General features: G+C 45.9%; 1 protein-coding gene across 4 annotated transcripts; it reads left to right on the top strand.

The window, feature by feature from the left end:
- The first annotated feature begins 43,944 nt into the window (after window positions 1-43,944).
- Window positions 43,945-53,331, top strand: PPP1R3B (protein phosphatase 1 regulatory subunit 3B). 4 transcript variants are annotated; one of them, XM_084877057.1, is made up of 3 exons: window positions 44,074-44,208; window positions 46,469-46,629; window positions 48,687-53,331. In XM_084877057.1, the coding sequence occupies exon 3, from the start codon at window positions 48,712-48,714 to the stop codon at window positions 49,567-49,569; it is 858 nt and encodes a 285-aa protein (XP_084733183.1). In that variant the 5' UTR covers window positions 44,074-44,208; window positions 46,469-46,629; window positions 48,687-48,711; the 3' UTR covers window positions 49,570-53,331. The 4 variants fall into 4 exon arrangements, with proteins under 4 accessions (XP_084733182.1, XP_084733183.1, XP_084733184.1 ...); XM_084877056.1 differs by lacking the exon at window positions 46,469-46,629 and having other exon boundaries at window positions 43,945-44,208; XM_084877058.1 differs by lacking the exons at window positions 44,074-44,208; window positions 46,469-46,629 and adding an exon at window positions 44,595-44,880.
- Window positions 53,332-71,865: the final 18,534 nt, after the last annotated feature.

Here is a 71,865-nt window from a genome sequence, read left to right as displayed (position 1 = left end):
GGAGGAGAGAGCAGGAGGTTGGCAGATGTCATGGATGAACCCTATGGACTCAGGATGGAGAAGGAAGCTGGTCATATTGATTTAGAATTCTAAAAGATTAGGAATGGAGATAAGATACCATGTGGCTCAACCAGTTAACCTTACATGTAATAAAACTGAGTACCAGAGAAGGAAAGTAACCTTTCCAATGTGGAAGGATAATTATTTGGATATGTAGCTAGTAAAATTCTGCTAAATTATACTATGATTACAGACAACCTTAGCCCACAAATGTCAGTGGTTTACAAAAACAAAGATCTATTTCTTGCTCATGTTACACACCAGCTGTGGGTTGGCTCCAGACTACCAAGCTGCAAGCTGGCTATGGGTTTGTTCCACATGAATCAAGGCTGAAGGAGCAGGATCTATTTGGAACATACTAATGTCATGGCAGAGGCAAAAAAAAAAAAAGTAAGGAGAGCTAATGGAAACATTGTGCTCATAATGGGTTATCATGTCATGTCTGCTCAGATTCCATTGGCCAAAGCAGGTCTTGGGCCAAGTCTGACATCAGTGAAGCAGGGAATATACATTTTTCACAAGGAGTTTTGGCAAGTACATAGCAATGGGTGGGTGTCTAACTCTCTTGTAAAGAGAGGAAGTGAATAATCGGGAACAACAACACTATCTCCCACATATATTAATTTGTATTTCATTCATACTGAATTCTGCCATTCCCAATGAAGATGGTAGCCCAACCATTGTATTCCCTTGTCCCAGAAGATTTTGAGAAGATAAAGCATAAGCTTACTGATTTTTATTTTGGAAAATCTAAGCTAATTGAGATGTCTCTAGAGGTGGAAGGGGTGAGTAAAGAGGTAAGAGCCTTGGAGAAAGGAGAAGAGAAGAAGCTATAAGAGCAAAGGAGGGAGATTTTACTCATCAAGCTTAAAAAAATAAAAAGAATGAAAGGAAGACAATAAATTAACAAGATTTAAGCAAATGTGAACACGAAAACCTTGAAACAGTTTATCTTAGTTCAATAGTTTGCTGGGCTTTGTTTCTGTTGGTGCTGCTACCTGCTGACATATGTGTTTATGATTTTATGTTACCAAGATAATATGGCCATACATTCTACTGTTAATTTTTCTTACTTCGTACGATGCTATTAAACATAGTATTTTATGCTATTCCACAGGGAATGCATGATCTCCCCATGTCTCTTCACTTCAGCCACTCAACTTATTCTTCAAATAGGTATTTATTTAGTGTTCCCTACACACTAAGCACTGTTCTGGGAGCAGGAGATATAATCATGAGCAAAACAATGTCCTTACTCATATGGAGCTGACAGTCCTGTGGGAGAAAACAGACCATAAACTATAAAAGATAAATATCTAACATGACAGATAGTGGTAAATAAAATAGAAGAAAAATTCAGCAGGATGTGGGGGATAAGGAGCACATGAGGTAGGGAATGGAAATGGAATTGCTGTAATTTACAGAACGGTCAAGGAGGGTCTCCCTAATGTGGGGAACTTTGAGCAGAGTCCAACAGAGAGAAAAGGATGAGACCTGCATTTGTCTGGGGAAGAACATTCTAATGCAAGAAAAGAGCAAGTGCCAAAGTCTTACTCAGCATGTTCAAAGAACAACAAGGGGGCCTGTTTGGGCAGAGCAGAGAGTAAGGGTGATCCTGGTGGGTGACGAAGGCTGATAGGTATCCGGGGGGGCATAGAGCATGTAAGGCTTTCTAGGTAGGGTGACCATACCTTTCCTATGTCTGAGATAACCCTGTTTATGCCTATTATACTTGCATAATTTGCAATAACTCTTCCTTTGACTCTCAAACTGTCTCTGTTTGTACAATAAATGGTATGCTCACTCCACTGATGGGGCCATTGTATGGGTGTTGCCTTTTGCTCTGAGCAAAGGGACAGGCCATTGGAGGATTGAGAGCAAAGAAGCACTATGCTGGGACTTTTATTTAAAAGGGAAGAGGCATTGGTGAAAGCAGGGAGATCGGTTTCAGGTCCCTGCAATAATCCAGGCATGAAACACCAGTGCTTGGGCTGGAACAAAAGTAATGAAGAAGCAGTGGAACTCTGACTTAAATTTTGAAGGTGGACTCTACAGGATGTAATTACTGATGGCACTGGAGAGTGAGAGAAGGAGCAGAGTCATAAGGACTCTAAAGGAATGTGTTTGAAACCCCTGATTCATTATGTCTGGTTTTCATAAAACCTTCCACAGGATGGACCCTCCTTGCTCAAAGTCTAGGTATTGGCACATTCCCTGTTGATGTGAACATAACATTCATCACCAAAAATAGACAATCTAGAAAATAGAGAACGTGGTCTTGGAGCCCAAAGACCCACTGAATGAAGAATAATACATTATTGGCTTCTTTCTGGCCAATAACAGACACTGGCTCTGTAGATCAGTTCAGAGCTGTTACCGATTCACACAGGGGAAGTGGCTCAAAGGACAGGTGCTTCATCAGCTCTCTGACTACATAAAGAAACACTTGTAAGCTTTGGGAGAAAATGTTGTTGCTGAACTTGGTCAACCCCCTTTTTGCTGCACATGTAATTCTACACAGTCAATTTCCAGCAAAAGGAGATGATTTCTGCTTTGTTCCAGGGTCTCAGTGCCATTTAGGTTGAGGAAGGATCATCAAAGGCTGATCATATTGTCAATCGGCTAGGTGTAACAATAGTCCAGGCAGTTAACAACGCTTGGTTACCCCCAAGAAATTCACCTAAGCTCTACATTTATATATATATATAAATACAATGGAAGGGCAAGATTATCACACAAAGTAAAATTAAGAACAAAAATACCTAAATGGGACAAGGTAGTATTAAAAATAACAAAAGATAAAAATCACACAAAATCTCTAATAGCCATAACACTTCATGCACTAGCATAGCAAAAATGTATGTAAGACAACAAAACTATTAGAAAGCTTATGAGAATTTAATAGATCCCAATAGAGATTTTAATATTACTCTTTAAGTATTAAACAGATCAAGTCGTTTTAAAATAAGACTATAAATGCTTTGAACATATAAAAAACATAGTGGTCTTGCCTAAATCCCAAAACTATAAAGTTGCTGAATATTCATTATTGAATAATTCAGAAGCTCATTTAATATGGACCTTTGATGCCATGCTCTGAACTATTATTGGCATCCTATCTTTAAATGAAGTAGAGGCATGGAGTGCAGATACTATGCTAACAATATTTCAGGGTGTCCCAGCCCCTCCGCAGTGATGACAGATGTGGCAGCAAGGTTGCTCTAAATCCTGTCTTAAAGGGCCCAGACCCAAAACTATGTAAGATGCTAAATTTGGTGAGTCGGGTATATTTTGTATTTTTTCAAACATTACAATTATCTCAAAATGAAAGTCTAGAAAGAAAAAATTTCCCCATACTTTTCTGTGCGTAGACAGCATGCTCTTGCACTCTGGCCCTGGTCATGCAGTTTCTGAGTGTGGGAATTCACTGGGCTGGGATATCCCTACACCTTACAGCATGTGTAAGCATGTGTTTGGGCTCCCGGAGGCTGAGAGTCCAGACAAGGCAACTAATGCCACAATACACAACACAGTCACAGTCATGATGGTGGGGCAGTGACATGAACAAGGAGGTCTAGGTATTGGTGAAACCATGCAGAGGAAGTTGGGAGTCAATGCAAAGACATAAGCAAACTTCTCTTTGTGCTTCACTGTGTTTTCTTCTTGTTTTCTGGCCACATTCAACTGTGAGCTGCAACTGAACCTAAATAAGGTCCAATCTCTTCACAAAGCATGATAGTGGAACTAGATTCGGGCCACTGGTCCAGACTTCTGAGAATGGTGCAGGGTGGGGGAGGAGACAGGATATGGCTCCCAGCCTTGCATCCCCCTCTTAGAAAAAAATTCGCTGGCCTAAAGTCTGTGGTCGGACAGGCAAACCTGTTCTCTGAGAGGTGACCAAGAATCCAGCCTTCACACCGGGCTGGTGTGGCTCAGTGGTTGAGCATCAACCATGAATCAAGAGGTCACTGGTTAGATATCTGGTCGGAGCACATGCCTGGGTTGCAGGCTCCATCCCCAGGAGGGGACATGCAGGAGGCAGCTGGTCAATGATGTTTCTCTCTCATAGATGTTTCTGTCCCTCTATCCCTCCCCCTTCCTCTCTCTCTCTCTCTCAAATAAATCAATCAAAACTTATTAAAGAAAAATCATAAAATAATTAGAGAATAAAACAGACTCTGGTTCCTGGGCAAGTCCTCCCCTCTTGGAGGAGAGGCTCTGAGAGAAGGCACCCAGGAGCCAAGGGCAGACCTTCTTCTTCCCAGATGCCCTTGCTACCCTGTCCTCCTTGTCCTGCTTGACTGCAGGTCTGCTTGGATATTGAGGTTTCAGACGTTTATTCTTTATATTCTCACTAGAAGCCCTGTGCATGAAAATCCATGCACTAGAGGGGGTCCCTCAACCCACCTACCCCCTCTCACAGTCTGGGAGCCCTCAGGAGATGTCCCATGGGGAGCAGGCCTAAGCCACAGTCAGGCCTCCCTCTGTGGGAAGCGAAGGAGCCCATCAGGAGAAGGTGCTGCCCCCATCACCCTGCTGCTGCTGCCTCTGGCCTCCCTTTGCAGGAGGTGACCCCGTCAATCAGAGGAAGGCACCAGTCCCATCACCCACTACTGCTGCCTCCACCAGACAAGTGGCTGCAGGCCCTCCTCGGCCCTCGCAGCAGCCACTGTAGCTTTGTCCAGAAGGATGTCCGGAAGGATGTCTGGAAGGACATCCAGAAGACGCATATTACCCTTTTATTGGTATAGATTCCCTGGAGACGGAAGGCCTGGTAAAATTCCATCCAAATGAAAATAGCTTTGATTTAGACCCGCTGTTTGCTCTTTTCTTTATATGGGTTGTTTGGGGCTCCATGTGTACTAAAGCTGATGGATTTTTCTAGTATCCTTGCCTACCTGGACAAATGTACAGGGTACACTAATTCCTCTCTGACTCAGTGAGTATGATAACATATGGGAGTTGTTCCACAGGTCACATTGGAAATATTCCCGTTTTTATAAATGTGCAATGAGCAGCACTGGCTCACAGAGCACATTTCTTGCATTTTTAATACACGCCAGAGCAGCAACGTGGGGCTGGTGGGGGCAATCCCTGCTGTGTTCGTCTTCTGCTGCCCACAGGGAAAGCACTCGGTTGCTGCTGGGGCAGGACACCCTGTCTTTCTGTTTAGACCTTCAGACACTGCGCATGTGCCTGGCCTCCCAAGTAGGCCAGGCGCTGAGACGCTGCCCTCACTGAGCAGGCACTCCATCCGGGTCTCCTCGGCGGTGCTAATGGCATGCTATGTGCACCCACTTCTAAATTTTCCTGTGAGTGAGAAATCAAGATGGAAATTGGTGAGTTGAAATTGAAATTTTGAACCCCTCGCCTAGCAATACTGCAGCTTGGTCATCTGCATGGATGGCAAGTCCCCACCCCTCGCCGCCAGCTGCTGCTGCTGCTGCTGGGTGAAAAATGTGTTTAAAATTAAACCTTTTTTTTTTTTTTTTAAAGGAAAAAAAAATATCTAAGACTCCAAGATAGGGCACTTTTTCCCAGAAGGACTTGCACAAATGGAAAGTTTTTAATGCATACTGATAAGTCTGAATATGAAATGAAAGATTAACAGCTCTGTGAGCCGGTGACAGATGTTGCAACCCCATATACCAGCCTCCTCTGCCATCATCGTCCCTCCCCACGGAATTAAAGGAGAGCCGCTCATTAATAAAGAAAACCTCTCCTGCCTCTCTCCCACTTGAGCAGAGCCCCCTCGGTTTCCTCCTCACCAGAATGGCTGCTTTAAACCTTAGTTATAATTTATGGTCTTGGCACGGGCTTTTGTGAGGAGCCTTATTGTTGAAACTCATTCACACAGATCTCATTATTTTTAATTGTTTTTGCAGCAACAACAAAAATTGAAGATAACCTAAAATGCACAAGCAATTCTAACTCATATTCCACGACAGAGGAAAAATAGCAGGGCCCATAGAAATAGCATTTTCTAAGTTCTGACGCATCCAAACAACTCAGCACTCATACAAATGAGACAAACGAGAGATAAGAAGGCACAGAAGGTAAATGCTTTGCATGGTGTCCACCAATCAGTAAGAAAGCCTGGATCATGGGAACTCTGGAAGACAAGGCCAGAAGGAAGCGCAGCAGGGTGGGGGGCAGTTGAACACGATACTCTTTGCCATGGTGATGTCACTAAGTTCCCTTAGAGTCCGTAGTTTAGATGGTGGTTGATTTTATTTTTCATCTCTCCTGTTATGTTAGAGAATTAACATCATAAATTTGAATGAAACTATGTCAAATGTTAACACCCTTTTTAATTGTCTTGTACTGTAATTTGAACATATTTCAAAAATATAAAGGAAAAGACCCTGTGATTTTTTCAGAAAATAAATTATGACCTACTTGGAAGAATCCCAAAATGCAAGGAAGATACTAACTTGGATAAGTGAGTGAGGAGGCTTGTTTATCTACAATCGCAAAAGCAGCTCTTTTACACATTTACTGGGCTGTTTTCTCATAATTAGCTACTGGGACTTGAGTTAGGGAACTATTGGTCTTGGGGAGGGTACAATGGGAAGCAAAGGAGAGCATCAGAAAACCAAAGGGGGCAGTAAATTATTATTTCAGGGGTTCCTAGCTTGAATATTAATGTTGCAGCATGTTATTCGCTTGCTTCCTGGCATTTATCCAAATCTGTAATTATCCACTGCATTTATAAGTCAGTTTATTGTCCCCCTCTCAAATGTGAGCTGTGTGAGGTCAGAGGGCTGGCCCGCCCCGCACAGTGCTCTAGCGCCGAGCTTCGCCCCAGCCTGACACATGACAGAGAGGCCCTCAGAGATGAGTTTTTTGTTTTGTTTTTTGGTTGTTGTTTGTAAATCCTCACCCAAGGATATATTTTCCATTGAAATTTTTGGAGAGAGTGGAAGGGAGGGAGGGAAGGAGAAAAAGAGAAAGAGAGAGAGAAACATTAATGTGAGATAGAGATCATTTTATATACCTTTTTATACTTAACTAGAGACCCTGTGCATGAAAATTCATGCACTGGATGAGGCGGGGGGGAGGGGGGTGGGGGTGGGGGGGAATCCCTCAGCCCAGCCTGCCCCCTCTCGCAGTCTGGGAACCCTCAGGGGCGGATGATGACCTGGTGATGAGGGGAAGATGACACCCTCATCACACTGTGCTGATGCCACTACTGGGAGTGCAAACTTTGGCCAGCCCTGGTTACCTGAACCTTGGGCGGCCCTGAGCAGCTAGCTGGGCAGCTGTCATCTGAGGCTTGTCTGCACCTTGGACCAGCCTTGGGTGGCTGTGGGGCTGAGGGCAGGTCTGGCTGCACTGTATGCCTCCCACCCCTTCACCCTCCCGCCCCACCCCATCTACTCCCTGCCAGCACTGCTGAAAGGACTGGGGAACTCCATCAGGGCTGAGAGGTCTGGGCGCTGCCATCTTGTGGCTATGGGTGCTGCTATCTTTGTGATGGCGTGATGGTCAATTTGTATATTCCCTCTTTATTAGATAGAATTTGCTGACAAAGCATTTCTTAACACTGTGTATTGGGGGTTGGGGGGGGGGGGGGCGAGGAGATTACTCCTCAAAAGCCAACTGGAACTGAAGAAAATGTTGTCTAAGAAAAGTGCTGTTTGTCAGCAGAGAGAAATTATACACAGGCAAGTCTAGGTTTTTGTGGTGTTATTAGACCCTCATTTTACAAGTAGGGACTTGATAAAGAACTTGAATAAGGATATTGGAGCAGCTTGAATGGTTGGCACCCCTATGATATCAGTCACTCTGAGGTGCATCCGGCGACCCTGAGCTCTGATTTGGTCACTGAGCCAATTCTTAAAACAAGGCTCCCGCCCCCACTTCCCTCCAGAAGGCTCAGCCATCGTGGCCCCAAGAAGGCAGAGTACTCAGGGCCCCGGTGGAAGAGGCCAGGGGAGGGTCTGTGTCCATGCTGCCCAGAGCTCTGAAGTAAGGACAGGCGCTCCCAGGGCTGATGACTTTGGGACTAGGGAGGGAAATCAGTGCAAACCTGGGATGCTCAGGCTAGAAGGCACCTTCGTTTAATGAAGAATAAGCAGGACTCAGAGAGACAAAGTGATTTATACACAATGAAATCACAGAAGAAAACTAGTTGGCGGGTAGACTATCGTTCCCCAATGAATAGAAACAGGAAGTCATGTCTGATGGTGAGACACACACTTGTCAAATCTTCTGTGCAGTGGAACACTCTCCAGGAAGCCCTGAGCCTAAAAGTTGTTCTCTTTGTTTGGAAGGGGGTGGGGTCAGGTTACAGACTCCCTTTTTACCCGGGGAAGCACAAAGAGAAAGGAGGCAAAGAGAGACTCACGTTACAGCAAACACATAAGAGCAGCTCTAGTGGTCGCACAGAGCTGAGTAGAAGTGAATCAGGGAAAGCAGTCCCGAGGGTAACTGCAACAGAGTCCATGAAACCAGGACATTAAATTCTACACGGAATGCCACTGCGCTCAGATGCAGAGAAGCTCTTGCGAAGAGTAGATCAACTCGGGGCTGTGCGTGAGAGCACTCCCGCTCCAGCCAGCAGGGACCCGGGAGGAGGTGTAGCAGTCACAGAGCCATGGCAGCTGAGAGGACATCCTGATGTGACAGAAGGAGACATTGCCTTCAGCCACTGCAGGCTCAGGGTTCACCAGGGGTGGCCAGCGCCTGGAGCTGCCACCTGCACCACAGCGGATCCCAGCGTACTTGGGTAGCCATGGGTTACACACAGCATCGGCTAAGAGGATTGGTAAACTGCATACACATCATTCCAGAGCAGGGCTTCTGTCATTCTCAGTGAATCCTCTCGAGTCTCATACCTGAAGAATTGTTCAAGGTAAGCATTACAGTTTTCCAAACTTGCCCACATTAAATCTTACCAGTTCCCAAGCCTGGGGGACCCGGAGCGGGCATGTCGGTGGAGAAGCACATGACGTGGGTGTGCTGTGTGTGACGCCTGCTTCTCCGAGGCTCTAGAGTCAGGAAGCCTGGCAGGGCACAAGTTTACATCCCTGGGCTCTCCTACTTAGTGACCCTGGCATTTGAGGTCAATGACCTTCTATTTCCTTATCTGCGTATTGCGGACAGGTGTTTAAAGATTAAATAACCTAATTAACTGAAAGAGTGAAAAAACACGGGTCACACAGGAGATACACATATTCATTTTTTGTCCTCTATTGGACAATAAACCTGTGTACACTCTCCCAAAACTCTTTTTACCTGTGACAAAAGACACATAACAAAATTGACCATCTTCGCTATTTGTGAGTGTAAGGTTCAGTGGTGTTAAGCATACTCACACTGTGCAGACAATCTCCACAGTCCCTCTCATCTTTCAGAGCTGACCCTCTATACCCGTGAACAGCTCTCCATTACCACCTTTCCCCAAATACTTTTATTGAAAAGAATAACTCAAAACCTCAAAACTTCAAACACATTTGGAATAGCTAAGAGTCAGGGTTTTTAATTGAACTAAATTCTAGATTTAAAAAATAAAAACACACAGAACTCATAGTTTTTAACAATTAGAAGTTTTTAAAGGAAAACTGATAAATAAAAATTGTCACTAGCCCCATCCGTGTGGCTCAGTGGTTTGGCATCGACCTATGAACCAAGAGTCATGGTTTGATTCCCAGTCGGGGCACGTGCCCAGGTTGCAGACTCAACCCTCAGTGTGGGGCGTGCAGGCAGCCAATCGACGATTCTCTCTCATCATTGATGTTCCCTCTCCCTTCCTCCCTTCCTCTCTAAAATCAATAAAAATATATTTACAAAAAAAGTTGTTACTAGCCGAAACCGGTTTGGCTCAGTGGATAGAGCCTCGGCCTGTGAACTGAAGGGTCCCGGGTTCAATTCATGTACCTTGGTTGTGGGCACATCCCCAGTAGGGGGTGTGCAAGAGGCATCTGATAGATGATTCTCTCTCATCGATGTTTCTAACTTTCTATCCCTCTCTCTCTTCCCCTCTGTAAAAAATCAATAAAATATATATATATTTTTTAAGTTGTTACTAAAGGAATATTGATCTGATAAAACTCCATTTAAAAAAAAAAAGTTACATGGGCTCAAAATCGCTGTATTATATTGAAACTGCTGAATGGGAGCCCACGGCCTCATTACAAAGACAGCATGCGTGTGCAGCAGCTGTTCAGCATGTCAGTGTGATTGGGGCAGGAGAGAGAACAGGAAAGTCGAGGATACAATAAAGCTGTGTTTTCCGGGCTCCTCTGATGATAAGCATCACCCGAGATACTTGTTAAAAGTACAAATTCCTGGGCTCCATCCCAGACCCACTGTATCAGAAAGTCCAAGTTGGATTCCAGATAAAAAGTTTTAAAACAACAGTCTTCTGGAGGGCACGAGATCTGTGTCCAAGTACATGTCCATCTTTCAGAGACGCTGCCCGGGGCTTCTGATGACAATATAACACGGTCATTGATTACGCCGGCTCTGGTCTGTCAGACCTGAGAGGTAATTTCAATGCTTATCCCAAGCACTGAGGCAGGCACACAATGAGGCTAATGGTTAGGGGATGCTGTTAGGGGCTGCCACACACGCGTGCTGTCTTTGTAATGAAGCTGTGGGCTCCCATTCAGCAGTTTGAATACAATACAGCGATTTTGAGCCCATGTAACTCTTTTTAAATGGAGTTTTATCAGATCAATATTCCTATAGTAACAACTCTTTTTTTGTAAATATATTTTTATTGATTTTGGAGAGGAAGGGAGAGGGAACGTCAATGATGAGAGAGAATCATTGATTGGTTGCCTCCTGCACACCCCACACTGGGGGGTTGAGTCTGCAACCTGGGCATGTGCCCTGACTGGGAATCGAACCATGACCTTTTGGTTCATAGGTCCATGCCAAACCACTGAGCCACACTAATGGGACTAGAACAGAATCAGACACAAAGTGTCTTGGGATTTGAATATAACACAGGGGAAGGAGGAGGGGGAAGAGGAGGGAGTTGGGGGAGAGGAGATGCACATCCATGTCAGAGTGACCCTTCCAACATCTAAAAGACATGCTAGAATGTGGAACCAGCTCATAACACACAGATCTATTTGCTCTTGGACAGTGAAAGCATTGCAAATTTTTCATCAAGATGGAGAGTGAAAACAAAGACTAGCTAAGCACCACCTCCTAGAGCAGTGGTTCTCAACCTTCCCAATGCCGCGACCTTTTAATACAGTTCCTCGTGTTGTGGTGACCCGCAACCATAACAATATTTTCATTGCTACTTCATAACTGTAACTTTGCTACTGTTAATGAATCGTAATGTAAATATCCGTGTTTTCTGGTGGTCTTAGGTGACCCTGCTAGCAGTTCTCAACCTGTGGGTCACGATCCACAGGTTGAGAACTGCTGCTGTAGAGCCAGACAGCAAGGGAAAGCCAGACAGAAAGGGGGCGTGGACTCCAGTTCTGAGCTGGGGTACCCGGTTGTTTCAGGCCAGATGAAGCCCCCAGCCCTGTTCCCCCTGACCAGCTTCCACTAGGATGGGTTCCCAATGAACAACCTCGCATTAGCTTCTAAATTGATTTTTTTAAATTACTTTATTGATTAAGGTATCACATATTTGTCCTCATTCCCCCCCATTCCCATTTCAAACCCCTCCCCACGCATACTCTCACCCCCCTGTTGTCCGTGACCACTGGTTAGGCCTATATGCATGCACACAAGTCCTTTGATTGATCTCTCCCCTTTACCCCCAACCTTCCCTACTTCCCTCTGAGGTCTGACAGTCCTAAATTGATTCTTCCATGCACAGTTACAAGAGCTTTAATGCCACCATCGGTGGTGATGATTCCTTGCTCAATATTATTTACTTATTTCAATAACTCTGACATCCATCAGAAAAGGAAAATACAGACGAAAGACTTCCTTGCAAAGCTCAATCAATGATCTCCATTGTTGAAAGTGTGTGTGTGTGTGTGTGTGTGTGTGTGTGTGTGTGTCTGCATATCTTTCCCTTGCAATGGTCCAAGCACTGACTCATACACAATTCATTTTGCCAGGTTTTCCATTGCTTTCTTTTCTCATTGCTGAAGGATTCATAGATTTGTCTTCACCAAAGTCATTCAGAAGGCAGTGGCGTGGGTGGGAGAGAAAGTGGGGACTGTATGAAAACCATGCACTCCGTATTTAAAGAAATCCCACTTCTAAATTCTAAATTCTCGGCTGAAGCACATGGCCTCAGGTAAATCAGCCTGTTGCAATTCCCGCTTCCTTCAGATCTGCATTTATGAAGCACAGAGCACCATTCTGCACAAATGTGCTTCAAGTCGCTGATGAAAAGCACGAACAATTGGAAATCCCTTTGGCTCTTGCAGCATTCCATAGAGCTGCGGCTGCTGAATCATGGCTTGGCAGTAGGCAGTAAAGTGAGAACTATTCAAGGTCAGAGCCTGGTGGGTATGGCAGGAAGGGAGGGCTGGGAAATATGAAACGAGTTGAATATGTCTTCGAGGGTCCTTAGGTTTTGAATATGATTAGATTCTCAAATCTGTCCAAGCTTACAGCAGGTTTGCAATTCCTTCAAATAAACATACTCAGTGAAAAACTGTGTCAAATTTTCAGCAAATGTATAGGAAGTGGTCTCTATAGAATAGAGTAGATGTTTAGAGTGCTGCATTTGTCTGATAGGAGGACCTTAGAGGTTACTTCTGCTATAACCGAAGAAGTAGAGAGACACATTTAAATCTAGATTAAGCTTTCAAACCTCCTAGGAGGAAGATGCGTACTGGGGGAAGGGATGGGGGATGGGAGCAGAGCTCTGTCCTTAGTGCCAGGAAGAAATGTAATTTTATTACCAAAGTAATTTTAAACAGCAGCAAGTACATTATTTCCCCAAGGCTTTCCACTCCTCCCATTATCCATTGCCAAAAAAATAAGAGAGATAGAGAGGCATATATTCATAGGGTCAGAGCTACATCTACCAATATTTTGTCTGGATTCCACACAGGAAATGCCTAGGTGCAGTAATAGGAGAGAAAGGATTGGGGGGGGGGGGGTGAACCTAAAGCAGTAACCCTCAGAAAAAGGGGGAGAAAGCTAAGGCAGGTCTCTCTAGGACGTGGTGCTTAGCTAGTCTTTGTTTTCACTCTCCATCTTGATGGAAAATTGGCAATGCTTTTACTGTTCAACAACAAATAGATCTGTGTGTTATGAGCTGGTTCCACATTCTAGCATGTTGTGCAAAGTTATGCTTTTCTCTTTGGGATGTTGGAAGGGTCCCTCTGACATGGATCTGCATTCCCCTCCCCCCTCCCTTGTGTTATATTCAAATCCCAAGGCACTTCCTTAGAAATTTGGCATGATGGGGACCTTCAGCTCCCTAGAGAAGGCCATGATGATTGGGGAGGGTGTGCCCTGGTCCGTGGTGTCAAAGTCTGATGACTCACAGGGTCCCCGGGGCTCAGAAAACAAATTGATAGTGATAATTGAGCAATTAATATTTATCAAGCCCTTACTACTTTCCAGGCACGATGCTAAGGGCTTGATATACATCATCTCATTTAATCTACACACGATCCCAATGAGGTACCTGCCATCATTGTCCCATTTACAGATTTAAAAAACTAGGTTTTGTGTGGCAAAGAAAGCTGTCCAAGGTTACCCAGGCAGTGAATAGAACTTCTGTTCTGGTAGAACGCGCTGGGTCTGAGCTCTGTAATTCTACCACTTTGAACTGTGTCCCAGTCAAACAGGGCTGCCCCCTGTTCCGAAGAGCCTTCTCCCACCTGCCCTGCACTAGCCAACCTCCACTGTGCTTCTGATCTCCGCTCCAACGCCCCCTCCTCTGGGAAGCTTCTGCTCCTTGGTGTTCCCATGTCCTGACATTTCCCTGTCATGGAACTTAACTCCCAATATTGTGAATGCTTGTTGACTGGTTTTTTTCTGATTTCCTCCCTGAAGATGATCCTCTTCCTGCTGCTCACAGTTATACACAGAGTGCTTACACTGTGTCTGGTACACAGCAGGTGCTCAAAGGGTATTTCTTGAATCAATGAGTCCTCAAACTGCTCCCCTTCCTGTTAAGGAAAGGAAATTCACAATGGTGTGGAGTTGCCCCGTTCCCCCAAGGACGCTGGAGAGCAGGCAGGAAGTGGAGACAAAACACCAGGTCTCCTCACTCCTGGCTGGGACCCCTTCTACTTTGCTGCTGCCACCCTCTTCCCTAGAATGCCTCAGTTCTCCTCTTTACAGGTGAATCAGCCCATCCTAGAGCCCCCGCCCAGGCCCCTCCCTGCTCACACAGACCTACCTCAGGGAATCCAGTCAAGGTCTAAAGCACTCATCAGGCAATGGCTCACAGGCCACCTTAGGTTAGAAATGCCACTCTGGTTTCCAGCTACGCTCTCTGAACCTCTCCTGCCCCCTGTCCGTAGCTGATGTTCTTCCATGCCCCCAGCTGCACCTCCCTTGGCTTTGTAGCCTGTAGCAGGGGCTCAGGTCAGTATGAACTTGGTTTGGTAGCACCATGCAAAGCACAGATGACCCCCTTCCTCTTTCCAAGGGCAATAACAATGAAACAATAAACAAAGACCCACCCCTCACCCCCAAGATTGCCAGAGAAGGCAGAATGGATCCTCATTCCCTATTCTTGCCTCAGGTTCTAAGAGTGCTCATACTTATGCTCTCACAATCGCAGCCTGAGTGGGCCCAGAATCCCTGACACCTGCCTCCGCCGCCACTATATTTTATTCAGTGAGGGGCCTCCGTTATTCAGACCCATCGCTTCCCCTGCCTGTTAGCTATTCTCCAAATTGAGTTATTCAAAGCAATTCATCAGATTACCTCCAGATCTATCACAGGCTGGCCGAGGGATGAAAACAAATAGCACCGAGATGTCAAAGCCGTTACCGAATGGGAGGCTAACGGGGAGGAACTGAACATAAAGGAGAGAGAGGAAGTCCTTCCGGGAAGCCGAGGAAATGACCGAGAAGTAATGTGATAAGCAATGCGATGCAGGTGCCCATGGATGGGAAAGGGCCCAGAGAGCAAGGGTCAAGGGTTTCTGACCCATTCATACTAAAAGGTCCCTCTGACCCATAATCCAGAAAACTTAGAGGAAAACCACAGTCTGCCATATATGCATTGTCCCAAGAAGGAGGCCATATTACAATACATTATTGAAGTGAAAGAAAAAATCTGATTTCAGGAGAAAGGTGTTGGCGCATTTTATTCTCTGTTACACGGTAAATACGTTCATTCATCACTTAGCCACCCTATCTCTTTGAAATTCTGCCGGCTTCATCTTGAAATATCTGTGCTTGGAAGAAAAGAATGTGCAGTTTAAGCACAAAAGCTTTAAAATGCCACAGGAGTAATATCAAAAATCAGCTTAAGAACTTAACGCAACAAGACAAAAGACCGATAAATCTCCAGCGCGTGTGCATTTTAATAAGAGAATTCTTGAGTACAGTATTACCGTTTGGCTTGCCAAATGTAAGTTATTTTTCCAGTATTACACATTCACAATTGTGCTAAAAAGTCTTATTGTAAATGCTGCAGTCAGGAGTGGGAGGGCATTTTGGATTTAAGGGTTTTATTAAGGAGGGTGATTGACGGTTGCTGGGAAAACTTACCAATGACTTTTCCTCTCAGTTCTGAGACTTGAAGTTAAGCAATTGACTCTTGCCTTTTTGCATATTTTTTTCCAAGCAGATTTCAGATTTTAAAAATGGTTGTTATGTGGGGAAGTCCCACATCTTTTATACCCCTGCCTTGATTGATTGATTGATTGATTGATTGATTGATTGATTGATTCACTGCTTCAAAGACGCTGTATTTACCTTAACAATTATCCACACATTTGTCTCTAAGTGCACAGGAGTACTCTTTGGTGTTGGGGAAAACAGCCTTTTCCAAACCTTCAAGTCAAAAGCTCCAGTTTCCCCTCAGCATGGCAGCAGGTGGTGAGAAAAGATCCAGGCATCTGGGCTGCTGGGGGCCTGGCAGCAGACAGACTGCCCTCAGGTCACTGAGTGGAAGCCCAGGCTGACGGAAGGGCACTGGGCCCCCTGTCCCTCCAGGGACATGAATGTGCTTTCCTGCACCCCCCTGGAGGGGACAGAGTTAGAGCACACGCCATTTACACACTGGCGCTCTGAAATGTCCTCTCAGACGACAGCTGGCTTGTGGACAGAGGGAGGGGCAGAGACAAAGGCTATTTGCTGCTCCTGAAATCATGGGCAAATGATCTTCACCTTAGGATAAAATTGAGGTGAATTATATTTTCTCTCTGCTTTCTGTGACTGGAAAAACACACACTTATTCTCTCTCTCTTCCTCTCTTCCTCTCTCTCCCTCTCTCTCTTTCTCTCCCTCTCTCTCTTCCTCTCTCTCTTCCTCTCTCTCTTCCTCTCTTCCTCTCTCTCCCTCTCTCTCTTCCTCTTTTCCTCTCTCTCCCTCCCTCCCTCCTCTCATTCTCTCTCTCCCTCTCCCCCCCTCCCTCCCTCTCCTGTTAAAACAATTGAGCAGCACTTAGAATGCTGCCTTCTGCAGAGACAGCCCAGCCCTGGAAAGGCCACACCGCTGAAGCCTTGCTCAGGCCCCTGGGGTGCCATTAAAGGCAGAGTTTGAGATTGAATTTTAATGCTCAGGAAGAAGGATAAGGCAAGGGGCCCCATGTAGCCCAAGGGAAAGGCCTGAGCAGCAGGTTTGAAATGAGTAAAACTAAAACTCGTCTTCTTTCTTAGACTTTAAAGTACCTCAGCACTTGTGTGTGTGTGTGTGTGTGTGTGGTGAGAGACAACACAATAATTTCTACCAGTCGCCTTTGGGTTCATAAGTACAGGCTTACCGGAAAAGAAAAAGTGGCTCTTTAGGCCTTATATTGACTAAAGGAGCCACACAAAGTGTGTCATTGATCAACTTGCTGACAGTTCAAACTCAAAAGGTCAAAGCCAGAGAGGAGACTGGAGGGGAAAGGCAGCAGACGTGGCTGGCTGAGAGGTAAGTGCTAAGTCATTATCTCGGCTTCTGATCCCCTCAGAATCCCGTGTCCTAGCCCCTTAAATGTATTTCTAGACTCAGAGAAGTTTATCTCCCAAAGAACCCAGAACAGCCTCCAGTTCCCACTCCCCTGTGTTATGCCTGAGGACACTGACCCCCTAGGAGGGGGTTTCCCTGAATTTCTCAGCCTCAACAGGTGGTGGCTGGTGACAGACGGCAGGCTTCCTGGCTGTCCCTCCGCATGTGCAATAGTGACCACAGTGAGCAAGGACCTGCGATAACGTCTCATCCTATGATAACGTCTCATCCTGTGATAACGTCTGCTCCTGCCCATATAGAACTTGGACATTCTAACCTCCTGATAACCTGCACCCCTATTTTATAGCTGCAGAAACTGAGGCTCCAAGAGCTGAGCGGATTTATCAAAGTCACCCAGCTCATGAGGGACTCTAAATCTTACTCTGCTACTGCCGCTTTCTGCTGCATCCAGAATTTCAAAACTAGACCCAAGGTAGAGGTTCACTCCCTCCAGACACATACAAACCTTTCAAAGATTAAAAAAAAAAAAGGGGGGGGGGGAAGGGCCCCACCAGAGTGGCTCAGTGGATAGAGCGTCGGCCTGCGGACTGAAGGGTCCCAGGTTCAATTCCAGTCAAGGGCATGTACACTAGTTGCGGGCACATTCCTGGTAGGGGGTGTGCAGGAGGCAGCTGGTCAGTGTTTCTCTCTCATCGATGTTTCTAGCTTTCTATCCCTCTCCCTTTCTCTCTGTAAAAAAAAAATCAATAAAAAATATTTTTAAAGAAGAAGAATGAGGAGAAGGAGGAGGAGGAGGGAGAGGAGGAGGAGGAAGAGGAGGAGGAGGAGAAGGATGAGAAGGAGGAGGAGGAGGAGGAGGAGGAGGAGGAGGAGGAGGAGGAGGAGGAAGAGGAGGAGGGGGAGAAGGATGAGAAGGAGGAGGAGGAGGAGGAGGAGGAGGAGGAGGAGGAGGAGGAGGGAAGGAACCCGCCAGCATGGCTCAGTGGTTGAGTGTCAACCTATTAACCAGGAGGTCACGGTTCAATTCCTGGACAGGGCACGTGCCCCATTTGCGGGCTCAATCCCCAGGGTGGGGTGTGCAGGAGGCAGCCGATTCATGATTCTCTCTCATCACTGATGTTTCTATGTCTCTCTCCCTCTCCCTTCCCCTCTGAAATCAATAAAAAAATATATACATATTTTTTGAAATAGAAGAAAAATGGAAGGGAGGAAGGAAAAACAAATAGAAGGTTCCATATACCTGTTCAGTACTTAGCATGCTTGTCTTATGTCCATTCTCCATATGGAGGTGAACGTTTATTTTTGCTGTACACATTGAATTCAAATTGAAGAGAGGTTCTTCAAAGAGCTACATGATTCTGCCCTGATTCACCGACAATTGTTATGGCCAGGTGTTTCTTAACTTTTAGGAATGTCTAAAACCCACACTCCTTAAAGGAAAATGGGGATGAAGTTGCTGTTTTCATTACAGTTCGCTGGCAGGCATCCATACATAAGCCTCCCTATTAAGTCCTGGTTCCTCTCGATTCCCCCAGCATGTCTTGGTTGAAAATGAAAGCCTAAGCCTGGGCCAGCCCCCAGCCCTGGCCTGCACATTCGCAGCCTCTGTGCTCCAAGCAGAGGATTAGAGCTGTCAGCTGCCGCCCTGCGAGGCCTGCTCCCGGACGTGGGCTGGGAAAGCAGCGGCGGAAACTCCACACCAGGCTGTCTGGTCCAAGCTATGCTCAGAGCACAGCTACAGCATGTACATGGGTGCTTGAATACACGCCCTGGTACATTAGCCAAAGCTCAGGGACATGTGAAATGCATTAGGTAATTTACAGGCCAACACGTTTCCTGTGGCGGAGGCAGCTAGAGATCCATGTCCATAATAAATGTCATTAATTCTTAATAGAAAAAGGATCATCATAACCACCACTAATCTCCCCTTCACAATTCTGCAGGATCATCTGTAATGCAGCCGGACACAATACATCCATGGCGACCTTAGGCTCCTGCCGAAACCAGTTGGGGGGAAACTCAGCGCCGCTCAGCGTTATGGCTCATCTCTCAGACCTGCAGAAGGCCCACACATTTCCTGGAAATATATAATATAAACCCGAGGACTTGGCATTATTGTGTAGACTGTGTGAGTATACTTTCAATCAATCATAATTGCATTTGCTATGAATGATCTTTAATGGTTGTATATTTTGCCACATTTAAAATACTCATGACATTGCATTGTGGAAATAAAAACAAATGAAAAAAATCTCCCATTACCCATAGAACCATGACTCTCTGTAACTGTAGCTCTAAAAAAAAAAAAAAAAAAAAAAAAAAAAAAAAAAAAAAGATAGAAAAGGCAAAAAATAAAGTGGTACAATGGAATTAATGGTAAAAGAAATAAATTGCAGTGATATAAACTTTTAAGTTTTTTTTTGTTTGTTTTGTTTTCATTTGAAAAATGAGACACAGAAGTTAATGCAGAGGGTAGCGGACTCTGTTAGTAGAAGTTGCCAATAGCAGATAATACTCTAGAACTTTCTATATTCAATTCAGCAGAGTGTCATATATCATCAAGGCTGCTGCTGGCCTCTCGGAGTCTTAGTGCTATTGATAATTAGATAAAGACATTCTCTTGCTTGTTTTCCCCTCCACCCTGCAGCCTGTGAATGTGGTGCCCTAGACTTCAGCCTCCCCCTTACCACCCCTTCAGATAGGAGCCCTTGTGCAATACGGAAACACGCACTCCGTGATGGCTGGAGGCCCTGTCTGTAGAGGTAAAGGAATTAAGGAACAGATGAATAAATTATGGGCTGTCCATATGCTGGGAGGTTAGGATGTCATCAAAACTGTGTTTTAAAGAATGTTTCAATATTCAAAGTAGTCTTTTACTATATTGGTGATCTGGTCCACAACTTTATTTTTTTTTTAATATTTATTTATTTAATTAATTTTTTATATATATATTTTATTGATTTTACACAGAGAGGAATTGAGAGGGATAGACAGTTAGAAACGTCAATGAGAGAGAAACATCGACCAGCTGCCTCTTGCACACCCCCCACAGGGGATATGCCTGCAACCAAGGTACGTGCCCTTGACCAGAATTGAACCCGGGACCTTTCAGTCCGTAGACCAACGCTCTATCCACTGAGCCAAACCGGTTTCCGCTGGTCCACAACTTTATAACAAATTATCACATGGAAATAACATGAGAAGGTGAACCCCAAAATGTTAACAATTATTATCTCCAGATAATGTAATTATGGCTAATTAATTATTCTTGTATCAATAAATATTTGTCTTGAAAGATTTTCTTCAATGAGCATGAATTATTTCTATAATAAAAATGAATTCTAAATAACTAAATTATATCATCCAACCTGATTTTCAATCCAAGAAATAATACCATCTAGTAACATTTTGATTCAAAATATTTCCAATTAAGGACACATGGGGATGCTGAAGCAATAAGACAGAAATTGATTGCTTCTCCAAGGATATGATCCTTTTAAGGACAGGAGAGGAATAAAAAGGAAGGGAAGTACAGCTTGAAGTAGAAGATGTGGGTTTGAATTCTAACTCCAGTAACCATTAGCATGTGACCTTGAACATTTTTATTTAACCTCTTAGATTCTGTTTCTCTTTTTATATGATGGGGTTAGCCATGTCTCCCTTAGAGACTGCTCTGAGCATAAAACAAGTTCATGGGCCCCAAAGCACCTAGTATGGTGCCTAGTACTTAGTAGGTGCATAACAATTTAAGCCTTGGTAGCCATAATCTCATATCCCTCACTTGTCCCCTAGCCTACGGCCTGGCACATAGTAGGAGCTCAATAAATACCACCATCAATGCAACGCATTTGATTTAGAAGCCTGATAGTCCTAGAAGGGGAAATTTCGAATGTTACACAGCTGAGTAAACCCTATGGAAATAGCCCCCAGGTTGTGTTAGCAAGCACAGAGCTCTCTGGACGTTCACCACCTCTACTCCCTTTGTGTGTTTGGATGGCTTGTTATGAGTGTTAACATATGATGCTGGCCCAGGGCTCTGCACCCTCTGTGGGTACACACTTAAAAGCACTGCTCTGCTATGTAGAAAAGAGAACTCAGGGCTGATGGGAGAGCCTCAACTTCCATTGAAAGCCTTTTTCATTAATAACTGATAATAAATATTATTACTATACTGATCCTACCTAAGAAAAGAATAATATGCAAATTAACCATGACTCTGCTCAAGCCACGCCCACCAGCCAATCAGAGCGGGTATGCAAATTAACCCCAACCAAGATGGCTGCAGCCACAGAGAGCAGTTGAGAGACTTGAGTTTCAATAGAGGAAGCCAAGCTTTCCACACACCCTGGCCAGCCTAGGCCTCCACTCAAGGCTACAAAGTTTCAATTATAGAAGATACATAAAACCAAACAGAAATGGCAGCAGCCACAGAGTGAGCTGGGTGCTGGGCACTGCTGTAAGCACCTTACTTAGCCAGCCATTTATTACATGACGACCTCCCCAGGAAACTCACTGGACAGACAGAATCTCCGTGCAGCTTAATCCATACATGTTTTAAGTTCTTATTAGGAAAGGAATTTGCAAAGATGCCAGGAGAGAGCAAGACATCAGGCCAGCTCCTCCCTTCCAGGAACTCGGGGATACACGTCATGTGGGATTAGGAGGCACATTTCCCCATCATCTTTGTTTCTCTAGCTCTTCCTGTCACTTTTGCTTACGTTCATTTTGCATACACCAGCCTCTCTGGGGACGAGAGTTCCATGCTAAGGGCCAGGGCCAGGGCTGTTCTCCCACACCAGTGGTCGGCAAACTCATTAGTCCACAGAGCCAACTATCAATGATACAATGATTGAAATTTCTTCTGAGAGCCAAATTTTTAAATTTTAAGTTTAACTTAAACCTTCTAACGCCACTTCTACACTCCCCCCAAGAAGGCGGGGGGGGGGGGGGGGGGTGTTATTCAGTTTCTGAGTTACCTTTGTCCAGATGTCAGCAAGGGCAGGTTTAGATATGTAAATCCAGTAATGCTGGGGGGCTCAGGTGCTCGCTGCCTCTCCATCAGACAGAATGGCGCCCACCTAGTTCCCAGCTTGAAGAATCTATTTCTACTTCTTGGTCTCTTTCTTTCTTTAATTTCTTAATCCCCAGCTCCTCCACTCAGGAACCTGACTGTTTCCTTTTCCGTGATGGAGATGGATGCGGAAAAGAGAGAAACACCCTCCGCAGAGGAGGGTGCTGAAAATATCTAAGGATAACAAACAAACAAGACCCGGAAGAAGATGTCTCAGAGCAGCCAAGGCCGCTGGTGGCACTGATTTATCCACAGGCTCCTGACTGTTCCGGGAAGTCTCTCCCCCTGCCTTTTAGCACCTTAGCTAATAGCGTTAGTTAATGGTCTTTTTCAGAAAAAGCAGGATAACATTTTTTTTATATATATATATTTAGGGTTATTACAGCCACATACATATTTTATGAGCCGAGGAAGAAAATACATCGAAATATCAATAGCAGTGATAGTAAAATAGTGATCTTCCCACCACCCCCAAATCTTATTCGATATATTATAACATAAAAGGGATAATATAAGCTTGGGAGGAAAGAACATTTTATTAGTGGTTATGTCCCCAGGACTTGACCTAGTGGAAAGCATCCAATATATGTTATTTGAAATGAATAATCCATAGGAAGTGATGAGGATGCCAGGCTTGTCAACAGCCCTTGTTGGAAGCTGCCGAAGGATCAAGGCCAGCCCAGTAGAAGGCCACTGCTAACCTCCTAAAACTATTTTCATCGGACACTTTCTCTCTATCCTGATTTTCCTGGCCATTTGTGTACATTCAGCAAAGAGGAAAAACCTGAAGAACACACACCATGATGCTGCTTTAAGTGACAACGGAGAAATTAAATTCCCCCCCCTAAAATCCCTAGGAAATTTGAACCACCTAAGTTCTTTTGCAAAGTCTATTTGTAATGCTTCAACTTTTTTTTTTTCCTATTTTTTTTTCATTTGCACAACAGAAAAATACATCCCTCATTTCAACCAGAAGGGACAAGTTTCAACTCGAGCCAATGCAGTAATAAAAATTCTGATTTAATTCTGACCACCCGAGGGTCCCCTTCATGGAATAAGTTAGCCTAGCAAACTTTGTGTATTTATGTTAAATACTGTACCCTAGAAGAGGGAAAGCACCTGTGGGGGGGGGGGGGGGAGAGGTGGGAGAGAGAGACAAGCTGAAGCAAGGTTTATTTCAGTTTCCTTATCTCGCTGAGGAGACCAGCCTAGTCACCCACCCTAACGGTTCTGAGCCAATGTCAACTCCAACAGCATTATAATCAGGCTGCCTGTTCTCCGTTCTAACTCTGCCTGTGCATTTTTCTCTCTCCACTGGCTTCTCTATCTTGAGTTGATTTCTCCCTGCTCCTAACTAGGCCAGGTGTGTAGGCCCTTTGGTTCCCACCAAAAGGAGATGGCCACAAACAACCCAGGTGGAGAGCCCCACAGTGGACAATATCTCTATGGTAACAAAGCCAGGATTATACCAGTCAAACCACAGAATGGCCCAGGCAGGATTTAGGTCCACAACCAGTTTTTATAGACTCACAGGTTGCCCAAGACCAGGGAGTGAGTTTGTGGCAGAATTGATTGGGAACCTACATGCCTCCCTGATTCCTTCAGTTCCAAGTAATGACCAACTGGATAGCATCCATGAGTAACTGAAAAGTCTAAGGCTTTCTGGCAATTCAGTTGTTACTCAGGGACCTCACAGGGACTCTGAGTGGATGTTTCCAGCATCAGAGTCCATCCTTCACGATAGGTAGAAGTACTGTTTGCTAGGGTGCTTGTTCAATGGAATGCTGGTAATCAAGAACTCACAATAGGATGAAGCCTTGTTAACAGAGTGTGGCAGATGGTATTTTTCAAAAATGCTCACAACAATATTTCCAGCCCTACATATTCTCCCAGAACCTTGATGTTCACCTATCAAGAGGTAGAGCCCATGTCCTCTCCCCATTACTTGGGCAGGCCTTTGTGACAGCCTGGATCAATGGAATGTTGTAGAAGTGGCACTGCAAGACTCGTGAGGGTGGGTTATAAAGGCTAAATGGCTTCTGCCTGGTTCATTCTCTCTCTCTCTCTCTCTCTCTCTCTCTCTCTCTCTCTCTCTACCTTCTGAGCTTTGAGGTGACATGTCAGGCTACTCTGACTTAGAGAGACAAAGTAAAAGAGAGATGCCTCCTGAAGAGCCCCAGCTATTAAAGTTTTCCCAGCCCAGGTTCCAGACGTGTGAGTGAGCAAGTCCTCAGATGATTCCAAGCCCAGCCATGGTCCACTTGCAATTAGAAGAACCCCAGTAGGTGATGGAGGCAAGAATTAGTGCGTCGTGTGGCGAAGAGGGTGGGACAGGGTGTAGGTTGTCTTCAGAGAGGAGGTATAACTTGAATTGGATCTCAAGGAATGAATAAGAACCCACCAGACAGACAAATGAATTGGCTGTCCAGGCAGATGACAAGGCCTGGAGGTGTGAAACAGCCACAGAAGATGCAAGAAGTTCCTGGGGATGGAAATGAAGGACTCCATTTGCAGAGCCATGGAAGGACCCAATAAAAGGAGAGCATAACCTGATTTTCATTTGAGAAAGTTCATTCTGATTACAATAAAGGATAAGTGGGGGTAGCAAGACCAGATCATGCTATGGAAATGGTTCGGGAGCGAGATGATGGAAGTCCAGATTAAGGCAGTAGCAGTTGAGAGAAGTGGAGAGAAGATGGCAGCAAGGAGAAGAGTAATGTCTCAGAAAGGACTCTCTGACTTGTTAGTTAGGGGGAAGAAGTCTGAGGTAGATCCAGGTTTCTCAGAAAGCAGGGTGGCTGGTGGTGCCATTCACTGAGCTTTGGATGGCACGTTGTGTGGAGGGCAGAGAGACTCATACTCTTTCCCCGTCTCTGCGCTCCCAGTGGGGATGCTCAAGGTCCAGGTCTCATCAGAAAAATGCACATTTTTTAACTTTATTGTTGATGCTACTTTGCAACAGACACATTTTTAAGTCCAGAAAATGAGTGAAGATTACATATGATGATGACAAAATTCTAAGGAAAACCAGCCTTTGATGGCTGGACAGAGGGAGCAGATCCTGGAAATGAGAATGAAGAGAAAGAGCAAAGACACAAAGACAAGACCGGAGCCAAAGAGCTGAGAGCTTACCTATCCTTGGGCTAAGGTATCAACTCTGTGGAACTCTAGTTTCTGGATGGGGTTAAGGGCTGCCCCCCTTCTCCTTACTCTGGGCCCTTTCACAGCTGTTCATTCATTGCATAATATTTGAAGAAATGCTTATGCCTGCACAAGACCCTGATATCTAATTTATCGTCAGGGGTAATGCTAACAATACCCAATGACTTTAATGGTTTTGGCCAGGAGTTCGCTTAATTCTTTAGGTATTCATCAGAATTTTCAGCAAGAACACATTTGAAATTCAGGAAGCAGAGTGTTGTGGCCTTTGGATGTGGCCCAATTGATACAGTAACCAGATCTGCAGGTAGACCCAAATTCCTCATGGGCACCCAGGAAGGGTGAGCTTGCACATTTTTTAGAATACTAAGGAATTCTGAGATCTGCCAGCATTTAATTAATATTGATGGTCCCTTCCTAGAAATGTTGGGCTTTTAAAGCACCTTAGATGTCATCAACTCTGACCTCTACAGACTTTGGGTGGTGTCATTAGATGGCAGGGGACAATTAGTTTGAATTCAATTGGAAACAGAAAAGTAGAGGAAACTTGATTCTATTGCAGAGCTGACCTGCAGGTGCATATAAATTATTGATGCAGATGCCTCCTGATGAATTTGGGGGTAAAGGTGGGTTGGCAAGAGATGAATCATAGACTTTCTCTCAACTGGAGTGCCCTGGGCCAGGCCTGTCACTTTCCAGATGAAGAAACAAAGGATTGCAGAAGTTAAGCAATTTGTCCAAGGTCAAACCCAGGCTGGAGCCAGAGCTGGATGCCTCCTGGGGCTGAGTACCTTGCCCTGTCTATTTCCTTCTGCAGAGCCATTTCCAGGCAGCCTCTGGATTGCCTTATGTGCTTTAAGCCCAAGTGTTATAAATATAGAAAGCAGAAAATATTGACAAATGCTTTTCCAATATCGGCAGCCATTTGCATTTGGTGATTTAAATATATATATATATATTTCAATGTCCTCATTGTCCCAAATGCAACTGTGGGATATGCAAACAAAATGCATACTGCCTATGGGTTCATCTGATGCATCTTAGAAATAAGATGTTTTCTGATCCTTAAAACAGCTTTGGCAAATTATCCACAGAGAGAAAATGTAACTGTTGATGTAATTACAAATGTTATCTGCTTCTCAACATCAGATTATTTTTATGTCTTGATAAGGTTGATGGCATCGCAGTGTGTCAGTAGGAACCCGGCAATAACAGCTTAAACTTCCCGGCTCCCAGCACAGTGCCACCGTGGGCAGGCAGCACCCGGGGTGCCTGCAATCTGCTGGAATCCTGCACACTGACTACCGTCCTGCTGCGCTCAAACTGCTCTCCATGGTCCATAAGACCCCTAACCCCTTAGCCCAGCTGGCTTCTTTCAGGCTTTGTTCTCTTCTGCCTCTCTAAAACGGCTTCTGCTCTCCCTCTCCTCTGCATAAGCCTTTCTTTTCTTGGCTTCCATGACACCAAGGGTAGCAAAGAGTTTTTCTCTCGTGGGCCAGATCTGTTTGGTCAGTGTTGCTTCCTGGAGAGCAGTGATGGGAAGAATTCTGAGGCAAGTCCACCCCATTTTCTCCACCTAGAAAACTCCTTGTCCTCCTTCAAGGATCAGCTCGAATTTCACCTCCTTGGCATAGTTGTGGGGGTGGGGCACCCTCCCCCTTGCTCCCAGTTCTCAGTACAGATTCTATTATAGCACAGATGGCTATGTTGTATTTATCTGTTTAGATGCCTATCTCCCCACTAACCATGAACCCATCAAAGGCAATGTTGAGTCTTTTTTCTCTTTATTCACAGGGTCTAGCATAGTGCTCTGAGTCCATTACATTATGCCAACTGGATAATGGATGGATGGATAGATGTATGGGTGGATGTTGCTCTAGTCTAGTTGCTCAGCCTGCTGGTTTTCTGAAGATATAAAAATATTTGCTTACCAGTGGCTGCTGATTTTCTGTCCTCAGCTGACATGCTCCCATCTCTTCCCTACCTTCAGCTAAATGTGGCAAAATGGAAGCTCTCGGCTAGAGGACTATAACCATTTCTGTTGGAGTGGGTTCCTGCCATTTGAGCCCCCCAGAAAATGCCTGGAGGCAGGATAGAGTTCTACTCCAAAGGCCAGGACTCTTTAAGACAGTATGACATTCTGCTTACTGCTCTCTGCCCCCAAATTCCTACGGGTTTCCTGCTCTCTACCTGCTTGCCTTGCAGACAGTCTACCCTCAGCTCTGGGTCACTTTTGATTCTGGGGTCACTACAGTCAGCCCTGACTCTTGATCTCTGTTGACACCTGGCTCAGCAGGACAGGGTGAAGGGCACTACCTGGAATGGATGTGCCCACCTGGCTCTGGTTAACACTCAGGAACCCAGATGGATGCGTTTTCTGGTGATTGCCCCAACATTTTGGCCTAATTAGCTACAGGAGATGTCGGTTGTGTGAACAATACGAGGGAACAAAAAGAAATGAACTTCCATAAACAAAACTAGCAGGTGATCTTCCTGTTCCTCTCCCCCCCCAAAAAAAAAAAATTATCTCAGATATTGTCACCATATTCTTTTTCATTCAGTCAACACGCACTGTCTGTGCTCTAGGACAGTGTTTCCCAACCTTCTCTCATGATGAGAATCACCTGGTGGAGTTGTTAAAACACAGATTCCTGAATCCCAACTAAGAAGTGCTAAACTAGAATTTTTGGGAACATATAGGTAAAATTGCATACCTAACTTAGTGCTCTGTATATAAAATCTGTCTTAGAGCACTAGTTAAGTATACGATTTTACCTATATGTTCCCAAAAATTCTAGTTTAGCACTTCTTAGTTGGGATTCAGGAATCTGTGTTTTAACAACTCCACCAGGTGATTCTCATCATGAGAGAAGGTTGGGAAACACTGCTCTAGGACATACAGAGGTGAGTTTGGAAGGCGTTGTTCTTTCTCTCTCACAGGGCTTGCTCTCCACTTAGTGAGCACAGATCACAACAAAGAAAATAAATGGAACAAGAAATGATTACAGAGGGTGGCAACTCTGAAGGAAACAAACAAGAAGGAACTAGGGTAGCTGGGGTGGAGGGTGGGCAGGAGACCTCTCTGGGCATGTGACATTTCAGGAGGACACCCGGGAAGACAAGGAAGAGTCTGCCAGGGCTCTGTGCATGGTGTCTATCAGTGAATCCTTACTGAACCTGGAGTGGAAACTTCAGCCGGGTTCTTCAGAAACAGGCTGTGTAAATGGCAGCACCATAGAGAGAGGTAGCTGGATGGAAATGCTTTGAAACTGGACTCTTCGGGAATGTTGGTGACCTCAGGCTGCCTCTCACTGTGTTCAGGTGTCTGTGGTAAAGCGTGCACAGTTAAGAGAGTTTTATAGCCTAGTAATAGCTTGTGGTCCGTTTTTGAAGATTATGCCAAGTGGTGTTGATATGATTCCTAGAGACATAAGTGCCCTGCCCATTACTGCAATTAGTGCCTTATTAAAACAGCATTTGCACAGAGTCAGAAGCTTCATAGGCTTAAAACACAGGCAACATAAAAATGTGGCCAGAAGCAAGGCAACTATAAGGGAGGGCTATCTCATATGTAACTTGATAAAAAACTTTATCTCTGGAAAGAGGCTTCGTGAGTAGCTTTCTAGTCTACCATTTCTGTAAGAAGCCATTCTTCTTTGGCTCAATGATCCTAGGAAGCACACAGCGCCCATAATGCAGTTTGATAGGAGTTAGAAGGAATGGAGGTGCTTGGGTTGAATTCCAAGTTTCCACGTTTTATTTTCCTGGTGTTGTTTTAGCATCTTCCAGGGCATTGTCTGATAGGAGCCTTCAGGAGAAGGGATATAGTGCCAAGCTCAGTAGTTAATGTTTGGTTTTGTACACAATTAAACCACCATCTGTTAGTTTGCTTCAGTGACGGAGAAAGCACTGTTTAATTGCTGTCGGCATCAAAATAGATAAGCTACGCTGGGACTGATGATTGCGTTCTGAGCTCACCACTGTGGCTGGTAGTTATTCACTTCCATCTCCTCTGCCCAATGGGGAGAACAGACACAGCAGGGATCCTGGCTTGCTCTCTCTGTGCCCTCAGCCTGGAAGTATAGGTAGACAATCAATACATTGTATTGAATGAATGGGTAGATGGATGGATGGATGGATGGATAAATTTTGATGCTACAAATATTAAAAACTCCTCTTTTTTTGGCTTAAAACATTAGAAGTTCATTCTCTCACAGTTCTAGAGGCCAGAAGTTCAAAACTGAGATGCCAGGAGGGACACACTCCCTCCCAAAGTTCTAGGAGAAGACCTCTCCTTGCCTTGTCCAGCTTTTGGTCGCTCTAGGAGTTCCTTAACCTGTGGCTACTTCAGCCAAATATTCGCCTCCATTTTTACATGGCCTTCTGTGTGTTTCTGTCAAAACTCCTCTATTCAGAGTTTTCCCTTTCAGACCCACACAGGATGTCACTGCGGGCAGCTTATTCCCAGTCCCTGGCCTGGCGGCAGGTGAAGCACTGGCGTTCTATCCGAAGTGTCCGTGCTGATCAAGGCTGACTGCCCTGTTTGCCCTCGATCCTTATGTGTAAGCCTTCAGCTGGCTGGTTTAATCTCCTACTCGGTTCTCTTTTTTCCCATGTGGCTTGGTTCTGTGCTTGGGTGGAAGAAAGCATCCTTCTGATTGCCCTGTTCGAGGAAAGGGTGTCCCGTGCATATCTGTTGGACCTGTTTCTGTCCTAGCTCTCTATGAAGGAATAACATTACACATCATGCATGTCCTAATGCTGTTAGAATTTCTTCTCTAAAATTGGAGTCGTGGCCACCTGTTTTCCTTTCTTTTTCTCCTTCACTCCTTCCCGTGTGGTGTATGACCATCATAAGAAGCATGGGCTCTCCGGGCAGCCTGGGAAAGGCCCGGTTCTATCCTCAGAGCCAGCTCTCCTCGCTGCAGGCCTGTCTGAGCCTTCAGGACGCTCTTCAGCTCTGGGCATCTCCAGACGGGGCTCCAGTCACTCAGTGTCCCCAGATTTACTTGATAAAAAAAAAAAAAAAAACATTTTAGTAGCCAACTTCCCAAGAGACTGGCCCTTTCGGGGAACAACAGGGTACAGCTTCCTTATTGTTTTTCCCTTTTGTCTCTATCCAATCTTTCCTCAAACGTTTCTGTAAATATAAAATGGTTTTTGCAGGGTTTTCCTTTACCCAGTTCTGGCTTTTTCCCTCGGTCAAAAGGTCTGACTCAACCGAATAGGTATTAAATACATTTGAAATTAAAATTAAATTAAATACCTTTTTAAGTGTTTGGCAAATAGAGAGAGGCTTAGGAAATCTCAGGCCCTGAGAGCCGTGATAAGCACGGCCCTGGCCTGCCTCCCAGGGAGGGCGAGGGGGGCTGGAAGCTGGGCTGCAGTGATGCCCCGACGTGCTTCTGCGTCAGTGACCAGAAAGCACCAGAAACAGCCAGCAACAGTTTCCCAGAATCCTTAGACCCCCGGCGTTGTGACTTCCCAACACCTTTGGGAGCCTTGAAATATTAATTACTTCTTTCTGTAACGTTTCATTTATTCATAAGCATGCCAGAGGGTGCATGTTCGCGTTTTTAAGATGGAGTGAATTTGAATTGAAGTTAATTTCTGTTTTCTGTTTTGGCAGGATAGCTGTGAGACTGGGTGACTCCCTGAGAAAATTGTCTGCTGTGAGACCCCAGGAGTCCTTGAGGCACAAGTCGAGGGGAGGACCCAGGACAACCTGCTTCCCTCCTCCCACCACCCCTCCCCTGAGGGCTCACGAGAGTCATTTGCTTCAGGCGGGTGACAAATGTCAGCCCTGGCTGAGGGCCGTGGACGGCCCGGAGATGAGAGGATGGGGTCAGCCACCCAGGAGCCTCCTCTCCCCACCACAAAGCACAGACCCAAGTGTGACCCAGCTCCCCGCTTTTGCACACTGTAGCTCTGTATTCAACCCCCCCCCCCCCCGCCATGGGACAAAGCCAGAGACCACAGAAGATGTCCAGCTGCCCTGGCCCCAAGGCATTGGTCATCTAAACAACCTTCACGCCAGAACCAGTTTGGCTCAGTGGATAGAGCATCAGCCTTCGGCCTGAAAGATCCCAGGTTCGATTTCGATCAAGAGCATGAACCTTGGTTGCAGACACATCCCCAGTGGGGGTAGGAGGCAGCTGGTCGATGTTTCTCTCTCATCGATGTTTCTGACTTTCTGTCCCTCTCCCTTCCTCTCTGTAAAAAAAATCAATAAAATATATATATTTTTTAAAATGCCAAAACCGGTTTGGCTCAGTGGATAGAGCGTCAGCCTGCGGACTGAAAGGTCCCTGGTTCAATTCCGGTCAAGGGCATGTACCTTGGTTGCGGGCACATCCCCAGTAGGGGGTGTGCAAGAGGCAGCTGATCGATGTTTCTCTCGCATTGATGTTTCTAACTCTCTATCCCTCTTTCTTCCTCTCTCTGTAAAAAATCAATAAAATATATATATATATATATATATTAAATCAATAAAATATATTAAACAACCTTCACAAGGTGCTTCTGAATCAGTGGGTTCCTCCCTGGTTCCCTGTGGAATGCCTGCCCTACCTTCCCTGCAGGTTGCTTTATTTTTTTATTTTTTCTGCTCCCTCGGGGTGTAGGGTGTATGTCATTGTTTGGGGTAGGAAGACTTTTTTTCTGCATCTGGCTTCCTCCTGAAAACACGGCCATTTGGCAGCCATTCCTCTATTGTGTGGCCTTTCCCTTTCACCCCGTGCAAGCCCCAGAAACCTCCTCCCCGCGTGCCCCCTGCCTTCCTCCCCTCAGCCCTCCAGTATCCCCCTCCCCGCCCCCATTTCCTTCCTGCCCACTGTGAGGCAGCCACCCAGGGAACCTGCAAGCCTCTTCTCCTCCAGCCAGTAACCCAATCATCCCCTCCTCACGGCCTGCGGGTGAATGAGGTGGTTGTCCCAGTCCCAGCAGTTAAATTGAATTAAGGGCTATGCTTGCAAAATCCAAAACGTATTCTGCCGGGGCCCCAGCGAAAGCCTTAAAATTTAATTTAGCAGACGGGGGAAGCAAGACAAGCAGTCCTTGAGGTGGGCCTCGCAGCCTTTTCCATCTGGCTGCTGGGAGCTGCTGCCCGGTGTGGCAGGAATAGCCTGCACTTGGGGATCAGACAGATTTGACTTTGAATCAAGACTCAGCCTGCTGAAACCGGTTTGGCTCAGTGGATTGAGCGTAGGCCTACGGACTGAAGGGTCCCGGGTTCGATTCCGGTCAAGGGCATGTACCTTGGTTGCGGGCACATCCCCAGTAGGGGGTGTGCAAGAGGCAGCTGATCGATAATTCTCTCTTACGGATGTTTCTAACTCTATCCCTCTCTCTTCCTCTCTGTAAAAATCAATAAAAAATATTTTTTTCAAAAAGACTCAGCCATTTGCTGCTGTGTGAGCTTAGGCAAGTTACTTAACTTCTCTGAGCCTCGGTGTTCTTACCTATGAAAGGAGGCTCATGGAAGTACCTACCTTTGTGGTGATGGATGGAGACTTGTCACACGATACAGATAATGTGCTGTGGAATTATGCACCTGAAACCTGTATAAATTTGTTAGCCAGTGTCACCCCAATAAATGCAATTAAAAAGGGGGGAGGGAGAAATACCTACCTTTCAGGATATTGGCATAAAGTACATAAAGTGCCTGGTCCTACGTGAATGCTCACTAAGGGAAAGTCCTTACTGTTCGGATTCGGCCTGTGTTGTATACAAGCAGGAATGAAGGTGAGGCGCTGGTGAGAGGGCTTTCCCCTGAGGAGGCTGCAGCTTTTACTTTGCTCAAGTTTCGCCAGATGGCTGGACAATGATCACCGGTACCGCCCAGAGCTGTGTCTCCTAAGGCTTGCCCATGTTCCTACTCCCCGCCTGATGGAGCATGAGGGCAATAGCAACTTGGCTGTCTCCTCCTCCACTGTTTGTCTTGCCTGGTACCAAGTACCCTGTCCTCCGGCCCTTCCTGCTGCTGACCCTCATGTGTAGAGGAGGGGAGAGAGCACTACCAGGACCCTGGACGGATCTCTGAGAGTGGAAATCCTCCTCGGAGCACAATGGACTTCTGGTCATCACTGTAGGGTGCTGGGTACTCGGTCTCTTTGGCTGTCCGTCCTGGCGAAGAGAGAGCATCCTATTCCCCCTCCAGAAGAGGAGCTGGCAATGGTGGTGGAGGGGAAGGCAAAGGAGAGGAACTATTCATTTCTTTCTTCTTCTTGGAAATGCGAGGTGGCAGTAACATTATATGAAACTTGTGGCACCTTTCGGGGTCCCTGTTTCCTCACCTGTAAATGGGGGATGGGGAGGAGTGTGCTAGACCTGATGACACAAAGTCCTCTTATGGCTTTTCAATAGGGTTTCTAAACTCCAGTCTTGGCACTTGGAGTGAAATTAAGGAGACGACTTGGTATGCTGAGCTCTTCCACCTGAGCAAACACTACACCCACAAAGTGTAAATTCCCACTGGCAAGGAAAACAACAGGACCACCCTTGGAGTGGGAGAGGTGAGACTCAGGACGTCATTGGGAGGGAGACCTTGCTCAGCAGCAAAGAGCACTACCGCTGCCAGGCGAGATGGTCTGGGCAGCACACAATAGATTTCTAAATGTGATCATGGAACAAAATTGGTGGCTGAGATAGACCTACTTTTTTTTAGTACAACTCTGTCTCATTGCTGCAGTTTGTAATGTGCATGTGTGTGGGGTGTGTGTGTGTGTGGCAGGGAGAGGAGAATAGGATGTTATATAGAGAGAGGTCATATGCACAAAAAAACTCAACTTGGTCAAATATATAATTGTTTTCAGCACTTCTCCATGGTTTTCTGACAGTTTTCTGACAACAAAGAGGTCAGAAGTCATCTGATACTTGCTCTTCCATTAATAACTTGTTGCCCTGCCAGTGTGACTCAGTGGTTGAGTGCCCACCTATGAGCCAGGAGGTCACGGTTCCATTTCTGCTCAGGGGACACGCCTGGGTTGCACAATTGCATGTTTTTTATGTCCATTCTTTTTCTCATCTCTCTTCATATACCATCTTCCTAAAGTTTTAAGACCTTTATTTTAAGAGTAGTTTTAGGTTCACCACAAAATTGAGAGGAAGGTACAGAGATTTCTCACATAACCCCTGCCCCTACACATACATAGCTTTACCCATTATCAACATCACTCACCAAAATGGTGCACTATTTACATAATATCTATCTTGCAAACTATGGGTTTGCAGGATGAATCTACATTGAAACATCGTAATCACCCAAAGTCAATATGGTGTTCACCTTAGAGTTAACTCGTCCTATGGATTTAGACAAATGTGTAATGACATATTTTCACCATTATAATACTTTACACAGTATTTTCACTGCCTTAAAAATCCTTATGGTCTTAGTATTAGTATTAGTAATTACAATTTAAAGAATTACTTCTTTAAAACATTAAATTTGAGGAAAAACTAAAAAAAAAAAAAATAAATCCTTATGGTCCACCTATTCATCTCTCCCTGACCCACCCCTGGAAACCACTGACCTTTATATCCATAGTGTTGCCTTTTCTAGAATGCCATCTAGTTGAAATCATGTAGTATGTAGCCTTTTCAGATTCTCTCCTCCCATTTAGCAATATGAATTTAAGGTTCCACTATGTCTTCTCATGGCTTGATAGCTCATTTCTCTTTAGTACTAAGTAATATTCCATTGTTTGGTTGTACCAGTTTATCCATTTACCAACTGAAGGATGTCTTGGTTGCTTCCAAGTTTGGGCAATTAGAAATAAAGCTGCTATAAACATCCAAACGCAAGTTGTTGTTGTTTTAATGTGGACTTACGTTTTCAACTTCTTTAGGTAAATACTAAGAAACGTGACAGGTGGATGGTATGAGGAAACTACATTTACTTTTGTAAGAAACCATCTTTTTGTGGTGCTAGAAATCAGTAGGATTATTACTTCTCTGGGGAAGAGTGACAGAAATTGGGAATAAAAGGGACTTCTATGGTGCAAGTGGATAGATATTATGACAATTTAATAATCTATACACTTAAATTTTGTTTACTTTTCAATATGCATGCTAGAGTTTACTACAAAAAATATGTGGAAGAACTACCTAAGATAGCAATAAACTGTAGAATAAATGCACATATTTCTACATAAAATCCTATATAACAAAAGGGTAATATGCAAATTGACAAGTGGGCAGAACAACCAGTCACTATGATGCACACTGACCACCAGGGGGCAGGTGCTCAACACAGGAGCTGCCCATAGGCCTTCCAGCCACCACCTTGGTCCCTCCTCTCGTTCCCCCACCACCACCACCACCACCACCACCACCACAGCAGGCTCTAATCTCCCAATGACAATGGGGAACCAGGAGTGGATGGCAGCGGGGTTGGGGCCAGCTGCCAGCAGCCCAGAAAGACGTCTCTGATCACAGGCCAGGCCTAGGGACCATATCATGCACAAATTTTGTGTGCTGGGCCTCTAGTTTTCTAAATAAAAAAGTAATAATCTTGCTAACATTTCATCTAAGTCTTCTCTCTGTGTGGTTTCCTGTAATTCATAAAGAGCACATCTTCTTTTAATCAAAGATATCTTAATTTTGTTGTTGTTGTTTCCTGCAGTAAATGTGTTTCAGAGGTCAGCTCTTTTTCAATCTTTAGACATAGTCTTTTCCCCTTTTTTTTATAAGTTAAATCTTAGTTGTTGTGTCTATTCACCTACCCTCAAATGACGGGATATTTGGCATAGGAGTGATGCCTCTGGAATATTTACCCTATATTTGATAGTTTACAAATATGTCAGCATTTAAATGTTTGCTTTTTCTCACACACCCCAGCACCTTACACCAGAGAGAAAGGTATACTTTTTTCTTAAGTATTGGCTTTTTTAGCCCTAATGTGGTACTAACAGCCCCTTCCTGTTACAAAAGTATCTGAAGAAATTGCCCCATGTAAGCCTTGGGAATGCTGGGTCCTTCCAGAACAGGTCCAGAACTATCCAAGATTGGAAGGGGATAGAAAAAGGGATTTCTATGGGTTTGCAGAAAGATACACCCCAGAGAGTGGGTGAATTCCCGGAGCCTGTGAGCTGTGGGATCTGAGGTTTCTACAGGGGATAGAAACTGACACCCTGCTCAAGGGAAGGGGCTTAGATTTGGGACTGCCTGACCTTCACAACAGGCCTGCCAAGGAGACATCGTCTGGAGCCTGCATTGAGCAGCAGCTGTGGTGTGTGGTGAGGACCTGACCTTCACAGAGGATGGGCTGTAGGAATAGCGGCATTAAGAGCAGGGACCACAGAGTCCAAGTACAGAGGGCCTGTTCCCAATTTTGAGGGGCTGTGTAAGCCAACTGATACTTAGCTTCTTGCTGCCCTTGGGAAGTAGAGGGTTAGGATCCAGAGCCTATTGTATTTAGAATAATCCAGACATGTAGCTTTCACTGCACTTGGGTTTTATGGAACAAGTCATCCTGGTTACACTTAAAATGTTCCAGGAAATCTTCACAGTACCTACCAGGCAGGCATCAGCATTCCCATTCTACAGATAAAACAGAGGCACAAGACCTGGAAGTGATTTTCTCAAGATCCACAGCTCTTTGTGGCAGAGTCAGTATTCAAATCCAGGACCAGCAGATGGCCAAGCTCTTAACCACTAACTACATCTCTAGATCTGGAGAGTTATGTGAGCCTTCATCTGTCCCTGTGTCTTCCTAGGAATTTTAGCAGCAAGTTCAACCAGAAATCTTTACTTTGCAATGTTTCTTCTTCTGCTAACCCAGTGGTCTGCAAACTCGTTAGTCAACAGAGCCAAATATCAACAGTCCAACGATTGAAATTTCTTTTGAGAGCCACATTTTTTAAACTTATACTTCTTCCAACGCCACTTCTTCAAAATGGACTCGCCCAGGCCGTGGTATTTTGTGGAAGAGCCACACTCAAGGGGCCAAAGAGTCGCATGTGGCTCACAAGCCGCCGTTTGCCGACCACGGTGGACCTAACCTATGACTTTAGATTATCCCTTCAAGTTGATGACCAACGCTGGTTTATAAGAAAGAGGAATGCTTATTTACTATTCTTTGAAATGACCAAAGAATTAATAGAGGAAAACAGCAACGACAACAAATATTGTTGCTAAGGTTTAAGATATGATTATGTCTATTTCCAAGGCTTAGATGAAAACAATATCAACGTTTGGCTTTCCATATTTTATAGTCTTGGCTACCCACCAAGTAAGACTCATACGAATAGTTAGTTTTCAGTTTGTTGTTTTTGGTGAAGTGTAATTTTACAACAAACTTGAGCAGCTTTCACAACAAATGCACTATTGTCCTCGGTGATTTATTACGCAGGAGATGAAATGACCACATGGGATGATGGCTCCCTCCCTGCCCCCTGAGTGTGGTGCCTCCTTGGAAACAGGGCAAGGCAAGGGGCTGAGAAGAAACATTCTCAACACGTGGTAACTTCCCAGCCTTCACTGCTCCATTTCTAGCTCCCGAACAGCCCATGGCTCTGTGTGGAGACGGGTTGCCATGAGTTTGGAGAAGGAAGAATGAAGTCTTTAAGGCGGAATTCTCCAGAGGCTATCGAGTGATCATAGGGAAAAGCATGAAGTCAGGCCCGCTTCTGACTCTACATTTCAAAGGAAGCAGAACATGATCGAAAATTAAAGTGGTTGGAAAACAGAGTTGGGGCACTGTTTTCAAATCACGGTAGGTAAATACTTCGTTTTTTACCTCATCTCTCAAGGGAGTCATTGTTTATTTAATACAAATTATATCATCGCCTGTTTCTGAGCGGATGATCCAGGCAGTATTGTGAATACAGGATGGAACGGGCCGGAGAACAATTGCTTACACAGAACCCCGAAGTGCTTGCTGTGGTTGAGGGATCTGACCCCAGGCACGCAGCAGGAACAGCTCAGACCCTGGTCCCAGGCAAGCAGCAGTCAAATGGCCTGTCCCAATCCTAAAAGCAGAGGGACATGTCCTCACACAGAAACGTGTGCCACTTGTCCTGAAAACCTGGAAGCTACCCATTGCGTCATATGTATTTAGTTACACATTTCAATGTAATGTATGACCACACCAGTCACCAACAGGGAATAAATGAGCAAAGCGTATAAATATATACCCTGGATTCTGCCTAATTCCTTTTAAGCCTGAGGCAAAGTGATACCGCCTCATTCCCAGCCTCTCCGCCTTCTCTCTGACCAGCCGCCACTGAATGCCATTTTAGTCAATAATGTGGGCTATGAAGTCCTCATTTATAACACAAGCTGGCTATGTGCTTTGAGGTTCAACGCTAGAGCAAACGATGAGGAATGCAGCTATTTTCACCCAGGTACAGAATATATGACTCATTAATCAAAATTCTCATACAGCTTTTTTGTCAGAGGAGATATATAATTTTCCCAAAGTCCACAGGCCAAGACCTTATTAAGATTATTTAACTCTTAATTTTCTCCCCTAGTGGGAATGAAAAAGCAATTCTGATCTTTCTAAAAACAATTGGGCAATATAAATCAAGAGTTTGAAGAACGCCTGTCTGTATTCTGTGGGGAATGGTTATAAAAAAATAATCAGGGGTGTGGACATAGATTAAATATAAAGATGTTTATCAAAGTGTATTTACAATAGAGAAAATAATTTTAAAAGATCTAAGTGTCTCACAATAAGAAAATAAGTATGGTCGCTTTATATGAAGAAATATTACACAGCCACTAAAAACCATGTCTAGCCCTATCTGGTCTGGCTCAATGGATAGAGAGTCAGCCTTCAGACTGAAGGGTCTGGGGTTTGATTCCCACCAAGGGCACATGTCCAGGTTGCAGGCTTGATCCCCAGTAGGCATGCAGGAGGCAGCCAATCAATTATTCCCTCTCATCATTGATGTTTCTATCTCTCTCTTTCTCTCTGAAATCAATATATATATATATATATATATATATATATATATATATATATATATATATATATATAAAAGCATGCCTGGCCCTGCTAGTGTGACTCAGAGGTTGAGTGTCAACCCATGAACCAGGAAGTCGCCAATTTGATTCCCCTTCAGGGCACTTGCCCTGGTTTCAGGCTTGATCCCCAGTAGGGGGCGTGCAGGAGGCACCTGATCAATGATTCTCTCTCATCATTGATGTTTCTATCTCCCCTCTCCCTTTCTCTCTCTCTAAAATCAATAAAAACATATTTTTAAAAAGCATGTATGAAAAATTACAATAATATTAATACTAAATTATAATAATATTAAAACTGAGAAGCAGTCATTAGTAAAAAATTCAGATATCAAACTTCACATATTCTATGATTGTGATCATCTAATGTTTATGCATAGAATAAATACTGAATGAAAAGACAGTGAGTTATATTGGTAGTGATTGTTGATTCTATTTTCTTCTCCTCATTTTTCTGTATTTTCCATAATTTTTTATGATGATCTTGTATTAGTTTTATAACCATAAAAATAATAATATAAATGAAAGTTATCATGTCAGGTTTGTACAAAGCTCTGTACAAGGTAGAAGCTATGGAATACAAGCTGCTCTGTATACATAGTTCTGAAAAAAGAGGTCCCATACCAAAACCAGTTTGGCTCAGTGAATAGAGCATCAGCATGCAGACTGAAAGGTCCCAGGTTTGATTCTGGTCAAAGGCATGCATGTACCTTGGTTGCGGGCACATCCCCAGTACCAGTACGGGGTGTGCAGAGGGCGGCTGATTGATGTTTCTCTCTCATCGATGTTTCTAGCTCTCTCCCTTCCTCTCTGTAAAAAAATCAATGAAATAGATTTTTTTAAAAAAAAATGTCCTCATATTAAACTCTCCCAGGTTCTCAAAAGCCCTCCAGGGTGAGGAAAATGTCCTGATGAGCCCTAGATGTGTTATCCAGTTAGGTCTTCTCCCGGGCTGAGGACGCATCCTCCATAGTTAGAGGCTTACAGAATAACCTCTGTAAAAGCATGCATCTGCCTAACCCATAAGACATGACCTGGCAAGTCACTTTCAGTCAAATCTGAACGAGGGGCAGGGGGCCTCAGGTAACACGATGCGCCCAGAACATGCCTGACAGGTGCAAACAACGCCGCTCGTCTAAATATAACCCGACTCGGGCAGTTGAGAAAGTGTTCCCCTCTTTCTATTCTCATCGGGCACAAGAATGTTCTCTTTTTCAGTTCCGACCCTTGGTTATTTTTATTTAGATTTGCTCTGCAATACTTTTTATTCCAGGAGAAGAAATGTTATCATGTTTTCTAGGAATGGAAAAAACAAAACTATTTTTCTTCCAAAATCTTGGCTGACGGTAGGACCTCGGTTTGGGCTGTCTTTGAAATGTGTTAAATTGAAAAGGAGATAAGACATGAACACTATTTTTAAAACAACGTTCTGGATGAGTACAAAGCTGATGTTAACACATGCCTACAGAAACGATGTTTTACTTAGCAGAGTGGAAATTCTTTAGGGGAAGGTGGAGAGCTCTGGGCCTTTGCCAGTTGCTGCCATGCTCTCTCCATTACCCCTAAACTCTGACTCCCCCTTCAGGATGCTGCTCAATGGTCACTCCTTCACTAGCCTTCTTTGACCTTCCCCTCTCCCACCCCCACCTCCACGGCTGCACATGCACCGCCTTCTTGCTAGCTCCCAACACACGGAGATTTACCTTCCATGCATTTAGCCTACATCGCTATTTAATCGCAGAGCTTCTTGAGAGTAAGATATTTTTCATTTTTTCCATCTCTAGCACCCAGATTTACAGTAGTTATTCAATAATGAATATTGTTGAATGAATGAAATGTGTAAGAAGGGACTGAAGGATTCACCAATAAGCCCACATTGAGAGAAGAAAAAACAGTGCCACCACTAATAGACCCCAAAAAGAACAATTTGTGGGAAAATAATAATGATCATACAGTGCTAGTCTTTTTTATTTATTTGAGGAGGGGATGGTTGCCTTATGAAATGAAATTAGATATGATAAAAAGGTGTTTGATATGCATTGGCTAATGGGTTGAAATGATCCATTTTCACTTTCTTTCTGCTATAAAATGAGAAGGTGAGGCAAGATCTCCGTGTCCAAGGGCCAGCCCAGGCGTCAGGTTCCGGGCTCTGGGACTGCCATGCATTTCTTGGAACAGTCCTCCAGACCTTGTACCCCAGATCCATTCTGAAGGCAAACGAAATTGTGCTCTTTTCAAACTCAGAGGTGCCACACTCCTACCTACCGAGACTGCGGTGTGCCACGACTAAGTTTAGCCCCACTCTCCTGGTCTGAAATAGCCACCGAAACCTCAGGGGAAATTATTACCCACGGTTTCCTAGATCTATGCAAGGAAGACGCTTCCAAACCCGAATGCCGTAAAATTGTATTTACTTGTTCCAACTTCTTCCCAGTTTGGTGCGGATCACCCTTTGCCTGCACACATTTTGCAATACCTGTTGGCTCTTTCTCTTTGCCCACTCCGTTAGCCTGCTCACTACGCTGGAGAAACGCAGCCAACCCTTGGCTTAATAAATCTTCAACCCACTCATCAGCTAATAAAGGGGGTTTAGGATTGGGAAAGGGAGCATTGCACAGAAGCTTTATTTGCCAACCGCTTACCAACAGCTGATTTCGCAGGTGGTCCTTTATCAGATTTGCCCATTGAAAGAGAAGAAGAGGACTAAGGATTGCCCTTCAACAGGGAGACTATGCCTGGGGGAACTCTGTAAGCTGAAGGCCTGTATTGGATTACTGTAACCGACTAGCGTTTTAGTCTTAGATCCCTAGTAAAATTAGGATGTGCTCTTCTATCCCTGAAAGCAGAATTTCCCAAATACCACATTCAACGAAATGAATTTTCATAAAGCTAAATATATCTAATGTTAAGGACCTTACTCTGGGATTACATCCTTCCTGCATTCTGTTGTTATTGCAGTTAAAAAGAACTTTAAAAAATAAATAAATAAAAGGATAGTAACAGAAGATGGTAAGTTGTGGTGTTTTTTAAATATATTTTATTGATTTTTACAGAAAGAGAAAGGGAGAGGGATAGAGAGTTAGAAACATTGATGGCAGAGAAACATCTATCAACTGCCTCCTGCACACCTCCTACTGGGGATATGTCCACAACCAAGGTACATGCTCTTGACTGGAATAGAACCTGGGATCCTTGAGTCCGCAGACCGATACTCTATCCACTCAGCCAAACTAGTTAGGCTGTGTGTGTGATTTTTTTTTTTTTTTTTTTTTTTTGTGTGTGTGTGTGTGTGTGTGTGTGTGTGTTTAATTCAATGTCATTACTTGGCACTTTAAAAAGTTGGCACACATCTATCACCTTCCAAAAGTCATTAACATTAGGAAGCCAGGATCCTCAGCCCTAAAGTGACCTGCTCAAAGCTGATCCATCATAAAGGGGATTATATAAATGACTATATAAATGTAAATTTGTTATTCTCATAGGAGAGGAGGGGCTTTCGGTCTCTTGGAATCTCATCATTCTCTATATCATAGACGTAGATCATGGAAGCCCTGTAGGTTTTTTAAAGATTAAAGATTTTAAAGATTTAAAGATTTCTTTAAATCTTTATTGTTGAAAGTATTACATATGTCCCCTTTTTCACACCATTGACCTCTTCTAGCCTGCCCCTGCCCCCTGCCCAGGGCTTCACACCCTATTGTCTTTGTCCATGAGTTATGCATGTATGCAGACAAGTTCTTTGATTGAACTTTTCCCACCCACCCTCCTCCTCCTTCCTCCAGGTCATTTTTATAACAGATTCAAGTCAGGTAATTTCCTCTAAAATACACCTACCTGAGAAACCCTCAACTATATACACACAGCACTCTGTGAGATGGGTTTAGTCCTTTGCCCCAATATCAACATTATTTCTTAAAAAAAAAAAAATTGTACTATATTCCTTCCACAGTAAACCTGGACCATGACAGGCACAAAGCATGCATCCAAGAATTGTGTTTTTGTTTTGTGGGGTGTTTGTGTGTGTGTGTTTTTTAAATATATTTTTATTGATCTCAGAGAAAAAGGAAGAGAAACATCAATCATGGATTGGCCGCCTCCTGCACTCCCCCACCTGGGGATGGAGTCCACAACCCTAGCACGTGCCAGGACCAGGAATCAAACCATGATCTCCTGGTTCATAGGTCGAAGTCCAACCACTGAACACCATCATCTGGGCTCAACAATTGTTCAGACCCTCTCTCAGGATCTGGGAATAGCTAACCCAAAGAAAGGCCACCTAACTAGCCAGGAAACGCAAGTCTTTCCTCGGGGGTCCCCCGGTCTCCGCAGGTGGTAGGGGAAGTCACGGTCCTCTGTGAACCCCGCAGCTGAAGTGCAGATGGAGGCGGGCCAGCGGGGAAAGTATGGACGGTGCCTGAAAGAGGAAACTTCGTGAACCCTTCGTGCCCGGGCCTCCTGCTGCCATGGGGGGATGCTCTTCTGCAGGAAAATGCCTCTGCCCCAGGCGCCTGCCCCATGGCTTCTGATGAAACAGCGACCCGCCGCCTGCCCCGAGGCCCCATCCCTTCCCGCGGGTGGTGTCACGTGGCGCCCCTGCCATTGGCCGCTGCTCGGGGCCCCGGCACGCCCATTGGCTGCGGGGGGCGCTCACGTGGAAGGGGGTCTGGGATGGCACCCCGGGACGCGAGAGGTGGCCCGAAAGTTAGTTAAAGGGAGCGGCGGGCGGCCGGCAGCTGGAGTCCCGGGCGGCGGCAGCGGGCCGTGGGGCGGCGAGCGGGCTCCGGGCGCGGACGGACGGATGCGGCTGCCGGTGGAGGGCACGGACCTGAGCCTCGGGCCGCGCTCCTGCTGCCGCTCCGGCTGCCCCCGCCACCCCGGCACCAATGCGGCCGCGGGCTGGAGCCTCTGCGCCGCGGGGCTTATGAGCTGCACCAGGTACGTGCTCCCCTCGGCCTGGCCTGGCATCCGAGCGCGGGGGCCTGGGGTTCCTGCCATCTGCACTCTCGCCGTCCAACTTGCAGCTGCGCTCCGGGGCGCAGCGCTCCATCCAGACGGGCTCCGGGCAGCTGTCGATCCACCTGGAGCCGGCAGTCCGGGGGGCAGAGGTGGGGTGGGACCTGCCCGGACCCTACGTGCTCCCCCGAGGTGCGGGCCCCGGAGCTGGAGCTGGGACTTCGGGGACCCTTGCCCTCCGTCGCCCCTGCAGAGTGTCTGCGGAGCTGGGCGATGGGGTCTGGAGCACAAAGAAAAGTCGGTTCTTCTCTCCCAGGGTCCCACCTCCCCGTCAAACTCTAGGGAACACACTTTGTAGGGTCTCAGGCCGCCCAGAGAGAGGAGACGGGAGCAGCCGCGTCCACCCTGTCCGCTGGCCGCGGGTCCCCAGGCCGGGGCTGTCCCGGGCGGCCGCGTGGGGGCGCTCGCGCGGCGCGGCGCGGGCCGGGGTTCCCCTCCACCCCGCCCCGGGATCGCAGTTTGGGCTCCTCCTCCTCCTCCTCCGCGAACGGAGCGCAGAGCGCTGGCGGCGGCTGCCCCTGCCACCTCCCTCCGGGCTCTCCGATGCAGCGCCGAGCGGGCTGGGGAGGGGGCTGCTGCCCCGCGGCCTCCAAGGTAGGTGCCCCGACAGTCCAAGGAAGGCCTTCGAAGGGGTGGGGGTGGAGCTGGGTCCGAGCCAGGGATCCGGGTCCTGGGGACCTGGAGACTCTTCCAGCCTTGACGCTCCAGAACGCTCCGCTTCTTCGGAACACAGAAAAGGGGGTGTGGACGAGACTCTGCACAAGAGGAGAGACAGAGGGCCTAGCAGGACTTGGTAGGACATTTGGGGGCCTGTCGTGGTATTGTTTCCTGCAGAAGGGAAGAAAATTGAGGGAAAAGGCTTGATTTGGGATCGTGGAGCGTTGCTGGAAGGAGTTGGAACCTGTGGTTTGTGTGGCCAGGCCTCCCTGGGAGGCCCGAGGTGCAGAGAAGAGAGCGCGTGGGCTTTGAGCTTGTGGGGTTTTTTTTGTTGTTTTTTTTTTTTTCTTTTTTTTTTTTTTTGCCCAGGAGCCAAGAGTGAAGGAAGGCAGCTAGAGGCCTTACCACAAACTTTTTAAGTTGAGATATTTGGGGAAAGTTCGTAGGAAGAGAACCGTCAGGCATTATCAGTGACCGTGAGTGTCAGAGCCGGCAGGGGCCTCCGAGGACAAAGCTGGAGCCCAGAGAGGTTGAGTGACCTGCAACAGGTGGCACAGCGGGGTGGACGCACGCCGGGGTGGACGCACGCTCTGTGTGTCACGTGGGACATGCAGATGGCAGGGACCGTGCCATCTTAACTTATCTCTTTTCTTAATATGCTGCCTTGCCCACCAATAAGCATCTCAAAGATGCTTTGGGTGTTAGTAACAGGATAGAATACAAGTGGCATGCATGGCCGTGAATAAGGGCCCCGTGATAGGAGTATAAAGAGAGCCATGTCAACTTTATTCTCACTGTGTCAATTGAACCTTTTGGGAGGGGATAAAGGGGTTGATGACTGGGTCTTTTAAAAATTATAACCTGTTGCGACTGCTTACCTAATGTTTTGGTGTTCCTGGGGTGAAGGGAAGGGGGGGTGATTGGTGCATCTTATTTTTCTGTCTTTCCAGTACTTACAAAAGTATAAGAGAATGGAAAGAGAAATGTCTTACCAAAACCGGTTTGGCTCAATGGATAGAGCGTCGGCTTGGGGACTGAAGGGTCCCGGGTTCGATTCTGGTCAGGGGCATGTACCTTGGTTGCGGGCATATCCCCAATAGGGGGTGTGCAAGAGGCAGCTGATCGATGATTCTCTTTCATCGATGTTTCTAACTCTATCTCTCTCCCTTCCTCTCTGTAAAAATTCAATAAAATATATTTTTTTTAAAAGAAGAAGAAAAGAAAGAAAGAAAGAGAAATGTCTTGGCCTCAATACAAAAAATATATATTTTTTTAATTATTTACTATAAAAGGCATAACCAGAAAGTCAGTAGGTCAGTTTCCTGAAACTATGAAGGTCATGGGGTTATTTTCTGCGCAAGCCTATAGTTTTCGCAAGAGCAATCACCCTGACGTCTAGCCCTAGCCAGCTTGGGCTGGTGGTGTGTAATTTCCCCCTCGTGGGACAGGGGGGAAAACCTTGATGCAAATCTGCCCGTGTCCTCCGATTATTGCGGAGGTTTAGGGTTTGCCCCCGTTTGGCCAGGAACACTGAAATCTATCCTTGGGCATGGCCCCGTCGGGCATCTTTCAGAAGCAAAAGTTTTTGAGCGTCCATACTGGTCGGAGCAACAACTGCTGATGCTCTCTCGATCCTGTCCTGCAGTGAACTGGTCTCCCTGTCCTAGGCGCCCTGCTGGGTCAAAGGTGTGTCTTCTCGGTCTGGGTCCCCCCCTGGCCAGCCTTGGTTGCCCATATTCCCTAGTCTGGGGGAGGGAAAGGGCTGGAGCAGCAGGACAGGGGCCGGAGGTACAGCCGGGAGCATCCTGCGTTGGCACTGATCATTTCCATGCCTCTTGGAGACAGAAGTGCCTGTGCAGGTGCCTTCCTTTCTGGGGCGTAGGGGACTATTACCTTGCATGTCTGTTGCTAGAACTACTTCTGGGTGATGGTCATTCCTGTCACCATCCATTGGAGAATTCCTGGGCAGACGGTCAGGAAGGCCTACCCTATGGGTGATTGATTCTTGGAGAATGCTCCAGTTAATACAAATTGGGATCTGGGTGTGAGGACAGGCAACGGGGCCGAGAGTCACATCGTATCCGAGATTGAGGCCTCACCCCCAGGGATGGTGAGACCGAGAGACTGAAGGGGTTCGGGTCAGGGGTTGTTTGTGCAATGCTTCTGGGGCAGCGACCCCTGGGTCAAAAGGTAGTTAACCTCCCTTTTGCTTTTCGTGGAAAAATGTTGCAATAAACCGATTAGGCTCTGGAAGGTGCCAGGGGGATTGTTTAATGAGCTCTGGCTCCGGCTGGATCCCTGGCTCTCCTTGTTCTTATGGCTTCAGTGGGAAAAGGGATCTCGGGCAGATTTCACTTGCACTGCTGGTTCCAAACGGCGTAACTTTCCCAAACCTTCATTCTCTGACTGATCCCCCTATGTTAGGATCCAGTTTACACAGGATCTTGAGAGTTTCCCAACCTTTCTCTAGTGAACTAGTGGACTGTCTCAGCGCCGTGCAGGAAAGCACGTAGGAGGCTGGTGTGCAGGCTCACTGGCTGGGCAGAGCGCACTGGCGGCTGACCTTGTGCTGACTCAGACAAGGAGGAAGCGGCTGTGGCCAAGGAGGAACTCTTTCCGCCCCTGCTCATGCCCAGGGCTTTGCTCCTGTTGAGGTTTTTATTCTCTCTCTCTCTCTCTTCTCTCTCTCTCTCAAACCCACTGCCTGTGTTGAAGTTAAAGCTGAAGGTGTGATTCCAGTACACACTAACAGTTTTGCAATGGGGGGGGGGGGGGGGGGGGGCTAAAATGCAAGTACTTTGCAAGTTTCAGTGTTTGTTTGTTTGTTTGTTTTCATTGAACCCATTGGCCAGCACTCTTTAAAAGTCATCTTGCCCAATTGAGTCAGAATTCTCCTTTCTAGAACAATTGCGAGGCCATAAGAACAGATAACACAAAGCAAATGGCCCCTGTAATTTTCACTCCTTTGACCTTTTAAGAGAGGAAACAGGAAGACAAATACCCTTTAAAAGTGAATGTTGAGTGGGTCGGTGGGAATTGATCCACCAAAGAATTGTATGCACATATGCATAACCCGTGGACACAGACAATAGGGTGGAGGAGGCCTGGGGGAGGGGGCAGGGATGGGCTGGAAGGGGTCAGTGTTGGGGAAAAAGGGGACATATGTAATCCTTTCAATAATAAAGGTTAAAAATAATAAAATAAATGTCTAGAGAGCTACATTATGGCTAGTAATGATTGTCTTATTTTTCTCTGAACGTGTGTGTTCCTCTGGTTGGTCATCGCTAAGTGCCTGCTGCATCCTAGGGAAGTGCTGCCATTCTTTTGGAAAATGGGATCGAGCCCATCCTGTCTCTGGCTTTCCCATTTTTTGTTACTATCTTTTTTTAAAATTATTTCTTAATTGATTAAGGTATCTCATATTTGTCCTCAACCCCCCATTCCAATCCCCCACCCTTCCCCACTCATGTCCCCACCCCCCTATTGTCCTTGACCACTGGTTAGGCTCATATGTGTGCACATATTTGATTGATCTCTCCCTTTTATCCCCACCCTTCCTTTGAGGTCCAACAGTCTGGACCCCATGGCTCCTTATCTCTGGGTCTGTTCTTGTTCATCAGTCTCTATCTCTGATTAATGTGGACCACGCTTGAGTTAATCCTGCACAGCAGCCAAGTGGACAGAGATGAAAAGCAACATCCGTCTGAATCTCACTGCTGTCTCTTTCTTTCCCCCTCTGCCAGCGTCCTAGCCTGCTCCTCTAACCCCATGATGGCGGTGGACATCGAGTGCAGGTACAGCTGCATGGCCCCTTCCCTGCGCAGAGAGAGGTTCGCCTTCAAGATCTCGCCGAAGCCCAGCAAACCCCTGAGGCCCTGCATTCAGCTGAGCAGCAAGAATGAAGCCAGCGGCGTGGTGGCCCCCGCCGTGCAGGAGAAGAAGGTGAAAAAGCGCGTGTCCTTCGCAGACAACCAGGGGCTGGCCCTGACAATGGTCAAAGTGTTCTCGGAGTTTGATGACCCGCTAGATATTCCGTTCAACATCACCGAGCTCCTAGACAACATCGTGAGTCTGACGACAGCGGAGAGCGAGAGCTTTGTGCTGGATTTCTCCCAACCCTCGGCGGACTACCTGGACTTCAGGAACCGGCTGCAGGCCGACCACGTCTGCCTGGAGAACTGCGTGCTGAAGGACAGAGCTGTGGCGGGCACCGTGAAGGTGCGGAACCTGGCATTCGAGAAGACGGTGAAGATCAGGATGACCTTCGACACCTGGAAGAGCTTCACAGACTTCCCCTGCTGCTACGTGAAGGACACCTACTCCAGTTCAGACAGGGACACGTTCTCCTTCGACATCCGCCTGCCGGAGAAGATCCAGTCCTACGAGAGGATGGAGTTCGCCGTGTGCTACGAGTGCAACGGGCAGACGTACTGGGACAGCAACAAAGGCAAAAACTACCGCATCACCCGGGCCGAGCTCAAGTCCCCCCCGGGCCCGGCCGAGCCGCGCAACGGGCCCGATCTGGGCATCGCCTTCGACCAGTTCGGGAGCCCTCGGTGCTCCTACGGCCTGTTCCCCGAGTGGCCCAGTTACCTAGGGTACGAGAAGCTAGGGCCCTACTACTAGTGACCCCATGTGCCCAAGCCCAGCCGAGCGGGTGCGATCGAGCCCAGCTGCAGTCACAGCGGCACGGAGACGGGAAGCCGAGAGAATAGCTGAACTGCCGGGAGGCACACTTTCCGAAAAAGAAAGGATCCTGTTCACTTTTTCCTCCAGCCAGCACATCCAGCCGGGCTGAGACCACAGAACCAGGGCCACACGCGGAGCGGCCGTGGCGTGCCGGTCTGCTCGGCACCCGTGGCAGCCCCGCGGAGCGGGGAAGGAGGGTGCCAGGGAGGGCCTGGGCCGGAGCCAGGCCTCAGGCCGTGCTGACAAGGCCAGAGGACGGCGGACGCGACCCAGAGGGGGCCCGGGCTGCAAGGAGGAAGAGGAGGAGCGGCTTAGGAAAGTCACGTCACTTGAGTGTCACTCCATCCGCAGCCGCCGCCCGGCCCCTGGCCGCTCTCTGGCTCCCCTCCACCCGCCAGGCCTTCCTACCTCTTGCTGCTACACGTTCTTCACACTTTGTCTCCATGCCTTTTTTTTTTTTTTGGTGGTTTTCTTCGACAGTTCATCCGATGTTCAGGAAGAGATGATAAAGGCAGATCGGCCTGGGAGACAGGCATTTCCTCTCGCTGGGCCCCGCCGAGAGCAGCTCCGTGTGTATTCCGGCCGGCGATCCAGAGTCCCCGGCGTCTGTCCGGGCAGCGGTGCGGATCACTGGCTCCCGACAGGCAGGACAGCCGCCAGTGGGACACGTCTCGCTTCTCCTCTTGGCTTTTGGGGGAGCTTTCTAAGCACTCGGACTCCCCCGGAGCTGCCAGAAGGCTCCCTGACAAGGGGCTGTTTCAACTCGCTCAGCCGGTTGGCAGGCGTCTCGTTCCTTAGACAAGGATTTTATTAGATCGCCCCTTCTGCAGACTCATCTTTTACACTGTGTTCAAGGACATTTCCATTGGCAGACCCAGTACATCCTCAGCAGCCTCCCGAAAAATGTGTGCTTTTATTTTGACTGTGGTTTTCAGGACCCGGGACCTTTTACAAGCACCCAGGGACTTTGATGTGGGTGTCCTTTATTTATGGGGTGTGAGGATGTGAAAGGGGCAGAGGAGGAACACCCAAGCTCCCCCGTGTTTGCCGGCTCTGAAACAGCAGGCAGGGACTGTTCTCCACCAGGTTGGACAAAAGACTTAAACGTCTGGTGGGTCAGGCGGTTGTGAGACTGCTGGAACTTTCCCCAGATCCTGTGATCATTTTGGGGAGAGACTGGTTTGTACGTGGGGGTGTTGAAAATATTTTTACATGTGTATTTGTAGAAGGTTTGGGGGTTTTCTGGGTTTTTTTGTTTTTGTTTCTTTTTTTTTTTTTTTTTTTGAGATTAAATGACTGTCTCGTTTTCCTTTTGCCTGATTTCCTAAAGGGAGGTTTTCCGAAGGGAGGCAGGAAGAGGGACGCACAGCTACTGAACTCTGCAGGCAGAGAGTCCCCTTCCGTTTGCATTTTCCAAACCGATCAAAAAACACCTCCCGGCTTCTTTGTACAATAGATCCTGCCGAGTGTCGGGCAGGCACGGGGAGTCTTGGCTCCTGGAGTTTGGTGGGTGGGTGTTTTGTTTTTTGTTTTTGTTTTTTTGAACTTTAAAATGTTTTTGCTTTTTAAACACTCTGTAAGCTGTGTTTGATGGCATTCTTCTTTCTAAAACTGGCTGTTACTAGTCTGCCATCCCGTGCCTTCTCGTTCACGATGCCTCTCCCAGGTGGGCAGCACGGAGGGGATGCCGGGACAATGTAATGGATGGGGAAGATCACATTTGCTCACGCCGACATGGGGGGCAGAACTGTGTCTGATCCCAGCATGTCTGGCATCAGGTGCACAGAGAGCGCCTTGTGTGGCGCATCTGGTGGTCAGAGCCATGAAGAGTGTAAATCTACATTGAAGAGGAGCAAAGTGTTGATTTTGTGTTAAGAACTCTCCCCGCTCCTCCGCCTCCGTTTCAGGAAAGGTACAAGGTGCACTGTCGCTGACACGTTCCCCGGCTACGGTGATGAGATCATCCTGTGCTCAAGAGAAAGACGAGAAAGACGCCTCAAGTCTACTTGTGTTTGGCTGTCAGTAACAGTGATCCTAAGGCATTCCTGTGTCAGAATGTGAAATAGGGTAATTCAGCGATAAGTATCTCTTCTACAACAGCCCCTAACCCTCCCCCTCCCCTGCTTTGCTCCCAGCTCTCCCCAGATATTTTTGCTGGCGGCTCTGCTTGCACATCCTCCTCCCCCTCCCCAGCCAGTGCACCTGGGACACTCACCCCACCGGGCAAGTCCTCACCGGCTTGCAAAGACCCTGCTCTCACTGAGGAATCTGGTTGCCCGACTTCCCTGTCAGCATTGCCGTTCAGGGAGGTGGGAGGATCTGGAGAAGACTCTCCTTCTCACCAGGCAGTCCTCCTCCCAGAACAAGAGGTGCCTCTTCATGGCCCACCCTCCGCCCGCAGGTCTGCACGCTGGAGAGAGAGGCATGGTTCTCCGCTGTAGACCTCCCTGCAGCCTGACCTGCAGGTCTGGCCCTCAGACAGCTCTTGGTGGTGATGACACATGGCCTCCAGTCCGGGGTCCTTCCCGAGTCCCCCCCCCCAGAAAGCCCAGCCTCCTGCTGCTGGTGTGGTGCTCCAGGAATGGGCATGCAGCTCCATTTTGGTTTCCTATTTATTCCCCCCGTGCCCTGGGGAGCACTTGCAAATTAGGTGCAATAAATAAGCTGGACTCTATAAAGGTAGAATAAACAAGCTTTCTGCGTTTCTCGGAAGAGACGAAGCATTTGAGTGGGTTTCTCTCTCTCTCCTCTCTTGTTTAATATTCTTGTTCTATGGGAGCTGGTGAGAAATAGAGTTATGTAGTTCTCTAGAAATTTCAGAATCAAGGTAGAATTTATTTTTTTTTTCTCTGAGATGTAATTTTAATGGTGGCAAAATAGGACTCTTTCGATGTTTTGTAAAGTTGTGAAGTCTGAACTGCTAAACGAATTTGTGGTTTTGATCTTTGCATATAATTCGCTTTATAAAAACACTTTGTAGGCACTGGGATATATATATATATATATATATACCCTCAAAATGATTTGTTCACTTTTTAGAAATGCCTGTTTCTGGCTCTTAATGGACAGTGAATGGAAACCTTGGTGGTTTTTTCATTTGTTTCCTCCTTTAAAATTCCTCGAATGGATGTGTTTGCCGGAACAGGCCTCATGGCTCTGCTCTGGGAGGTCCCGATCTCCTTCTCTCTTCAGATGTGATCGCTGAATGGGGAGCGTGAAACTGACAGTGGGATCTCACAGGGTCCTCCAGAGACAGACTGGCAGCTACTCCACTTCCTGAAGTGGACATACCTGGGGCGGGGAAAGGTAGCTGTGGTTCTGGGCGGCTTTTCCCCACTGTGGTCGGAAAGCATTGCAGCCCGGGTCGTAAAGCTGTGAATGTTTTTTACAGTTTTGTTCTCAGTTCCTAGAGATTGCTGGGGCAGGAGGGGGAGGGGGAGGGACTCCAGGCATACAGCTGTGAGGGTGATGTTTCACTCTGATATCAATGTGAATGTCCAGCTGAAGTGACTCAGCTTCATTTGACGCCTAAAAGTGCCTTGTCAATAAATTTCCACGTTTTGAAAAATAAATAAATATTTTTGTACACAATGTTAAAGGGGAAATGCACTTTAAAAATCACAAGAATGGATGTATTTTGTGTGGTATACAAGAGTGGTTTGTATCAAATGCAAAAACATAATAAAGGCAGAAAAAAAAACACAATGAAACTGTCCTGTTTTCAAACTGCCTCTCTTTGGGGGGTCGGGCTGGGGAGAAAGTTTCAAACCATGTGTCTTCACATACAGAGCACAGTGTGCAAAGGGATGGATCCTGACTGGGGCTGAGCCAGTGAAGCTGTGAGGCACGCAGAAGGGGTGGGGAACCGAGTTATTAGCTGTCCCAGCAGCTGATTAGAGCTCTGAAAATAAGTGCTGGCAAGAAGCACAGAGACCAGCATTGTTCTGAACCGTTTGTTTGTTTGTTTTTAATGTATATTTTATTTTTTAATTAAACTTAGTGGGGTGACATCCTACTTAATAAAAGTGATATGCAAATGAACCATCACTCCAGCCATGCCCACCAGCCAATCAGAGCAAGTATGCAAATAAACCCAACCAAGATGGTTACGGCCACAGAGAACAGGAGGGAGGCTTGGGTTTCTCTAGCAACGGAAGAAGCCAAGCTTTCCGCCTGCCCTTGCTGGCCTAAGCCTCCACTCAAGGCTACAAAGTTTCAATTATACAAGGTAAACAAATCCAAACAGAAATGGGGGCAGCCACTTAGTGAGCAGGAGGCTTGGCTACAAAGTTTCAGTTGTAAAAGGTAAATAAATTCCAGATAACAGGGCCTCTGCTTGGGTCACCAAAGGTGTGGCCAGCCTGCAAACCACCACAGACCCCTCGCCCAGGCCGCCCCATGCCCCAAGGGAAACCCCACTCTGATCCTGGACACCCTTCAGGACAAACCATCTGGCCCCCACCCGTGCGCCAGGCCTCTATCCTATCTAATAAAAGAGTAATATGCAGATTGACCATCACTCCAACACACAACAGCAGCCCCCATGTGGTCAAAGATTCTGCCCCCATGTGGACACAAGATGGCCACCACAGGATAGCCAATAGGGGAGGGCAGTTGGGACAAACCAGGCCTGCAAGGGAGGGCAGTTGGAGGCAATCAACCCTGTATGGGAGGGCAGTTAGGGGTGACCAGGCTGCCAGAGGAGAGAAATTGGGGGCAAACAGGCTGGCAGGGGAGCAGTTAGACATCAATCAGGCTGGCATGGGAATGGTTAGGGGGTGATCAGGCTGACATGCAGAAGCAGTTAGGGGCAATCAGGAAGGCAGGCAGGTGAGCAGTTGGGAGCCAGCAGTCCTGGATTGTGAGAGGGATGTCCGACTGCCCATTTTTAGGGATCGGGCCTAAATGGGCAGTTGGACATCCCTCAAGGGGTCCCAGATTGAAGAGGGTGCAGGCTGCACTGAGGTCATCACCACCCCCACCCCAACCTCATGCACGAATTTCATGCACCGGGCCTCTCATTGGTTAATAAGATTATATAGGTTTCAAGTGTACATTTCTATGATACATCATCTGTATGTTGCATTGGGCACCCACCACCCAAAGTCAAATCACTCTCCGTCACCATCTACTGACCCCCGTTATCTTTTGCTACCCCCACTCGCCTTCCTTTTGGAACCACCATACTGTTGTCTGTGTCTATGAGTTTTGCCTGTTCATTTGTTGCTCTTAGTTTTACATCCCACATTTGATTAAATGAAATTAAATCATATGCTTCTTAACTTTTCCTGTCTGGCCTATTTCGCTTAGCATGTTGTTCTGAATTCATTTTTAAGTATATTTTTATTGATTTCAGAGAGGGCAAGAGAGATAAAAACATCAGTGATGATGGAGAATCATTGATTGGCTGCCTCCTGCATGTCCCAAACTGGGGATCAAGTCTGCAACCGGGCATGTGCCCTGAATGGCAATCGAACCGTGACCTCCTGGTTCATAAGCCTATTGAACCATGCTGGCCGGGCCTGAATTTATTTTGAATGATCCAAGGACCAGTCACTTCTGACCTTCTCACTGGCCCTTGGTTTAATATATTCAAAGGTGGGAAAATTGTAAGTGACTCTCAGAGCTTTTAACTGCTTAATCCCATTGTAACCAGCAAAGCCAGCTCCTGATGGCACCCCCTCTCCATTGGTCATCAACATTCACCCTGAACAAGATTTCCAGAGATGCCTCATTTCAGAGTTCAGAAGTGGGGATGGAGGCAGAGGCAAACTGCAGCCAGGTGTTTCCTGCCCGTCGGTGTCCGCCACCCCGGGAAGGCAGCAGCCGGTCTGCAGGGGAGAGGGGGCACCGGTGAATAGGAACAAACAGTGAGCTCACACATAACCGCCTTCCCCAAGAATACAAACACTTGGTAGGAATGCAGACTGGTGCAGCCACTGTGGAGAACAGTATGGAGTTTCCTCAAAAAAATGAAAATGGAATTCCCATTTGACCCAGTGATCCCACTTCTAGGAATATATCCTAAGAAACTAGAAACACCAATCAGAAGGGATATATGCACCCATATGTTTATAGCAGAACAATTTACAATAGCTAAGATTTGGAAACGGCCTAGATGCCTGTCCACAGACGAGTGGATCAGAAAACTATGGTACATCTACACAATGGAATACTATGCTGCCATAAAAAAAGAAGGAATTCTTACCATTTGCAGCAACCTGGATGGAATTGGAGAATATTATGCTAAGTGAAATAAACTAGTCAATGAAAGAAAAAAAAACATATGATCTCACTCATTTATGGATAATAACAGTATAAACCAATGAACAAAAAGATAGATACAGAGGCAGTAAAGCAAACTGTCAAATCACAGTGGGAAGGTTAGGGAGAGGTAGGGGAGATAAGAGATCAACTGAAGGACTTGTATGCACATATAAACATAACCAATGGACACAAAACGCTGGGGGGTGAAGGCATGTGTGGGAGTGGGGGGGGGGCGGCAATGGTAAAATATGTACACATATAATACCTTAATTTAAAAAATGGGGGGAAAAGAATACACATTCTGTCCACAAATTCTCACTGTAGAAGTGGGAAGGGACAAAAGGAACACTTTTATGAATGTCTATTTGCGATTCGGGATGATTTTAATAATCATACAATTCTGATTTATGAGACAGACATCTCAGACCATCTGGAGTAAAAAAAAGAAAAGAAAGGAAAAAACACTTTCCTCCAGTGATGTTCCCAGAACAGCAAACATCCATCTCTCTGAATAATTCTGCTGAACATGACTGCTGACCTGCCATGTGCAAGGCAGTGCTAGGTGCCTTCTCGACCCACCCCAGGAAGAGATGTTCACGTTTTCGGTGAATCCACGGAACACAGTGTGCTCTGCTGTCCAGCCGTGCCAGGAGTTTGGAAGCTTGGGCCTGGCCCTGACCCTGCCACCTCCTGCCACCTGTGCTGCAGGGGCTCTCAGAGGTTCTAGCAGGAATAGGACACCACGGGCTCTCGCAGTGTCCTGAGTCCTTCTGAGAGTTGGCCAAAGTGTCCCTTTTTCTAAACATACACTTGCAAGAAGTACCAGGTACACGCCCTGCATTCTTCCTAAGATCCCAGGCATGAGCAGCACCCCAGACAACAGCCTGGGCTTCATGGAGTGTCAGCGTTCCCGCTGGAAGGACAGCAGGACTCTTCCGAAGGGAAAGGACCAGCAGGCCCTGAGAGTGTCTCCTACAGCCACGAAGTCAGCGATGAAGCCGGAGAGGCCCAGATGGATCTGTTGGGTTTTTTTCTAAGAATCGTCCCCCGCAAACTGGAGTCACTCTCCCAGAGCCGAGAATGAAATGGTGATTCTGAAAAGAAGACCCTCATGTCGAAGATGCAATCCCCAGGGGTGATCAAACATGCCCATCTCTATGTACAGCAGGCACATTCCTCCCAGGGGCTTCCTCAGCGCAGACAGGGACCGCCGGCCCACGGAAGGGGAAGCTGGAGACTGTAGAGGGTCGCCTGAGAAGGCACATGGACATCCTTTCAGACCGAGGCACTGGCAGAATCCGTGTCCCTGTTACACCTCCCACCCTCCAGAGGGCTGAGGGTGTTATTCAGTTTCTGACTTACCTTTGTCCAGGTGTCAGCCGGGGCGGGTCTAGATATGTAAATCCAGTAATGCTAGGGCCTAGTTAAGAATGCAAATAAGCTCCTTTGACCCTATAAATAAACCTGCTGCGTGGCTCGGGTGCTCGCTGATTCTCCATCAGAGAGAATGGCGCCCACCTGGCTCCCAGCTTGATGAATCTATTTCTGCCTCTTGGCCTCTTTCTTTCTTTAATTTCTTAATTCCCAGCTCCTCCGCTCAGGAACCTGACTGTTTCCTTTTCCATAATGGAGATGGACACGGAAAAGAGAGAAACAGGCCCCCACAGGAGACATTCTAACCGTGTAAATCTCTGAGACAGTTGACAACGAATGAAAACAAACATTTTAAAAAACATGGTGCGGGACACGTATACACACATACCTGCGCATACACTGAGTGCATGTACGGCAGCATAAAAGTGAACATTAAATAATCGGGTGTCCAAGGGCCCGATCGGACGGCAGGATGTGATTGATGGTAGGGAATCACCCATGGGGCCTTGGCTGCAGAGGCGGCTAAGAGACAGGATGCAGCCTCGGAGGCCTCGGCATGTCCTTGCCCCGGAACAGAACCCCGATGGAGCACAGGAAGGCCTTAGCCCTCATTCCTCTCTCTCCGCCATCGCCAACCCTCGGAGAGGAGCGTGAGGGGGAATCTCTATCGATGCCTGTGTGTCCAGAGGGGTTCTCTGGCAGGTGACATGTCCCCACAAATGCGATGCGCCTCCCAGCATCGGGCCTTCTGCTGGATGAATTAATTAGGCAAAGGAAGGATGAGGATACACAACATATTTTGGGGGACAAAGACATTCATAAGGACCCAGAATCCTGGCCCTGGACCCCAAAATGCAAGATCAGCTGGCTAGATCAGGGGTCGGCAACCTTTACCTGGAAAGGGTGAGACAATAAATAGTTTAGGTGTTGGGGCCACATGGGGTCTCTGTCACATATTCCTGTTTAAAAAAAAATTTTTTTTTTTTTAATGCAAACATCATTCTTAGCTGGGGGCCATACAGAACAGGCCAGGGCTGGACTTGACCTGTGGCCTGGAGTTTGCTGACTCTGGCTGAAGAGTCCAAGAGGGAGGCTGCAGAGCCAACTTGTGGGCCCTCAGCTAAGCCTGGAGTCAACTTTTCAATGTGTTTGTTGGTTTAAAGACCATATGATTGGTGGCCCAAACTGGGTGCTATGAATTCCAGGAGCAGCCCGGGCAGATCCTACTGTGTGAGCCCTGGCCGCGCTCACCTCCTCTGGGCTTGGGCTTTTTCTTAGACCTTTGGGGAGCTCAGAGAGCCATGGGCTAGAGCCGTTCTGGCTGGATAGTGCCTTTTTTGGATGAGTTATCATGGAGTAGTAATTTTGTCTTGTGATTTAGATGTGTTTTTGTTGGCTAGCTTTTCTGTTTCCTAACCGTAGTGCTGATGACCTAAAGCCCTCTGGAAACTCCAGCCAATTCACTCTTAAAGGTAGAAAGTTTAGAAGGAAGTGGGTTATTAATGGTTTGGGTTTATATCCTCCTACTTCTCCACCCTCTCCCATCCCCACCCCCTAAACCCCTGCCCCCAAGAAAGAGGGCATAGCAAACCTCCCCAACAAAGCTGTTCGTTGTAGGCACAGACACAGGCTGAGTCTAGCATGATTCCAAGCCCCAGTCCCCAGACTGAAGTGCCCCAGGAATCCTCCCAACCAGAGGGTCTCGGCTCATCTTTCCCTGACCCAGCAATTCAAGATGCCTGGAGCACCACAGGAGGTAGAAATTCATCTCCAAAGTGCTCTGGGCCTTGACTTTGAAGAACCCCTCTCCCCTTTTGAAGGCCATCTTTATGACGTGAACATGTTGTGGGCTCTTTCCTGGGACTGTGAGGAAAGCATTTCTAAGATTCATGCTCAGGAGACTGTGACACGGCAAGGTGGTTTATTTGTGATATAATAGCAAGAGTTCTCCTCCTGGCTTTCCATTCTCCCACCTCCCTCTGTCCCACCATGAAATAAGTCCAAGACCAAGGCAAAGACCACGCCCTGAGTTTCTGTTTCACAGTTCTTAGGAGCCTGTGCAGTCTGTCACAGGCCCCAAGTGGCCACTAGACTGGCATGGGTGGGAGAGAACACGAATGAACCCAAGAGTGCAGGTCCAGAGCAAGAGAGAGAGCTCCTTTTGTTCCATGAAATTGTGTATTCTCTGGCTTGAGAGGAACCAGAAGCTTATCCAACATAGCTCATCAGCTTCTCACACTTTCCCGGCTTGCATTGGGGTCCACCCGCTAGCCAGTGATCTTTTCCCCTGGTTAGATTGTCAGGCCTCTAGGGTTAAGCACCTCCCCCTGCAACACTTTGACTTTGCTGCTCAAGTCCTTATCTGCCCTGCCCCTCCCCCTCCGCAATCTGGTACCTGAGAGGAAAGGGAGGGGTGTTGATGCCCTTGAAGGGACCTCGCAGAGATCCCCTGGGCTGTGAAGTGATAGCTGCCTAGTGAGGCCAGCAGCTGACTATGCTTAACAACGTGGGACTCTCCCTTTGCTCTTTCCTCTCAATAACTCGGTAAGGATGGGTGACAGGCACTGGCTCTTTTGGTTCTGTCATCTCCTCCTCTGGCATTTACACTGCCCCGTGACGGAGGAGGGACTGTGATGGAGGAGGGACTGTGATGGAGGAGGGACTGTGGGCACTGGGAGAGGTTTTCATGAAGCCCCAGTATGTCCAAGGGGAACTCTCCATCACCACTGGGGGAAGCTTTCACCCCTCTTTCACACATCACTCCCCGCACTGCTAGAGCTGGTGAGAAGGAGATATTAGCCACCACTTCTCCTGGGCTCACTCCCGGGGCCACCTAGTTAATTCCCCTCTGGTGGATATCTCCGTCCCATTTTAATGTGGACTAGCCCAGTGACATCTCACTGATCTTCTTATCATATTTTAATAAAAGCTAATCGAATCATTAATTATTTACCATTAATCAATTATCTGTTGAAACGACACCAAAATAGCTCCCAAGTATTTTCATAAATTCTTTTCCCACACTGCATTGCACATTTACTCGTGCAGTAAGCACTTGCTCATTTGACTCCTCTAGCCTCCAGTTGCTTTTCTCATCAATTGATCAGTCACCTTGCCATCTTGGATCCTCATGCTTTGTTAACAACAACACGTTAAACAAGATCATTGAGTGTCTCAGGGCAAGGTTATAATTGGGACCAAGTACTCTGGGAAACCAAGAAGAAAAAGGCATATCACTGTCACCAACCTATTTATACTCTCCCAATGGTTATTTTAGTCTTTCTTCTCCCAAACTGTACAGTTTCTACTCTGTTTATTTTCATCAAACTAAGCCCAGACAGCCCTAATGTTTCTTTTTTTTAATTTCCTGCCTGGCTGATATGGCTCATTGGTTGAGTGTCAACCTATGAACCAGGAGGTCATGGCTCGTTTCCCAGTCAGGGCACATACCCGGATTGAGGGATCAATCCTCCCACGTGCAGTGCAGGAGTCAGCCGATCAACGATTCTCTCTCATCACTGATGTTTCTATCTCTCTCCTTCTCCCTTCCTCTCTGAAACCAATAAAAAAATTATTTTTTTAAACTAAGCTTATTTTGAAATAAATGTAGATTCACATGCAACTTTAAGAAATGAGAGAGAGAACCCATTTACTGATTACCAGGATTTCCCCAATGGTAACATCTGGCCAAACAATGTCATAGTCAGGTGGCCAACATAGACGCAGTCAAGACAGAACATTTCTGCCACCACAGAGACCTCTCCTACTGTCCTTTCACAGGCACACTGACCCTCCCCCCTCTTCTCCCTCCACTCTCCTCCACCACCAGAGCCCTGGTCCTTGGTCCTTGACTCCTTGACCTCCGGCAACCACTAATCTGTTCTCCATCTCTATCATCTTGAGAATGTCATATGAATGAAATCATATGTAATCTTTGGGAGGTAGCTTTTCCACTCAGCATAATTCCCTGACATTCATCCAACTTGTTCCATGTATCAAATTTGTACCTTTTTATTGCTGAGTATTATTCCCTTGTATGGATGTTCTGCAGTTTAATAATTACTGTAATGTTTAAGAGCACTTGAGTTGTTCCTAGTTTGGGGCTACTACAAATAAAGCTGTCATAAATATTTGTGTATAGACTTTTATATGAAAACAGGTTTCCAGTTATCTGGGGTAAATGCCCAAGAGTGTAATTGCTGGGTCATTTGCTAATCCCATCCCATGTGAGGTGTTTTAAAAATATATATAATTCTTATTGATTTCAGAGAGAAAGGGAGAGGGAGAGAGAGAGAGAAACATCAATGATGAGAGAGAACTATTGATTGGCTGCCTCTTGCATGCCCCCTACTGGGGACCGAGCCTGCAACCCTGGCAAGTGTTCTGACTGGGAATGGAACAGGGATCTCCTGGTTCATAGGTCGACGCTCAACCCCTGAGCCAGGGGCCCATGTTGAGTTTTATAAGGAACTGCAAACTGTTTTTAAGTGTGGCTGTACCCATTTATACCACTGTTCATGAATATAATTTTTCCACATCCTTGTTAGCTTTTGGCAGTTTCACTATTTTTTATTTTAGCAATTCTGAGAGGTATACAGTGACATCTCATTGTAGTTTTAATTTGCATTGCTCTAACAGCTAATCAGTACCTTTTCACATCCTAATTTTCCTACTATGTATATTCTATGGGGAAATATCTGTACATGCATTTTGCTATTTTATTAATTGAATTGTTTGGGAATTTTTAAGCCTGTTGAGTTGTGCAAGTTCTTTATGTATTCTAGATACTAGACCTTTGTCAGATGCATAGTTTGAAAATATTTTCTTTTAATCGATAGCTTGCCTTTTTGTCATCTTCACATGGACTTTCCCAGAACAAAAGTTTTTATTTTTTATCAGTTTATTAACTTTTCCCTTTGTGGGATTATGCTTGTGGTGTCAAATCTAAGAATTCTTTGCCCAGACTTAGATTTCAGAGATTTTTTTCTGTGTTTTCCTAGGAAAGTTTTATATTTTAAATTTAAACACATGATTCATTTTGAGTTAATTTTTGTAGAAAGTGAGGTGCTTAGGCCAAGTTTCATTCCTTTTTCCCTGTGTATAGCCACTGTTTCAGCACCATTTGCTGACAAGTCTGACCTGCCTCCATTGAACTGCTTTTGCATCCTTGTCAAACAGTTGAGCGTATTTGTGTGGGTATTTCTGGGTTCTCTGTTCTCTTCCAGTGATGTATGTGTCTATACCTCTGCCAGTATCACACAGTTTTAATTACTGTAGTCTCATAGTAAGATCTAATAGCAAGTAGAGTTGTCCCCACTTCATACGTCTTTTCCACAATTACTTTAGCTATTCCAGGGATTGTCTTTTCATATACATTTTTTAATAATCTTCACTAGTAACTATAAGTGGCTTTCTGATGCACTTTCTGTAATAGCAAGCAAACACACACAGAGAGAGAGAGAGAGAGAGAGAGAGAGAGAGAGAGAGAGAGAGAGAGATGAACATCCAGAGGATGGTCTTTCTAGTGTTATCAGAGGCTACACTTTCACTCTCAGTTTTCTCTGACACTTTATCATCCCTGTGGCATGTGGCCATGAATCACAGTATTTCATAAAATCCGAGGGGGGGAAAACTGTAGAGCCAAAAACTATATGAAATCATGAGATCCAAGCTTCCTTTCACAAATGCAGACGAGGCCCAGAGAGGCTGGGAGACTTTCAGAAAGTCTAACAGAGAGCTCATTCCAGAAGCACCTACAAGGAGGGCCCTGACTACAGTTGGAGCTGGATGTCCTGCCACTCAGTCCTGACCTTGAAGTAGCACAGTTCAGCAGCAAGGCCATTGGCCAACCTAGATCAAGGTCATTCTTGCATCAGCTTCTGCCAGCCTTTAAGTCAGAGGCAGACAGAAGGCAAAGAGGAAGGGGGGAGAGAAGGTGAAATAGAAAACAGCTTTACTTCTGCTTCTGCCCCTCTTAACCAGTTCAGCAGGTTACAGCTTCCAGTCCTATCACAATGTGAACAATGGAGGTGACAGAACATAAGGGAAAAGAGACACTGACCTAGTGCTTTAGTTAATGGTTTAGCAGGAAGGAGGAATCAACTACTAAGCATCACTAATCAGCCAGTCACTGTGGGTGATTATATAAATCTCCCATCCTGCCCCTTGCCCTCAAGGAGTTATCATCTACTTAGAAGAGCTGGCAAATACTTGTTGCCCAAGTGGTGGGAAATGCGAGCTCATCATTAGGTAACAGAGAGAGAAGAATATAATCTCTTGGTGAGAACCACTGAAAAATTAATTGTTCTTTTCTTCCTCTTTTGTTAGGCATGATGGGTGTCTAGACCAGTGGAAGAGTATTCTGCTGATTTCACAATGGTAAAGTCTGTGCTGACAGCCCCATCCCTGCTGCAGTAGCCAGGCCCAAGTGCGCTACAGAATGCAAAGGCACCTCTGTCCTTCCACCCTCCTGGCCTTACTTCCAGTCCTGATGCAGACTTAGGGATGCCTAAGACCCTCTTACATCAGCACACACACCACACTGGTAGATGGGCTGCCTTATAGTTTAAATCCTAAGGTGCACCGGTGAACAAATGAGCTACCATTTTAGATAATCCCAATTCAGCCTTTGCTTATCCTTTCTTTTAATTAAGAAACAAACATTTGACTTCCTTTCTCGCCTCCCTAATTGAGTCCACCAGTCACTGGGAAGGCACAAACAGGGGGTAACAGGGCCTGGGTAAGGATGACATTAGAACACAGTTGCAGGGGCAGCTGGTGATGACCTTTGCAAGGATAATGTCAGAGCAGAGTAAAGAGGCAGCCTCGCGTAGTTGGAAGGATGGCTACATGCAGGGGGCTGAGCAAGAAAGCACACTAAGGATAATGGGCCCAGAGAAATAGAGACAGATGATAAATGTCAAAGTATCTGTGTGTACACACATAAGTGTGTATGTGAACATGCATGTATAAGAAATGCATACATATCCTAGTTCTGTCCATTGAGAAGGCCTGGGAGAAGCAATATTCCAGTGGCAAAGTGCACACTTAGCACCCATATCTTGATGTCAAAATATTATTCTCCACGACAAGGAGACAAGGCTCCTCAGAGAACGGGCTGATCCGAAGCTATACAAGATAAGCTTGATGTCTATAGTGTCCTATCACACCCTTTGTTCACATTTTTGATAGGGCTGAAAGCTGTAACCTTCTGAACATGCTGAGGAGGAAATGCTGAAGAATGTTGGGCACAAATCAAAAGGACACCGAAGCCAGTCCCACAGGGATCCTGCTGTCAGAATCTGGGTCAATTTGAACATCAAAATAATTAATGATAATAATGGACTATAAGACACTAAATAATAGATTGTAATGCGTAATAACTCATTTGTTTATAAACAAATTAATCTAAAAATGGGAGGTGATAAATTTTCTCTTTACCATGGAATGCCAACTAGTAAGTGTATAAAGAATGATCCAATTAAAAAATGACCATTTGACAAATATCATAGTAATAATACATTCAGGCTAGACACATCAATGAGTGCTACAATAAGTGGTGAAAGTGGGATGAGCAATGGGATGTCCATGATACTTATTAATTACAAATGAAAAAAAACTTTTACAGTAGAGAAACGGGGCAGATACTATCTTAATCAAGTGATCAAAGTTACCATGGGGACACAAAGTTATGAGGACAAAGTGTCATCAGGGGCCTCTTGATAGGCTGCAGGGAGAACACAATAACACTTTTGTGCCATTCGCCCTTTCAAGTGCATAACCTGAGGCTCCTCATGAGGAAGCACAGGGCAAACCCAAATTGAGAATCATTCCACAAAATCGCCATAAAAGTCAAGGGCATAAAACTCATTCCGGAGAGACTGGGTCATGTGACTGAGAATCAAAGTCTTTGCTAGCCAGTACATCATGGGTAACCCCCGAAAAGCATAAAACTTTCCTGTAACTTTGAAAATGTTTTAAAAAAAATTTTTTTCAGGATTAAGAGAGATTAATAACTACAGATTGGAAAAATGACATAAATGACAGTAATGTGCATGGCAATGCTTCTCAAAATGCAGTTGGCAGACAGATGTTGGTCAAATTTCCCATGCATCAGGAGAAGGAGCATGTGCCATACTGTATGCCAACCGCCTCCTAAGGTGCACACCACGCCACAGCTGAGGGGTTATTTAAGGCCCAGCTTTCCCCAGGAAGGATGTAGTACTGAGAGGGCAGGCGGGGTGAGAGGGCAGGGCGGGGTGAGAGGGCAGGGTGGGGCGGGTCCAGCTCCCGGTAACTGGACTCTAGGCCTAACCCAACCAATCAGGTCAGCCAAGGTAGCGGCACCACCCTCCCTATAAAACCCATTGATATGTTAAGTTCTTTCTCTTTCTCGCCATGCCCTCGCTGGTGTAAGTGGGACTGAGCTCGGACTAGTCCGAAATAAATACAGGCTTTCTGCAATTGCATCGGATTCGGCTCCCTGGTAGTCTTTGGGGTTTATGACACTTGGGCATTACAGTACATTGATTCCTTTCTGGATCAAGCTTCCCATGTTATCAGAGACGATTGCCAGAATAGCACCGGTGTAAATGACAATGGAACCTGGATTGAAACTTCATAAAGGAGGTTGTTAAATCACAGTACTCTCCTGTGAGAGTCACAGTTGAAAATAGTCATAATCATATGATCTCAAAGGTCTAGTTCAAAACATAGTCCTCGATGCATTGTGGATGAAAGTGGTCAGCACCAATATGACCCAGCATAAGCTACAAGGGTAGGCCCAATAATCTCATGGATTTTTTCTGTTCAAGACGTTTCCTTCTCTTGACATCTCTACTGTCCTCAAAGGAGGGGGACATACCTTCACACCCCCTTTGTCTATCATTAATTCTTCGCCAAGTGACTCTTGCAATGGGAAAACAAAACTAAAGAAACATGTTTAAACAAACTAGTGAAGAAAAAAAGTTTCATGCAGCTTTAAGACCTCCCTAGTACCTAAAAAAGAGATGTTTCTTATAGATACCATGCTTAGTGCTTGTGTCTAGCAAACTGTAAAGCAAACATCTGTACTTGATTTTAAAAGTTCTTGGCCATCTATTAATAATTCTCTTATATGAACCAAATCTCTTTTGGCATGCTCTTCTCACATGATTGGAGACAGCTCTTCCTGCTGGTTTTACATTTTGCCCTTTTGGTGAATTCTATTGCTAATTCTAAACTGGTATAAGCATTTTTGTGGTGTGTTTTTTTTTTTTTTGTGTGTGTGGGGGTGTTGTTTGTTTATTTGTTTGTTTGTTTGCTTTTTAATCCTGGGGATATGCTTATTGATTTTAGAGAGAGGGAAAGGGGGGAGAGAGAGGGGAAAAGAGAAAGAGAGACAGAGAGAGAGAGAGAGAGAGAAACATTAATGTGAGAAAAAACATCAATTGATTGCCTTCCATATGTGCCCCAACCCAGGATCGAACCCACAACCTAGGCATGTGCCCTGACCAAGAATCGAACCTGAAGCCTCAGCACATGGGAGGATGTTCCAACCAACTGGACCAAACTGGCAAGGAAAACCTTTTTAAACTTCCTGTGTTTATTCATCAACCCATACTGCTCTGCTTCTGTTGCCAAGAACGTGCGTTGCCAGGGTAAATAAGATCACCTGGTTGGTACATTGTTTTTCAGAATGGCAGGGACTTCAGGATCCTGTACCTTGGAAGTTGTACACCAGGCTGGGTCACATAGCCTCTTGGGCCATCCAAGTCACCAGTGGGAGGAGCAATCAAAGAAGCAGCAGGATCTTTGGTGCCAGCCCAGCATTGTCAGCAATCGCTGCACTTTCGGGAAGAACATAAACACCACTACCTTGACCCAGGGAATCGATTGTCCTTGCTGCACCAGTCCTGTAGCACCTGCAGGTGACACAAAACATGGGGATGTCTGCCCAGGGCTAGTTGCTCCCTTCGAACTGGTGCTGTTTGTCCCAGATTTCCAGAAACTTCTCATCAACACGGCTAAGCTGGAATGTGTGAGCAGCATACATGGGAGCAGAGTCCTGGAGGGGAAAGAGAAGGTTTTCAGAGATCAGCCCGAACCCTGAAAAACAGATCATGTTGCCACAATGTGGTGGCTGCCGGGGCAGTTCAGAACCCTGGGGATGGAGCTACATCTGAGATACCCTTTCATTTCTAAACTTGGAAATCAATATGCTTATTAATGTGGCCTCTGTCTACCTGTCTAGCCACATTTCCTGCCACCCTTTGACCACCTCCCACCAATGCCAATGTGGCCCCCTCATACTCCATGCTATTCCCCATCTCCAGGCTTTGTTCTAAAATTCCTTCTGCTCTGTCTACAGGCCCAGTGCTGGGCTTGGAGGAAACACTCAGGCATGGTTGTTGAACTGAGCCACTGAGACCTCAGGGCACACAAGCTGTCAAGTTTACTTGCTGATTGTTCTTTAAGGCTGCTTCTTGGTTTGTTTCTGATAAAGGAAAGATCTGATGTGGTAAAATCATATCAGAGACATAGAAGCTGATCATAATTTCAACCTAGAGAAGATAACCTTTGCATTAGATTAACCAATAATACAATATAACCTCTACAAATACCTCAGGTAATAAGAGGAATTGTCTCATCCAAACTAAAAAATACCCAAGGTGTGACAATGTCTATTCCCAGGTTAACAAAGCAGTATTTATCAAGGTTCTTGGTTGCTATGGCAATTTTCTCTGTTGACCTTATGATCATGAATGAGGATTTCAAGGCCCTGTCATTCCTCATCATTAAGATAACCTTATAATGCTTCATCCAAACTAGAATACGTTTGAAGGTCAGAAGGATTAATATACATAATTACCCCAATGCAACAGGTATAAATAGGACAATTCCTGGAAATTTGGGATATATCACCACACTGCCCATTAGGCTTTATGGTGTCCACACGAACAGACCCTCAACAAGTGTTTCCTGACTGAATGTACTTTAGTGTTTTCTCTCTTTTTTAATATATATTTTATTGATTTTTTATAGAGAGGAAGGGAGAGGGATAGAAAGCTAGAAATATTGATGAGAGAGAAACATCGATCAGCTACCACCTGCACACCTCCCGCTGGGGATGTGCCCGAAACCAATGTACGTGCCCTTGACCAGAATCGAACCTGGGACCTTTCAGTCTGTAGGCCGACGCTCTATCCACTGAGCCAAACCAGTTTTGGCTACTTTAGTGTTTTCTGCCCAGTTTCCATGTAAAGTCCTTAAGAACAGGAATGATGTCTAATGCTTCCTCTAGATTACTCATAACGTTGAATACATAATAGCTGTTCAAAAATACCTGTTAATTGACTCATAGTGATGTTCTTCCCAAATGAAAGTTCCTCATGGGTAGCTAGTAATTTAAGAAGGGAACTTTGTCGAGAAGTTAAGGCTAGAATATTTGGGTGGGTCACCAGCATAGAGGAGATAGTGGTAGGTAGGTATAAAAATTCTTCAGTAGGTACATATACTGAAGAAAACAAGCCAATGATGAGGCCTGACATGCTTCTCTAGGAGGGTAAAATCCTCCTGTCTTTTCTGAACTAAGACATGATAGAGGTCATGGACTTTTACTAATCTTAGTATTTTATAAAGTAAGAGAAAGGGGAAGGGGAGAACTTGGAGATTATTTTGTTTAGGGAAAGAAATAATAAAATGAATAATTTTTGGCTAGTTTTGATAATGATGATGGAGCACAATAATAATAAAAATACACACTCATACTTTTGACACAAGAAAAACCTTGGACCACCTGTGACTCCTATTGCTTTTACAGATGAGGAAACTAAGACACAGAGAAGTTAAAAGGCATCAGTTACCCACTGCCCTTCTGAGAAAGTCTTGTAGTGAGAATTTGACAGCATCTGATTATCCATCAGTCATGACTTCAGCAGTCCTGGGAAAATCTAAACCTTCATTCTAAGGCATGAATATTTCCTTCCAGGAGACAAGGAAGTGAAAACGTCTCCAAAGTTTTGCCAAGATAAGATTAAGATTCTCTTCTTGTTTGGTGACACTAACCCCCTGCAGGTCTAGGTTAGTAAGTGAGCTTCTGTTCTTGAAGCAGCTGAAGCATGAAGACGGAGAAGGCAAACAGAAGTCCTCAGCAAAGGCCATGACATCGGCCCCCAGGAGTGAAAACCTGGCCCTTGCCATCTTTGGCACATAAATGTCAATATCTGATAGAAATATCCCCTGGGGGGGCGGGGGGGGAACAAACAAACAAACTGGTAAATTCAATCTCGGAGTATACTGAGGACATAACTATATGACAAACCAGAAAGCTCCATATAAATACTGTTATAGTGTTAGCAGTGACCAGAAATGTCACCCTGTAAGGTCACTTTGTGTTTCCAAGACTCTTCTAATATTTCAAAGGTCTTCATCATCACAAAATTATGAGTGTCAACATCTCGGCATCTGTCACTCACACATGAATCACTGGAAGGTTCAATTCATTTCCCACAGTTGCACAGTGAGTCCAAAGGAAAGTACAGTGTATGCTAATAACCCACGGAAGCCATTTCCGGAATGATCATTACAGGCCTCTGCCAGCTGTGGCCCAAGCTGTTGTGCTCCGAAAGATTGTCCTAGCTCAGTGAACCTGCACAATACCTCCTCCTACTCCACTTGTTTCTTTTTCAAACAGGATAAATTTTTTTTGGCATGATTAATAATATTAATTAAATAAATAAAAGGCAAGGGGTTGTCGGGGAGGGAAAAGGTGGACTTAAAGATTCCAAGAACTGATAAGATTCTGGTGCCAGGAAGGCATTTCAGTCAGGATTTTCGTTCTTTAATTTACTTAATGAGAACTTGTGGATTGATGAATTCCCAGAGAGCAGGTCCCTCACCCCACCCACGGTGCTATGAGTCTGGGATTGAGCCTAGTGACTAAGGTGCAGCCATGGAGACTGAGTTCCACAAGAGAATTTGGAAATGCAAACACATCTTTCTCCAGCCTTGAACAGGTTAAACGGGTAGACTCTTTCTGTAGGTGAAAAGGTTAATCAGCCAGCCCAAGAGAGATGACTATTATACTCTTACGTCTGCTCCCTTTGTAGGAAGGAGAGCCCTAGAGGCAAAAAATGCCCCAACTAGAACCAAGGCCCTCCAGGGACTGACAGGTCAACCACACTAACTCAACCACAGTGGACCCAGGTGGCATCAAAGATTGAAGAGCACCATGTTAAGAAGGAAAGATCCTGGTTTTATTGAGTTTACGTGCTGGCAGTGATCTGGAGACTGATGATAATAATGCTTACCGTGGATACCATTAAATTCATGACCCACAATCAACATTGTGCCGAGACTTCTTTTTCATTCGTGGACACCAAAGATAAACCTTAGAATTAGGCTGTTAAATGGCTTTGGAAAAGATCTCAGAGTTTATCTAGACTTCCTGATGAGCAAGGAGAGGTAAAGTAAGGCACAGGGACCTGCCCAACATCACCCCAGGAGTTGTCAACGATGAGGTCTGCAGTCAGATCCCTGGACTCTTAGATGAAAGCAGGTTTTCTGCAGCTGCAGTGATTTCCTTGGCACTTGGCGCCTGTGAGGGCCATTGGGCCCCACACAGATACTCTCCATCTAGGAAGCAGACAAGGGTATCAGAAAGGTAAATATTCAGGGTTTGCATTTACATGACCGTGAACTATGCTGCCATGTTTTGTCTGCAGAGAAGGAGAAGTGAAACCCTATCTAGCCCATGATAGATAGGAAGGGGCCTTCAAGTCCCGCATATCCAGACTTTAGTCCTTCTTCCACACATACTCAGCTGTGTGACGATGGAGGACAAATCACTTTATCTCACTAATACATTTGCATAATGAGGGTGATAACTATACCCAATTTAAAGGTTTGGGGAGGGCTAAATGGGATCCTATGCATGGAACATTTAGCACTGTGCCTTGCAAAGACTACCGTATTTTCTGGCGTATAAGATGACTTTTGAAACAAAAAAGAAGTCAATCGGGCTTTTTCAGTGGTCTGAATTCAGGTCTCAGCAGAGGGAACAAAGAAAAGAGGATGGATAGAAAGCACCTCACTTGGACATCTAGGATGGCACTATACCACCGCCCTAGCAGGCTTTTTACTAGAACACAGTGTAGCTTCGGGTACAGAACATGTATAATTTGCATGCATAAAAAGCCTGCTTGGATTGGCCAGAGTCAGAGAGGTGGTCTATTAAAAAAAGAACTGGTGTTGCCTCGGAAGTTGGGGGGTAGTCTTATACAGCGAATATAGGCCTAAACCTATGTTTTTAACTGTAAAATTAGGGGGTCGTGTTATACGCCGGAAAATACAGTATATGAGCTGCCATTATTACTTTGGCTTCTGTGTGTTAGTTGACCGTGACCAATCAGCAGCATGCAAAGTCACCTTGAAGGCTGCCCATATCCAAGAGGACCCTCTTCTGTGCACTGGAGGCCAGTGTCCTGAGATGTGGTTTCCATGGGTCTTATAGAAACTTTAGTAGAGCTGTTCTAGGGATCCTCAGCCTGGATCTATTTCTCTCACTTCAAAGAGCTAAAAGTATATTTGGAAGACAAGTCAGAAGATCCCCCC

The sequence above is a fragment of the Pipistrellus hanaki genome, assembly GCF_964339955.1.
Source record: "Pipistrellus hanaki genome assembly, chromosome: 3".
In the NCBI taxonomy this organism is placed as follows: domain Eukaryota; kingdom Metazoa; phylum Chordata; class Mammalia; order Chiroptera; family Vespertilionidae; genus Pipistrellus; species Pipistrellus hanaki.
This window is presented reverse-complemented; position numbering and strand designations above follow the sequence as displayed.

Coding starts and splice junctions, on each gene's coding strand:
- PPP1R3B (XM_084877056.1), top strand. CDS start 44,072: ATGCGGCTGCCGGTGGAGGGCACGGACCTGAGCCTCGGGCCGCGCTCC. Junction 44,209..48,686: donor GGGCTTATGAGCTGCACCAG/GTACGTGCTCCC, acceptor CCCCTCTGCCAG/CGTCCTAGCCTGCTCCTCTA.